Source organism: Hyperoodon ampullatus, assembly GCF_949752795.1.
Source record: "Hyperoodon ampullatus genome assembly, chromosome: 7".
NCBI lineage: Eukaryota > Metazoa > Chordata > Mammalia > Artiodactyla > Ziphiidae > Hyperoodon > Hyperoodon ampullatus.
The window spans coordinates 90770093-90842181 of record NC_136920.1 but is presented as its reverse complement, the minus strand read 5'-3'; the positions used below and the strand labels follow the sequence as shown (position 1 = coordinate 90842181).

The 72089-nt window shown below is 38.9% G+C and overlaps 2 protein-coding genes across 2 annotated transcripts; both read right to left on the bottom strand.

The window, feature by feature from the left end:
* Positions 1 to 9432: 9432 nt before the first annotated feature.
* Positions 9433 to 10357, bottom strand: OR8B4 (olfactory receptor family 8 subfamily B member 4; the record flags this gene model as incomplete). Its single annotated transcript, XM_079708159.1, is given in 4 exon segments — positions 9433 to 9509; positions 9512 to 9708; positions 9710 to 9762; positions 9764 to 10357. Coding segments are annotated over 4 exon segments (921 nt in total).
* Positions 10358 to 24315: 13958 nt separating this feature from the next.
* On the bottom strand, positions 24316 to 57744 carry LOC307055878 (olfactory receptor 8B8-like; the record flags this gene model as incomplete). The annotated part of the gene is given in 3 exon segments (XM_079708160.1): positions 24316 to 24938; positions 24941 to 25150; positions 57648 to 57744. Coding segments are annotated over 3 exon segments (930 nt in total).
* Positions 57745 to 72089: the final 14345 nt, after the last annotated feature.

Genomic DNA, 72089 nt, shown 5'->3' with positions numbered 1-72089 from the left:
TGGAGAGGAGACAAATCATCCAATCACATTGCTATTAGAGGACCAGTATGTATAGGATTTTGAAATACCTATATTTGTTTTAAAAAAAATTGTGTAAATTTTAATTATGATAGTTATAAGCTTCTTAATGTGATTTTTAAATACAAAAAAGAAAAAGCCAGGTCAGTACAAGAATGGAGACACAACTCACAAGAGAAACTTTTAAACACTGAACCAAGTAATTCATTTAAGCAGCCACCAGGTTGTGCTGGTGACTCAGTGAAGTTGTTTTAAAAAAAAGTGAATTTAGTTTAAAATTTATATTTTGAATATTTTTAGGCCCCTAAGTGTATAACCAGAGATTTTACATAACTCATTATATAAAATTTTCAATTCATTGTTAAAACACATAAACTTTTTAAAAAGATGTGTTTTAGCGCAAAATTTAAATTAAGCAGGTTGAATATATTCAATTTGCAAAACTTACTGGATGCTTACTACATTATGCGGTGAGGAAAGAATGGATGAGACATGGTAATCACAATATAAATAACATACACAAATATAAACTAATTATTCCAATTTAACAAATAAGTTGAATCTAAGCTCCGAGTATTTTTTGTTTTGTTTCGTTTACTGCTCTATCCCCCAAACCTGGAATATAGTAGGAATACAATAAAAAGTTGAGTGAAAGAAAGATTTTATAAGTTAGTGATTATATAATGTATATTTATAGAAAGTGTCATGAACGTAAAATCTAGTTTTAAATGCTCACCAATATAACTTATGATCTGAATTTATTCCTATAAAGCAGTGTGTTTAACCATCTTAAAACCATTTGATAAAAATTTAAATTTTACAAATCCCAAGGCTCTGATATATACCTCCAAGGAGTAGTTTTATTTGCCATTCTTTAGAATAAATGGTGTTAAGAAGATAAATTCTTTTAGGTATTCTCACCAGTGTATTTTATATCACTAAATTGCATTATGACATTATTTGTACTTAATTTATTTTCAAATATACAAAATCATGTGACAATAAATTTTTTTTTAACTATACACAGTGTCCCTAAAGATTCTGTCGTATTCCCAGAATGAGGTTGATGCATTCTCCAGTCTCGTTAGAGTTATTGTTGAAAACAAAGCAAGGTTAAATGTTCCCTTGTAGCCGACTTTCTTCATCCAGCCCTGGAGACAAACTTTTTAAGAATATGTGCAAGTGTCTATTTTGGACTCTTAAACCAAAGTAAACTATATCTCACTCACAGGGATTTGGGACACCAACACTGTGTCCATCCTATCTTTCATGCTGATTTGCAACCATTTCTCCAGATTGTCACGTTCTCTGTTCCTCTTATATTTCTCTATTTCATATTCCTGTTTCTTTACATTCCTTTCTAGAAAGCGATGTGTATTTGTGCAAAAAAGTGTAGGAGTTGGAGTCCAATAAAGTGGAGTTTAAAAATAGGATCTACCACATTCTCGTGACCTTCAGCAGATTCTTAACTCTGGAATTCAGTTTACTCCTCTATAAAAGATGATAGCCAGGAGAATACACATTATTTCTACCTTCTAAGAAGCTAAAGGCAAGTGGGAGTTGCATGGAAAGGTACAGTCCACTGCTAGGAAGTTTCTCTGCCACATTTCTTTCCTTTTTCAAAGAGGAATAAAAGATCTTCATTTGCACTAGGGAGCTGTTTTGCACAGTTAAGAAAACAAAGAAACTTCATGCTGCAGATAGCCCTTTGGCCCTTAGCTAAGGACAATATACTGTGGTTTTTGCTCTTAAAATTGTGAAACCCAGGATATTTGTCCAGAACTTGGAAACAGCTAGAAAATAAAAGGAGCTATAAATACAAGTGAATAAGACAGTGAAATGTTACATTTTACCTAATATAGCATGAGTTACTCAGGGCCAGGAAAGAAATATGACAAATGAGATGTCTCTGTGAATTTAGTCCAAAGAGGGCAGGCAGTTTGATGAGCATTATATATAGCTAGAAATAAAAGTAAATGGAATAAGTCCAATAAGGTTTTTAGTTCTAGCTGAGAGAGAGAGAGAGAGAGAGAGAGAGAGAGATCCAAACTTCAGACTGGCTCTATCAAGACCTATTTTATGAGGTGAATTTAGTCACAATTGTATGATGAATTGATATCTTCTCAGCATCTATGGAGATGATCATATGATTTTTTCTCTTTAGCCCTATTAATACATAAATTATATTAGTAGATTTCCTAATATTGAACCATCCATGCAGCCATGTAATAAACCCTACTTAGATATAATGAGCTACTGTTTTTTTCTGCTGCTGAAATATCTGCTAATATTTTATTTAGGATTTTTGTATTGATTTCATAAATGAGGTTGGTCCTTTTTTGTATGCAATCGTGTGGATTTTGGCATCAGTGTTATCTCATAAAAATAATTTTGGAGTTTTTCTTCCTTTTTTAGGCTTTAGATCAGTTTAAATAGTATTGGAATTATTTGTTCTTTGGTAGAATTCTTCTGTGAAACCGTTTGGGACTGGTATATAACTCTTGACAACTTTATTTTATGGAATTGGACTCTTTAGGTTTTCTACGTGTTACAGCATTAGTTTTACTGAATCACATTTTCCTAGAAAATGGACTGTTTCATCCAAGCTTTTTAATCCATTTGAATAGAGCAAAACAAATTAGTTTGAAGTTTTTTATTTCCTCCATTTCTAATTCTCCCATATTTCTTAAATTTAGTATTTGTTCCCCTTCCTTTTTATTCTGAGTTTAGAATAGATAGTTGATCTATTTATTCATTAATTCTACTATTTTCTGTTTTCTAATTCAGTATTTTTTATTTTAACTTTATTAATTCCTACCCTCTGTTTTCATTTTCTTGGTTTTATTATGTCTTTTCCTGATTTATTAAGTGCTTAATTTATTTTCATTGTTCTCTTTATTGATACAGTATTTAAGGTTATATGTTATATTTCTGCTTTAGCAGTACACATATCCCATGAGTTGTGAAATGTTGCATTTTCATATCCATTTTCTAGATGTTTTGTAATTTTGCAGTTTTCTCTCACCTGTAAGTACCTTTAAAGTTAGTTTTTATTATTTAGATAATAGAGGACTTTTTTTCTTAATTACTTATGTAATTAAGTTTTAGTTTTATTACACAGTGATCAGAGGACATTGTGCTATTTCTAATATATAACATTTATTGAGGTTTGCTTTTATGACCTAATAGCTATTCAATTTATGTGACTGTCTTGACCTCTTAATAAGAAGATGTGTTTCTAGTTTCTAGGAAACAGAACTAGACACACTCACACACACACACATGTACAGATGATTTATATACAGTATATCATGTAAATGATATATATAAATTATATTCTGATTCTTATATTTAGACAGGATTTTCTATGTCTTTTTCTGATTTTTCAGTAACCTTGTTTTATCATGAATTGAGAAAGGTAATTTAAAGTTTCCTTCCATTAGTGTGTTTATGTCTTCTTATAGGTTCTGCTGTTTTACTATTTAGGGCATAGAGAGTCACAACGCTCACATATACATTGTAAAATTTACCCTGTAACATTATAGTTTTCTTGCTTAACAGTTTTGGCCTGACTTCCATTCTAGTTGATACCCATATTATTGATACTTGTTCATTTGTTTGCATTTACTTAGTATGTCTTTGGCCACTATTTTATTATCAATCTTTCTGAATCACTTGGTTTTAGATAGGGTTTTTTTTTTTTTTTTTTTTTTTTGTGGTACACGGGCCTCTCACTGCTGTGGCCTCCCCTGTTGCAGAGCACAGGCTCCGGACGCGCAGGCTCAGCGGCCATGGCTCACGGGCCCAGCCGCTCCGTGGCATGTGGGATCTTCCCCGACCGGGGCACGAACCCGTGTCCCCTGCATCGGCAGGCGGACTCTCAACCACTGTTCCACCAGGGAAGCCCTAGATAGGTGTTTGTATGTAACATGGATTTGTATCTTGCTTTATGATGCAGCCTAATCCTTTTTCAACTAATAAAGAGGTTAGGACTTTTACATTTATTTATATATGTTTGCTTTAGTTCTATCGTAGTATTTTATGTTATGACTTCTCATTTTATATTTACATTATTTTACGTCACTACGTGATTTGCCTTTCTTCCTCCTTATGTGTGTGAAATTTTGGTTTGTATTTTTGTAATGTTGCATGCTTTTATAATAACTTTATAAAATACCCTTACTGTGTCTATCATCACTATAATTTAATGATACAACTAATACATTTCCTCTTCTTATCCTCTCTGCTCCCTTTTCTCCACCAAGTTTTAGCCAAAAATAATTCTTCCTTAGTGTCTATTTTACACTATTAAATATACTTATTCTTTTATTAATTGTCAGCTTGTAAATACTCTTGTCCCTCCTCCAAGGAGATGTCAAATTGTTCTAAGTAGGCAAATGTCCTAATTCGGATTCTCAGTTTTCAGAAAGTAGTATCAATCAAACCCTCCTCAGCTTATTTATTAATTAGGGCATGTGGTTATACATATTAATGGAAAAAAGACAGTTTGAAGTCCTAATGATCCCATTAAGTAAAATCTTGAACTCTTCACCTGTGACTTAGTGAGAATTTAGTGAATATCTGTTGAACCCATAAATGGTTGGGTGAATCTTAAAAGATAAGCAAGTCTTCTTGCTGTTCTGTGAAATTATGGATTTCCTAGCCTAATTTTTCTTGTCATATTTCTCTGTTAGCTGTCAATGAGCCCCACTGTCCGTGGCCCTATTTAAGTTGCATTTTTAAAATAAATTTATTTATTTAATTTATTTTTTATTTTTGGCTGTGTTGGGTCTTCATTGCTGCGTGCACGCTTTCTCTAGTTGTGGTGAGTGGGGGCTACTCTTCATTGCGGTACGCAGGCTTCTCATTGCCGTGGCTTCTCTTGTTGCAGAGCACGGGCTCTAGGTGCACAGGCTTCAGTAGTTGTGGTTTGCGGGCTCTAGAGCGCAGGCTCAGTAGTTGTGGCACACGGGCTCAGTTGCTCCGTGGCATGTGGGATCTTCCCCGACCAAGGCTTAGACCCGTGTCCCCTGCGTTGGCAGGCGGATTCTTAACCACTGTGCCACCAGGGAAGCCCTTGAATTGCATTTTTGTGTGCCCTCAGTAACTTTGTTCTTGGTATGGTTCCTAATGGCAGCAGAATATATGCTACCCAAAATATACCGTGCTGGGATAAGGATTTTGAACTGAAGGCTACTTAGAAAAAGTAGATATAAGAAAATCTCTCCCTACTACCTAAAAGCAGCACATAAATGTGTAGAGGTGTTCCTCTCCCTTCTCTACCAGAGGGACAGAAGTTAGGGACAGAAGTTAATCACTGGAGACAACTCTAGGCCCTTCTAAACCCAGAGACCTCACCCGCAGAACCTACATTAAAAAACATTACTAATTAGACCTTATCCTCCATTAATTTTCCCCATATATTTACTTTCACACAGTTTACCACCCCAGAAGCTCAAAACCCTTTTTCTCTATCTTGTAACTTCTCTACAAATTTATTCTTTGTTAAGATGCTATTTAAGCCCAAGTTCTAACCACCCCTTGGAGTTGCTCATCCCTGAGTACTCCTGTGTATATGTACAACATGCATGTTAATACACTTCTGTTTGTTTTTCTCTTGTTAATCTCTCTTTCATCATTCTAATTTTAGGGCCCTAGTCAATGAACCTAAGATGGATAGAGGAAAGTTTATTTTTCTCTCCTACCATTTCTAATAACCACCTACAAATCAAGAGGGAGCGTCTCAAAGCATAAGAAAATAAGAGCTTCAATTACCAGAAGTCCCTTTATACTAAAAAGACAAAGATAACTGTAATGTGAGAGATTTAGCAATATTAATAACTCTCTCTCTCTCCCCCTTACACTTTAAACCAAGTATAACTAAGTAAGGAAGCCATAATAGGGATGGAAGGTGCTTACTTCTGAACTGCTCCCTCCTGGCAAGTGGAACCAATTCTGTCCTTTGGTACACATTGCTGATTGCCTACCCAATAGCCATTTACTCTTTCTTAATTAATAACAAAATCCTAAAGTTTTTCCTGGATGGCAATTTTCTGAAGTTGAATGCCAAGTTTCCCAGTCTCCCTTGTAAGTAGGGGTGGCTAGTGAGATGTCAGTGAAAGTCAGTCATTGAATAGGCAAAGCACCCTTTGCCCTCCTTTGCCCCTTTGTCTTCTTGCTGGTTGGACTGTGGACAAAACCATATGAGGTCTAGCAGCCATATAGAAGCCATGATGCATCCACGAGAATGAAGTCACTGCTAAGAAGAGAAGAAAGAGAGAGACACTGAGTTCTTGGTGACTCTGCCATATCAGCCCTGGACTTCCTACTTCTAGATGCCTTTTCTGTTAGAGAAAAATAACCATATGTTTAAGCCACTGCAGTCAGACTTATGTTATCAGCAGCTTCAGCAGTTAGTAAATGATGGATTTCATTTATGGAAGTGTGAGGGGAGAGAGGGCGATGTTTGTCGATCTAACCTGTGGGCTAAAGCTTAGCACTGAACAGGCATCACTGCCCACAGCCTAGAGCAGTGCCTTTCACTCCCAAGCTCCACTGGAAAGTTCTTCGCGGACTTGGTGTCTGTCACTTACCTCTGTGCTGTCCTACCTGTTTAGAATGTAGGAGAATGTGTAGATATCAAGAGCAGTTTATTCTTTTCTATTCTTCAAAACTATGTCACCACCGAATTATTACATAATTCTGTTTGGTATCTGATGAATGTAGGAGAATGTAGGAGAATGTGTAGATATCAAGAGCAGTTTATTCTTTTCTATTCTTCAGAACTATGTCACCACCAAATTATTACATAATTCTGTTTGGTATCTGATGATACTTTCATATTTCTAATTATAACTAATTGTAGGTTATAAACATAGATCCAAACCAGAGATATGGATTTAGGAGTCAAACATGTGGTTGTTGGAGCCATGGGAGCTGGAGAGGCATCCCAGGAAGAGCCAAAAGGAGAAGTAGACCAAAGACTGAACCCAGAGAAATCCTGACTTTAATAATGCTTCCTAGAGAGAAAATTTAACTTGCTAAAAGTCAAAATGTCATGATGTCATGAGGTGACAGAATTTTGCTGTTGCGGCAGAGGGACCCACTTTAGGACATCTGACACAGAGCATCAAATCATGTTTTTCACTTACTGTAAAGCAGAAGCCCCCAAACCTGTTCCTATTTGTTGACCATTTATGAACCAGCAGTTCCTCAACACCAACCTAGAAGGGTATGCAAGATGACCTATCCTTAGTTTGTGAGAGAGGTGAAGGTCTTCATAATTTATGAAATGTTGTCTTTTCTGTGGGAGAAATAAATGGCTCTTACTGGCTATTACAAGAACCAGGAAAAGAGCCTCTGAGTTTTTGTCATTTCAGATCTTCAGTGACAAAGGGTTCCAAGCTGGTGTCTTATTAAGTCATACTTATGCTTTCACCTCTAGTTACCCCAATGCCAATATGGGATGAATGTAAATAAAGTTATTCTTAGTGTTTAATGAACTTATTTCATAATTATTCCTTTCCACTCACATCCTTATGGTTTTGCTTTGTCCCTTATTTGCACTCATTTATACTAATGGTAATTTTTTCCTTTATGCATATCAAATTATATTTATCCTTATTGTTCCTTATTCTTGACTCTTACTAATATCCCCAGGTCTCCACATGCCTAGACCTAGATAGTCCTCTAGAGGATAGAGTTCAGCTAAGTCCAGAGGACTGACTAGCAGTGGTTCAGCATGGCATTAACACAATTCCAGTAAGTGAGTTAATATATGTAAGGCACCTTAAACAGTGCCCAGACATAGAACATTCAATAAAGGTTAAGTATCATTTTTATCATAATCCAGATATAATCCAAGTATTGGATTTTTCTACCTTCAAAAACACCCTCCCTTTAGCATATTTGGAGAAAATAAGTTTTATTTCACGTCTCCTCCTTAGTCATTTCCTTGCTGCAGGTGCTTCTCTGTGCTGTTCTCGGCTGCATCTCAGGATGCCTTGCTTCTGGCCATGACCTGGAATACCTGAACTACTTTTCTTCTCAGTACGATGCTGCCACTTCTAACAAGTGTCAGCAGAGAGATAAATGTGAGAAAGGTCTTACATCTCTTGTTTCCTCGTTTCTCATACCAGTATACACTGTGCAGCTATCCAATTTTATGGGTGAGTTGGAAAAATATAAGCAAAGCAAAATATATAGACCGAGTACTTTATATGACTCTCCGGTATCCAAAAGTACCAAATGCTCTTGACAGATGATCTCATGGACACCCCAAGTTCTAGTCTTTACACAGAGAGGGTCCCATTCTTCTGACCCCACCATGAGTCTCCATTCTCCCATCATTCCATGTGGGTTGGTTTGGCCCTAAGTTCACCTTCCTGCTAACACACAGGGAAGTTTATGAGGGTGTACTCCTCAAAATCTGAGCTATCCATTATAGAATAGCAGAATCTTCAACAGAGTAGTACAGAGCAGTCTTTGGCACTCAAAATCAGGATTCCTTCCAAGTCTTCCTGCAAGTGGAAAGTGTAATGTGACTCCTCTTTCTTCCTGGTTCTCTAATAGTTAACTATAATACACACACACGTACATACACACAGTCTCAGAGACAGTAATATCTAAATCTATTGTAAATAATAAAAGAATTGTCCTAAATGCCTATAATATGCACAGTATCTCAGGCAGGATAGAGGTAGCAGTTAACATAATCTTGTAAATCCATGGAATTTCTCCCTTATTCTTTTGCTTTCAGCCTTAGAGCCCAGGGCCCAAGAATTTGGCTCAGTTATAAACTACCTACCCCATGGTTACCAATCCATGGCCTAAGAGTTTTGAAACTTTGAAAAGAAAGATTTTATCTTTACATTTCAGGCCATGTAAAGAACTCTTAAGTGAGGTTTTCTCTTGTGTGTACATTGATGTATATGAAAGGGATGATTTACAATCTTCCTAGCCAAGCAACCTCTCTAAGAGTTGGGAGACTTACCTTACCTATGGCCCAAGGTATATCTACCTTTCGTCTTTGGTAAGCCTGCTCCCATAACTGAAGAAAAAATAAATTCACTCTCCTGGACCTTCATACCACCACCTGCCCCATCTCTCAGCCAGAATAGTTGCTTGGACAAACCCATTTAGCCTACCAAGAAAAGGATGGAAGGCATAGAGCCTCATCTTGCTCATCTTTTGGACCTAGTATAGAGTCCAGTAAACAATAGGCACTTAATAGATGCTAAATTGCATGCAGTGAACCAGTATAAACCTCAAAAAGAGTGTAAGTAAGGGATTTGCGATTTTTTTAAGTAGAGAGAACACCCCCCTTAAGGAAAAAAGATTAAAATTCCTACACCTGTAGATAAAAAATTCTTGAGTATGATGCTTACCAGTAAATAACTGATACAAACAGAACTATCAGAAGAACACTCTCTTCAGGGTTTTTCTCAGAGCAACTTTAACATCCTTATTCCTCAAACTGTAGATCAGAGGGGAAGCATGGGAACCACATTGGTGTAGAAGACTGAGGCCAATTTACTCTGGTCCATAGATCTAGGAAAAGAGGTTTTTAAATAGGTGAATGCCCCTGACCCAAAGAACAGAGTCACAGCAACGTGGGAGCCACATGTGCTAAAGGCTTTGGACCTGCCCTCGGTGGAAGGAATACGGAGGATACTGGAGAGAATCAAAGCATGAGATGAATATACTGATAAGGGATATTGTGATGACCACTCCAACATCAATAAAAAACCACCAGCTCGTTGATGTGGATGCTGGTGCAGGAGAGCTGCAAGAGGGGGAGGACTTCACACAGATAATAGTCAATGACGTTGGAATCATGGAAGGTCAGTCTCAGTATGCTTCCGGTGTGGGCCATGGCCCCAGAAAACCCTATCACATACGAACCAAACATCATCAGAGAACAGACATGAGGCGACATGGTGACCGTGTACAGCAGAGGATTGCAGATAGCCACATAGCAATCATAAGCCATCAATACCAACACACAGCACTCAGAATTGACAAAGAAACAGAAGAAAAATAGTTGAGTCATGCATCTCACATAAGAAATGATGTTTTCTGACACAAAATCATTCAACATTTTGGGGGTAAACACACAGGAAAAACAGAGATCTATAAAAGACAAGTTGAAGAGGAAAAAGTACATAGGAGTGTGAAGGCTAGTATTCAGCCCAATTAAGGTGATCAAGGCCAAGTTTCCCACCATAGTAAACACATAGATCCCTAAGAACAGGAGGAAGAGGGGGAGCTGCAGCTCTAATTGTTCTGATAATCCCACAAGGGTAAACTCAGTCACTGAGGAGCTGTTTCTCAGAGCCATTCTCTTCTGGGGAGCTGTCTGTGGAAACCAGGGGCAAAATACATAGACTGGTTATAGGCACAAGCATGGCTGATAGAAGAAAGGTCTAGAAGATGAGCCAGTGCATGGATGCCCTCCTTTGTGCCTTTCTTCTCTCATCTATGCCCCCCCTCAAGCTATTGACAATGTGTCTGTGACTATATCTCGGCTCCCCTGGGTTGATCCTGAATCCAAGCTAGAGTCTGTTAGCATGGGCAGCAAGAGTTCTGTCCCCACTTGGGAGATGAGGAGATGGAGTCCCTGAGTTGGCTGTCCAGTGGCTCTCAGAAAGACCTTCCAAGAGCCAGCAGGAGTACAACCTGAGCCCACTGCCTCAGCCTCAGAGACAGGAGCTCTCCTGTCTCCATTCATCCTGCCTCCCTCTCCCAACTAGATACGGGGTTCCCGCCGTGGGGAGAAAGCCAAGAGTGTCCCCTCTGTTTGCACCTCCTACCTTCCTCCTCTCGGTCCCTTCACTGCATTTCACACCAGAGTCAGGGTTAAGAGTAGGGAAGGGCTCAATACATCCCAGACCCCGTATTTGTGAGTTTAAAAGAAAGTCATCAGGAAAAATGGGAGTCAGACATTCACCTTCCTCCTCCTTGCCCCCCAAAGTCCTGGGCCCTATGCAATATCTTTTTCCTTTATCTCAAAGGAGAAAATGGTGTTAGTGCATAAAGAAGACAGCCTCAAGTTTTAACTCTTCTGATTCCATTGGTGCTGAGAATCAGAGCTTTTACAGACCCCAGTCTCCAAGGTGCTCTAGGAACAGACCAAGATTTCTGTTTGTGGATTTTCCCAGATGGTATATACATCAATTTTAGGAGAAAAAACTCAGCAACGCTCATTTTCACCAGAACCCCAGCTGGCATATCATGAAGAACTGCTACTTGATGATCTCAGGGATCTGATTAGATACAGTTTCAATCCCCTGGGAATTTCTCATAGATATGTCCCTACAGGGAAGAAATTGTACTGTCTTTGTTTACAGCCTGGATGATGATGTTTACCTAGCATCTTGGGACTCAGGTGTTCTACTCAAACTTCTCCTTATCTCCAAGGACTTCATGTTGTTTAGTATTGAATTGGAGGGGGGACCCTCAGTTTTCCTATCCTTCATTAAAGCTTGGCACTTACACTTGACATTAAGAGAGGATGATCCCAAACTAATTTTAGCCACTATTTCTAAATTTTCAAAGGGAGTTTTGAGAATAGGACAAAAAAAAAGTTAGATCAGACTTGTAGGTGATATGGAAAGCACCTCAGACAAAATGTTTCTAGCACCATGAGCTGCTCAGAACAGTGGAGACACCCCCGCCCCAAACACCACCTACCCTCAGCTCTACTAAGGGCCATAGGCTGGCTTTTACTATATATGAGGAGATTAAAATATCACATCACATATGCAAAGAAGCGCACACACACACACACACACCCCTCTACAAAGTTACTCGATGGATGTGTGCAGGCTAAGGTATTAACAGGAGATGTACCTAAAGGTTTTAATCCTGTCATGCTTCAGATGACAAAATTGTTCTCCATGTGATCTGCTACATGAATATTCTAAGAAATATTCAAAGATATGTGAGCAACTACATTTGTAAGTTTCCACTGAAGCTGCCTAAAATAATCCCAGATTGCTTGGAACAGTCCTGATTTACATCCATTATCCCTGTATAATTATTAATAGCAAACCTTCTCACTCTCAAAAGTGTCTGGATTTGGATAACAAATTATACGGTTACCCTACTAAAAAGAGCATAAGCAGCTATTCAGGTCCTCTGGCTCCTGCTGTCTCCTAGACCCACTGACTTCTATCCACTTTCTGACCAAGGGAGTCTCCCTGTCCTTCACCCTCCTTACCTTGAGAGTTCTCCTTCACTGAACCTACTCTTCCTGGCCAACCAGTACTATCTCATCAGTAGATTTTGGCTTAAAAGTGGGAAGGGCATTAACTTCAGGCTGCTTCTGATTTATACCTAGCAAAAAAACCTAAAGCAAATAAAGTTAAAACCGTAGTTACCTGCCTAAAGTATGTGGAAGGGGAATAGGGGGAGAAGAATTACATAGGAACAAGGAATAAACATTGGTACAATCTATATTGCAGTCATTGGTACCATGGTATAATATTGTTGTATATTGCTGTATATGGTACAATAAATTGATTAGTAGTATTTAACAAACTTGGACATATACATACATTTTGACCCAGCAGTTATACTCCTAGATGTATACCGAATAAAAATAAGTATACACATGTATACCCTAAAAACATGCCAAAAAGTTTCATGAAAGTTAAACGGATAAATGTCACAAACCTATTATGGAACAAAAGAAGCCAAGGACAAAAGAAGGCATACTTTATGATTCTATTTATATGAAGTTCAAAGGCAAGGAAACTAACCTTTGATGTTAGAAGTCAGATAGCAGTTATTCATGGTTGGTCAGTTGGGGGCTAGTGACTGGAAAGGTCTATGAAGGGTGCTTCAGGGTTGCTGACAATGTCCTGTTTCTGATAGGGGTTCTGGTTACATGGGTGTGTTCAGTTTGTGAAAATTCATCAAACTGTCTTCTTATGTTACCCTTCAATTAAAAGTTTACTTAAAAATGGAGGACAAAAACAAATGAATATCTTAATAAATCATCCTGAGGAATTACTTTAACACTAAAATTACTAAACATCTTTGAGGCATAATTCCCTGATTTATAAAATGGAGATTTACTAACCTACCAACTTTCAGTATGATAACACATGCAAAAGTACCTTTTTTTATTTCTCATCTATCTTATTTCTCTTAAAATAAAACGCCCTTTTGTTTCTCATATAAAAGGGAGGAAATCAAGAGGAAAAAGAATTAATGCATATGGAGCAACTGCAGAGCACCTGGCATTATGCTGGATGTTTTCTATGTATTATGTTTATAACAACTAGACAATGTGCATGTGTGGCAGATTATTCTTTCCAAAGATGGCCATTCCAGCACACACATACACATACATACATACATACGTACATGCATCTTACATCCCACATGCTCTTGGTACAATGAAACTAACACTCCTCCCATAAAGAGATGGTGTCTGTGCTTTCTAACCTTGCATCTAGGCAGGGACTTGGGATTTCTCAAACCAAGAGTATGATAGAAGTGATGCTTTGTGACTCAGTCATGAAAGAGTACAGCTTTCACTTTCTTTCTTTCCCCCTTCCCCCCTCCTTCTCTCTCTCTCCCTCCCTTCCTTCCTCCCTCCCTCTCTCTCTCTCTGTACTCTTATTCCTCTTTTGTCATCCCCAGCATCTCAGTCATATGGGAACACTCTGGTTTTGTCTCCCAAAACACCACAAAGCAGAAAGTTTATGGCAGTTTATCCAATGTTGAGGGGGAGCAGAAGCCCTCTAGGGGCCAGGACAGTTTCTAGTACAGGTCAGGATTACTTGGTCTAATTCCCCCTCACTACTCAGAGAATCTTTTTCCAGTTCCATATTTAGATGATGTTTTTGAGGTTTATTTTTATGAAGAAAATAGTTATTTCTTTCTAGTACATAATTTCTTACCCACTGCACTTCCCCCTCTTAAATACAGGTTAGCAGATGTGTAGCAATGACCCAGCAATGGAAGAGTAAGAAAGAATTATCTCTGTTTATTAGAGTAGAAGTCAGTGTATTCATTTATTCATCATCCAATAAGTATTAAGGTTAGCTATTTCCAGCAATCTTGCAAACTTTATATTCAGAAAAATCTCTCCTGATATAACAAAACCAAGAATTCAGAATAAAAATCATCTATTTGTTAATTTTTGAACTGGCAGAAACTAAGTGAATTTCTATGAGGGCAAAAGAGAAAAAATAAGGAAGTAATAATCCAGAGGGGTGCACAAGCACTGGACCTGGCGTTTGCCCTTGGGGAACTAGTAAATGCCCTGTGGCCCAGAGTCAGAGATTAATTGGGTTGCCTATGCAGGACATAAGAGATAAAGCCTGGAAATCAAGCAGGTTGGGAGTTTGGAACCTATTGATGCATAATACTAGATCCCCAAAGGGAAACATCTTCCATGGCTTAATTAGAGGAAGAGAAAAGCTCACATAGGAAGAGGGCAGAGACATGTATCTGTCTTGGCCTTGGCTCTAGAAGGGAAGAAAAAGAGATAGAATATCCCCTGAAAAGTTCTAACCACCTCTGTGTTTTAGGTGGAAATTTCATATTATATATATAACCAAAAAAAAAAAAATCCTTCTTGGAAGAATACAGTTTAAATCAAGGTATCAAAGAATTTCCCCAGATAAATATCCAAGGATCATAAGCTCTTAATGAAAACCACTAAACAAACACAAAATAAGCCACCAGGATGAGAATCACCATAAATGAAAAATCACAACCTATACAACCAGACCTGAAAAATTATTAGGCTTATCAGGGACAGAATACAGAAAAAATGTACTTGATGTATTCAAAGGAAAAAAAATTGAAAGTATAATTAAGGAAAAATCAAAATTGACAAGGCATATTTTTTTAAAGACTCAAATAGAACTTTATTTATTTATTTGCCACACTGCGCAGCTTGTGGGATCTTAGTTCCCGAACCAGGGAATTCCCTCAAATAGAACTTTTAGAAATAAAAACATGATTGTTGAAATTAGCAACTCTATGAATATGTTAAGCAGCCTATTAGACACAGGTAAAGAGAAAATAAGTAATTTGGAGTGTAGAAATTATCCAGAAGTCAACATCAGCTAGGGGGGTGGGGAAATAACTATCATTTAGAAATATAACCCAAGAAATGTAGAAGTAAAGAAGGTCCGACAGATATATAGAGAGCATTTACAACATTCTAGACGCTGTGTTTTGCACTAAAAATAAAGCAACAGCGTACATAAATAAAGCAAACAGACGTACATAGTCCCTGTTCTTTCAAACATGTAATTTATATGGAGAAACCTAGAATAAACAGATACTTCTAATAATCAATTAGAACTACAGTAAGTGTGCCAGGAAGAAGTTATGGGGTGCTATGAACCCATTTAATGGAGGGTCAGGGAAGGCCTCCCTGAGGAAGTGAAATTCAGGTTTAAAACCAAAAAGTAAGTAGGGATAAAAATAGTTGTTTGTTTGTGACTGTCCAGCATTGGCACTCCTTCTGCATTTGGGAATCCGCCCTTGTGTGAGCCTTGGATGGAGCCAGGACTTGGCCTCTTTCCGTGAAATCTCTCCAGAGAACATAAGACCTGAGCTCAGCTCAGATGTTCCCACGCAGGTCTCTGAGTCTGGGGCAAGTGACACAAGAAACAAGAACAACTTATATTTCTTTTTGGCACAAGGAAAGAAAAAAAAATCGATCAGTCAATACCAAACATCAGGTGTTGGTGGTGCCAGCAGGAGCAACCAGCTCAGCCTAACCAGATGGTTCTGAGGTGTAACTTGGCTGTGATTCCACCACCTGACTTCCCCTGGTTGCTGCCTGACTCCAAAAACTGGTTCCTCAGTCTGCTCTAAGATTCTGTGAACCACCCCATTTCTTGACAACTCCGTTTTTTGAAGAAGTTAACCAGAATCAGTGTCTGCTGTCTGCCGTCAAGAACCCTGGCTGATAGAATAGGGACTGGAGATTAAGGGGAGTGTGGGTGGGGAGTGGACGCAGGGAAAGCATTCCAGGCTGTGGGGCAGCTTTCTCACATCCCTGTGATGAAGGCAGACACACCCGCCAAAATCACCTTCTTAAAAGGGTGTAACAAACTTTCAGAGATTTTCTTCATTTTGAATGATTTTTCCCTTGCAGAGAGCTGTTGTGTGGATGTGGTTTAGAGGATAAAATGAACACACATTCCAGATTCTGGAGACCATTCTTCATACTCCTACACAAAGTTTTTTAAACCTTCAATTCTCCAATTCTACATTTCTTTTCTTTAATAACCTGCTTTTCTAGCTAAACAGAAATGCATTTGATTAATTGTCTGACCAGCTTTTTTAATGCTCTGTGGTCCATAACAACAACAACAAATAATAATAAGGATTATGTTTAACATCTAGAAAGCTAATGACACAAAAATTATTTTTATTAATGATTAAATTACTAGTGTGTGTTTATATTGGTCATTGTTATTATAAGGTTCCGTTTTTCATGGGCTTTATATACACTTTGTTGTCTTTGCAATTCCTTATAAAATCACTACATGGAATAGCTTTCTGTGCACCTTGTAAAACTTGGAAAATAATTTACTCTTAAAAATCATTTATATAGTATTATGGAAAGTGTATCTTTGATTTTGCAACAGATCTTTATTCAGAAACAGTCTCCAATTATTACATTGTTACTATGGAAACACACAGCCTGCTTTATGATGTGGTTTTAGAAATGCATTGCTCTTAGTCTTGAATGATAAGTAGAAGTTTACCAGCAGAGAATATCAGGAGGATGTTCTGGGCAAAGGGAATCACAAAAGGAAATATTAAAGGACATATGGGGGGGGAAGCACCGCAAATTGGGGGAATGGAAAATGACACAGACTTGAATCATATACATGGCAGAGAGGGGTGGGAGGTAGCTGGGGTAGATTAATGATGATAGTAAATTATATCCTTCTCCCCTCTCTGAGTCCAGAATCAATTGAGAAATTAGATACAGAAGTCAGACAGGAAAAAAAATGCCAGCTTTATTGCTGATAAGGTTGATTGGAAGACCCAGCTTGGTTGTACATCTACATCTAAGGACCTTATAGCTCCCTCTTTGCACACCATAGACTAAATTTATGAATCCAGGTCTAAACTGAGCTGGACAACTGTTGGTGTTCTCGACAAAGAAACAGAGTTGCAGATGAAACAGATGAGTGGAGATCCTGAGAATGTGCCTGTCCTAACTAGAAATGAGACAGGCTGTAGGAAGGGGGCTGGGCCACACTAAGCCACATTATAAGTTAACTCTCCCAATTTCTGATCAGTCCTATAAACCAGCGGTCTCCAACCTTTTTGGCACCAGGGACCAGTTTCATGGAAGACAATTTTTCCACAGACGGGGCTGGGGTGGAGGGTTGGGGGGGATGGGGATACGGTTCAGGAGGTAATGCCAGTGATGGAGGGGATGGTTCAGGAGGTAACGCCAGCGATGGAGGGGATGGTTCAGGCGGTAATGCGAGCGATGGAGGGGATGGTTCAGGCGGTAATGCCAGCGATGGAGGGGATGGTTCAGGCGGTAATGCCAGTGATGGAGGGGATGGTTCAGGCGGTAATGCCAGCGATGGGGAGCGTCAGGTGAAGCTTTGCTCGTGCACCACTCACTTCCTGCTGTGCAGCCCGGTTCCTAACAGGCCATGGACCGCTGGTGGTCTGGGGGTTGGGGACCCCTGCTATAAACCATCCTCTCCTTTGGGGTGAAGTGGGGAGAATGAGGAGGAAGAGAAAGGGTTGCTTCTTCATTTACCTGCCTGGGACATAGAAGCTTCTCCCCTACTAGGGAAAGTAAAGCATAAATGAAGCTAGAATCGCATTTGGAGCCCAAAGTGGTTAGCACCAGAGTTTGGAATTCACTGTAGTTGATGGTGAGCAAATGGGAGAGCCTTGACATCTCCAGACTTGTCTTTGAATTCTGGTAAAGGGCAAAGGAGAAGGATGGGGCTGGAGACCAGGAAACCTGAACTAAGGTGGTGGGAGGGATGTGCAGAATGTCACACATGAGAATAAATCAAAGAGAAAGCTACTCTTAGAAAAGGAATTTAGGATCCTCAGATGAACACATCACTGGTAAAAAGTTCTTTGAAAAGAAGGAAACAATGTTGTCCTTCTGTGCAGCCAACAGAAACATTTCACATCATTCCACTGACCTTACAGCTTCAAACATAATGAGTACAGCCATTAAAGATCATGATTTTCATATATATTTAATCACACAGAGGCTGTTTACAATGTGTTACAGGATGAAAAATAGTTATAAAATCATACTTAATATCACATCTGTTTTTGTGTGTTTGTATATGTTTATGTGTGAATTGTCTTTGCAAACCAATTTAAGCCATCACGACTACACACACACAAATATTCTGAAAAAATATACACCCAAATCCTAAGAGTAGTTAGTTATAACTAGGTGACAAGATCATAGGTTTTTTAATCTTTTGCTTACCTATACATTTACATATTCTTACAACACTCAAGCATTGCTTTTGCAAATTTAAGAAGAATTATTTTAAAAAATTAAAAACAAAACACTGTATAATTTAGTATTTTAAGATCTCACTGAGGATTCATTCAACATTTATTTAGCACCTTCTGTATCTGTCAGGCATTAAGCTCTCTGCATGTGTTAGATCACCTAGCTGAGGTTGGGAATATAACCTCAAATAAACATTTTCTGAATATATTACTTCATAATCCATATTACCATAGTCCAGGAGGTCTCACATGTTTATATTACTGACCCTAGTAGATCAGTGCAGTGAGTAAGGAGAAGAGTCTTTAGTGTGTCTCCCTTGACATTTCTTTTTGGTAAATTGTTTTCAAATGAGAGTGAATTATGGACTTGTTCAGCTCAAAGGCAGTAAGACCTTGGTCTTGGCACAAGATGCATATACGTGCATCACTATTTCTTACACATGCAGATTGAGCCTCTGGAAGGCAGTGAGTGGTAGGAGTGTGGACACCAGAGTCAGACAGTCTAAAGTCAGTTCTTTACTCCACCGCTTACTGTGTATTCAATCTTAGGCAAGTTCCTTAACGTCTTTAAGCCTCAGTTTACCCATCTATAAAGGAGAGAGAATTATCTCATAGTCATAGGGAAGACTAAATGAGAACTCATGTAAAATGTTATTATTACTGTTTGAAGAACATGAGTTCCTTGAATGTGAAAATATTGTCCACCTTCATTCTCAGATCACAGTCATTGCAAGACACATGAATGAAGGAGGCAAATGGGACAAGGAGTCATATCTTTAAGGAGGCCAGACTGAATGGCATCTACAATCAAATGTGTGCACAAGCGTCTCGGGGCTTTTTTCCTCCCGCTCCAGGCCTAATTCTTCCTTTCATGTAGTCTCACAAGTCACTGATGGGAACCTAGGAAACTGTCATGTGAGCAGGTAAAAAGTGGTGAGAAGTGACACTTTGGAATCATCGGGTTTGGGACACAGAGCATCGGCCTATTGACAGAAAACAAGTCTCACTTAGACAGGTATCCTCAAAGAGCAAACATATAAATGAGTACTTTACAAACACGAGTATTCTCCCATTAAATACCTGCTTGCAGAATTACATTGAATACAGCTCATTTCACCTAATAGTCATATCTCAGATTTAAACACCATTTGTCTTTATGTAGAACCAGTGCTGGGGCAGGGAAAGTACAGGATGAGCCTGATTGTTTTGCCAGAAAGTAATAAAGTGCTCAAAATCTAATGGAGATATATTAAAAGGACATAAGATCCAGTGTGAGGAGGGTCACACTGGACAAATCGTGGACAAATTGAGCATCAAAGTAAATAATGACAATAATGAATCATAACTCAGATAAAATTAGAATGTATGAGTCCACAATGATATAAATGAATGAATGAATAACTATAGAAGAAATAAAGGTTCTTCCTGAGAGAATGCAAGCTAAAAAATAACAAAGGTTTGATGGAGTTAGACAGTCTCCATTTTACAACCATCAGAGTAATAGATTCAGGCAAGCATCATCAATGGATGCTAAAACTAGGGTGTGAAAGATTGAAAAGGAACATGACATTTCATAGTTTCAAAATGTCTCCCCACAATTTACTTTTAATTACAAAGGAAAAAGTAGTAACCTTCCCCAATAAATTACTAAGGAACTTGCAAAGTTTCAAAAACTCTTGTTTTATCAAATGTCCCCAGAAGCAATTCTGAGAGGACATAGAATATATTCATTTGTGACAGTAAAGAAAAAGGAAGCTTTGCTCTGAGGAAATGGTGCTTTGCAAGGTCAGCAAAGAAGAACCAGGTTGTGGTCTTGGTGACTTTTTCCCAAGTGTATTTATCTTTTGAACACAATAATTCGACTTTATAGTCTCTATTACTCTGGGGGAAATGGGAGTGTCATACCCCATTTGGGAGTGTCATGAATGATTCACTCCTTTATTGTACAAATTTTTCTTCAGTATGCTGTCTCTGGGATATTAGTTAAAATGGGGAGTACAAAATGAATGCCCAACTGTTGGTATTTTATAAAATTTCCCTCAAAGCCCTATGTTCAATTGGATAGTGATTTAGAGTTTACTATAATACAATACATTTTATATAACACAATACATCTATATAACACAGTACATTTTACTCTTAAGAGAAGTGTAAAGTTGTGGTTTACAAATCATGATAGGGTCTGGCTCCTGCTACAGATGCCAGGTGGCATGTGTCTAAAACTGGGGATCAGGACTAAACATAAGAATAATACAATCAAAGCATCAGTGGTGGGATATTAGGGGCCAAGCATGTGTTTATCTGTGTGCTGGAAGAGAAGAATGTGTTGCCAGAAGACAGAACAGGGAAGCCCCTTTAGTAAGTCAGCTGCTAAAACTGCTAGATGCTCCAATCTTGCATCCAACACATATTTGTTAAATCCCCACCCTGCATGTGCCGGGCACTGTGCTTGGTGTGGGACTGTCTCAAAATGGACACCAGGGACTCTGCTCACACAAAACCTACAGTCGTATTTGTGGTAGGGGTGGATACAGAAAAGAAAGTGAGCCAGGACCCTAAATTGTGACCAGCACTTGATAAGTTGACTGCAGTGTTCTGCTGTGAGAGCACAGAGCAGAGGTGCAGAAACGAATGGGGGTGGGGGGTAGGAGAAAGATATTCCAGAAAGACACCTCACAATAGATTATCACAGACATAAAGGCTCCAGAGTACGTTCCCTTCCTAGAATTAAAAAGATTACCAGCAATATGATTAAGCCAAGAAAGAGCCATTTAAGAAATAAAAGGAGTATATAAGTAAGGAAAAGAAGGATGGAGAAAGCATTTTCAGTTTTGCTCCCTCTTTTCTTACCCATCCCGATACCACAAGTAGTTTATGAAGTAGAGGGAAAAAAAGATGTAAAAGGAAGAGACAATAATACAGACACCACCACCACCAAAATTAAAGATGATAAATTTTCATGAGTGCCGCCCTTAACCAGTACAGAGTCTGGCCAAAAGTAGACAGTCCAGATATGTTTACGCTGCTAGTGAGAGTGCAAGTTGAGGTAAACTTTCAAGAAGGAATTTTGCAATAAAATTCAAGAAGCTTGTATAATTCAGTAATTCCTTGTCTAGGAATATATTCTGATTGGGTGGGGGGAGACTCAAAGATTTACTGAATATTGTTAATCAAGCATTATTTATAATTTGGAAATATTAAAATAGTATACAGCAGTAGAAAATTGCTCATTGGCTATAATACATCCATATAGTAGAATTTTACACAATTATGAAAATCAAATTGGAGGCAAGAGATCAGAAAAAACAAATTCTTGCTGTGAGCTCTGTCTTGGGGCACACACTTTTGTAACCAGGGCTAGTGCTTCCTTGTTTTCACAGTGTTCCTTTCTCTCTCCCTCTTTTGGGCTACCCATGACCCTTCATATACATCTTTTCTGCTTTTCTATTAATTTATTTATCCAACAATAATTCCTTATTCCCTCCTCTTCTAATTAATTTTCATCAGTTTAAAGCAACTGCTCATAGACTTTGAAAACAAAGGCAACATTGTGTGTATGTATGTGCAGGTACTGTATACTATACGCGCAAAGACTGTCTAAAAATATATAATAAGCAACAGTGATGGACCCGAGGGAGGGTACAAAAGGACCAGAAAATTGGAGTGAAGTGGATGTCCTTTCACTGATTATTTTTTGGTAATAATTTTAATTATCATGAACATGTACTGCCCATTTAATATACAAATAAACATATATAGTAAATAGATTGTAGAAATAATCTGATAGAGCATAATCATTTTTCATATAAGCAAGCATGAGCCCAGAAAGATGAAGCAGTTGTCCCAAGGTCACACAATAAATTAGTGGAAGTGCTGACACTAGGAGGAGAAGATCTAGCAGGAATGGAGATTAAATTTGCTGAGCATTTGCCATTTAATTTTCTTAATAATCCTGTGAAAACATTTGCTCAGAGACATCAAGTAACTTGGTGAAGATCACATAGCTACTGCGTAAAAGCGAGGGTTCAAATTTGATTCTACCCTCCAATTCCCTAGTCTATACTTTTTCTAGGTCTTTATGCTACTCTCCTCTTCTCCCCTGTCCCAGTCATCCAGATTCCATACTGTCCATCCGTCTTTTCTATGCTCTCTAAAGCACAGTTCTCTCATTCCACTCTCATTCTTTTGAACTCACCCTTACTGATCTGTACAGTCCAAAGGGCAAAACTGTATATCCATCCACACTTCGTTTTTCCAAATAGAAGAGACTTTGCCTAAAGAGACTCTCACAAATCAAAGCTATTTTCACAGCATTTCACATATTGTTGCTTCACCAAAAAAATATTTACCACTTACAATTTTCTTTTAAAACAAAAGGCAACCCTGCCTCCCTTTACATAGTACCATTAGGCTGTGGGTCTACAAACTTAAGCTGTACAACTCTTCCACTCTTTACTGGAAGTTGTGTCAGGTAGGGTCCCCGCAGAAAACAAATGATCCACTGAAACAAAATGATTGAAAAAGATAACAAGGGAACTATTTGTAGGGGTGTAAACAGAAAGGTGATTGAGAGAAACCACAAAGGGATGATCGAGCTCCCAAGACTACCAACAGCCAGGAGACATTGCCACCCCTTGGCATGAAGAGACAAAGGAGGGAGCATTTACTATAACCAGGTAGGAAACAGGGCATTCAGTTCCTGACACTGTAGCCCAGCTGGAAGGAATTCCAGGAAATAAATATCACAAATATCATGCTCCTCTCACCTTCTGATTTCGTCTGCTGATGCCGACCCAACCAGAAACCAGGGGCCAGGGAGCCCATTGACAGGATCCTCCCGGGGCTTGGAGTAAAGTACAAAGGGCAGAAAGTTAATCTGGAGAGGCACACAGAAAACAGAAGCGGTACTGTAACAGTCAGTGGCTGTTTCCTCTGTGATTGGCTGCTGTGTGGTGCTAACTGGATTTCTGACTTACAACACTAGGTTTTCTATGGTTCTGAAATAGTCTCCAGATCCTTAGCTGACCACCCTGAGTGGCAGACTTCTCTACTCTTGCTTTAAAAGCACAACTTGAAAACAGGGAAATGATTGTGTTTGAAATAATTCCCAAATCCTGTCCTTCGTAACCTTGACATGTTCTTTGAGGTCTTCCACCCAGCCTGGCCAAATCCCTTAAAGTCCAAGTCCCAGAAGCTCCACATCACTGTCTCAGGAGGTACCATGCTTGCTGCTCTCCAGGTCCTAGCACACTTCCCCCACACACTCTGCAAAATTCTTCAAGAATTTGTCTGGTCATTTAGCCAAGTCCATCTCAACAAAATGTTATACCTCCTACCTTCATGCAAAAATGTGATATTTAAAATTAGCCCTTGAAAAGTTGCCTGAAATTTCTGTAGACAGAACCAGACTTTCATGTCCTAGACCAGCTCACATTTGAAATGAAACCTTCCAGGGCTGAGGGAGGAAGAAAGTGAACAGCAATGGAAGGAAATCAGTATTAGAAACCAAGAGCCTGGATTCTAGTCACAGTTCCCCTGCTGAGTAACTGCATAACTAATGAACCTTGGTGAAGGTACATAAGCCTGTATCTATTCTCAGAAATATGATAGAACTTAACGAAATGATCCTAAACGTCCACTAAATGTGAGTATCCTCTAGTTTTAAGAATCTTAATTTAAAGGGCTCTTGAAATGGGAAGGACAAACTTGTTTGAGAAAGAGTAAAAATTTCCTCCATGTAACCAGTGGAACTTGAATCATCTATGGAAGGAAAAATGTCCCTTTCCTAAGCATTCCTCTTTCTCAGGAGAATGATTTTTTGCTCAACGTTTTCTTCATAGCAATTTTGACGTCCTTGTTCCTCAGGCTATAGATTAATGGGTTGAGTATGGGCACCACAATGGTATAGAATGAGGAGAACACTTTCCCCAGGTTCATGGGTAAAAGAGAAGATAGTTTGAGGTACATGAACGCCCCTGACCCAAAGAAAAGAGAAACCACAATTATGTGGGAGCTACAGGTGCTGAAGGCTTTGGACGTGCCCTTGGTGGAGCTGAGGTGGAGGATACTGGAGAGGATGAGGGCATAAGAAATGAAGATGGTAGCTGTGGGCACACCAATATCAATACCCACAACAACAAAAACCACTGGCTCATTTACATATGTGCTGGTGCAAGAGCGCTCAAGAAGGGGAAGGATGTCCCACATGAAGTGGTCAACAAGATTGTTGGCACAGAAGGTCAGTCTCCCCATGCATGCTGTGTGGGCCATGGCCCTAGCAAACCCCATCACGTAGACACCCAGCAAAATAGGTAAGCAGACCTGGGGAGACATGGTGGCCGTGTACACCAGCGGGTTACAGATGGTGACATAGCGGTCATATGCCATCTCTGACAGGATGAAGGACTCAGAGACAGCAAAGAAGATAAGAAGAGCTGAGTCATACACCCTGCATAGGAGATGATGTTCTTCATTGAGACAAAACTCATCAGCATTTTGGGAGTGATAACAGTGGGATAGCAGAAATCTATGAAGGACAAGTTATAGAGGAAAAAGTACATGGGGGTGTGCAGGTGAGAGTTGAGTCCAATCAGGGTTATCAAGCTCAGATTCCCCACCACAGTGACCACGTAGAAACCTAGAAACAGGAAGAAGAGGGGGATCTGGAGTTCCTGCTAGTTGGTTAAGCCTTCGAGGATAAACTCTGTCACAGAAGAGTTCTCAGCTACTGTTCTCATTTAAGGCACTCTGTGGGAACAAGGGAAAAGAGTCACTTAGAGGGAGAGGGGGAGAGAGCACTGCTGCCCTCCCTGTCACCTCCCAGTTCTTTAGAATTAGTTCCACACTTGGATATTTTGGACTTCAGCAGAAAGGCCTTTCCGGAAGCTATGGGTCTGTTCCCATGACCCCCTAGTGACTCTGCCTCTGGAGCACCATCGGGTGATGGATCTGCCTCCAAGAGGAGGGCCACTGCTGCTGGGAAGAAGGGACCCAAGGATGCACTGAGGAGTCTCCCGGATCTTTACTTCAGTCCATTTATTGTGTCATTCCAACTCCAGTGTCTGCTCAAGTTTACAGTAACGGGGGTCAGTCTCTGGGAAGGGTCCTCTGAGAGGATGGAGCCAGCCCAGCTGTGCTAGAGTGTCCACCTCATGGTCAACTTGGACAGACCAGAAAAGGAAGGTGGTCCTTCCCAAAACCTTTACTACCTGAGGGTGGGGACTTAGGAAAAGTTCAGCCCAGATGCCGTCACTCACCTCTTTGAGTCTGCAGCTTTAGCCCTGTCCCTGTCGGTCCAACTCTTGCCCTCGATTGTTCAGACAGACAAATGGCTCTGGTGCTAACACAGGTGAAGGAACTAAGAGTGGCCCCTTTAGTCCCTGTTCTATTTGGGAGATCAGAACTTGGACTGCCTTCGAATTCTTTCTGAACTAAAGAACTTGATACCTGATTGAGGCTTTGCCCCGAGGCTTTTTTCCAGCTTGCAGAAGGGAGACAGCATCCTCACCTGTAATCAGTGCCAGGCGGTGACAGGAGACTGAGCAGTTTTATTCTGGTTTTAGAGATCTAGGGACCTGATTAGAAATAGAAAACCAGAGATCCCCCGGAGCCACAGCCCTAAAAATTAACTCTAAAAAGAAGGAACTTTTGCTTATACCCTGGATAATATTTGAATGGGGTTTTAGAAACATTATTTGTTCAGTTAACAGCTACTCAGCGAAATGCAAAAATAATAATTTACCATTTATTGAGCACTTATTATATACATATACCCAGCAGTCTTCCTCTCCTAGCACTTGTATGCTGAACCCAGCATGCAAGGATCCAAAGCATTTTACATATAATACTTTATTTTAATTCTCCCCAAATCCTACGAGCTAAGTTTTATCACTCCAATTTTAGAGATGAAGTATTTTACTAAATGTTACAAAGGTCGTATGAAATCTAGGTCCATCTAACTCCAAATCTGGTATTTTTAACAATTGCATTTAATATCTCCCTGTGGGAGATAACTAAATGTATAAAGTCTTATCTTCAAGGCTCTGACATTCTCTTGGAAAAGATAAGATAGAATATATCTTACTAAATATGCAAAAGAAGTAATAAGATACAGAAAAAATTATTTATTAAAAATAAAATGCATCTCTTCAGTAAGTGGTGCTGGGAAAGCTGGACAGCTACATGTAAACGAATGAAATTAGAACATTCCTTAACACCATACACAAAAATAAACTCAAAATGGATTAAAGTCCTAAATATAAGGCTGGATACTATAAAACTCTTAGAGGAAAACATAGGCAGAACACTCTTTAACATAATTTCGATCCACCTCCTAGATTAATGAAAACAAAGATAAACAAATGGGACCTAATTAACCTTAAAAGCTTTTGCACAACAAAGAAACTATAAACAAACCCAAAAGATAGCCCTCATAATGGAAGAAAATATTTGCAAACAAAGTGACCGAAAAGGGATTAATCTCCAAAATATACAAACAGCTCATGCAGCTCAATATCAAAAAAGCAACCCAATCAAAAAATGGGTGGAAGATCTAAATAGACATTTCTCCAAAAAAGACATACAAATGGCCAAAAAGCACATGAAATTGGTAGAGCCACTATGGAGAACAGTATGGAGGTTCCTTAAAAAACTAAAAATAGAGCTACCATATGATCCAGCAGTTCCACTCCTGGGCATATATATAGAGAAAACCATAATTTGAAAAGATACATGGGCCACAATGTTTGTTGCAGCACTATTTATAATAGCCAGGACATGGAAGCAACCTAAATTTCCATCAACAGATGAATGGATAAAGAAGATGTGGTACATATATACAATGGAATATTACCCAGCCATAAAAAAGAATGAAATAATGCCATTTGCAGCAACATGGATGGACCTAGAGATTGTCCTACTGAGTGAAGTAAGTCAAAGACAAAGACAAGTATATGATATCACTTATGTGTGGAATCTAAAAAAAGGGTACAAATGAACTTATCTACAAAGCAGAAATAGAGTTACAGATGTAGAAAACAAACTTATGGTTCCCAGGGGGTAAGGGGGTGGGGATAAATTGGGAGATTGGATTGACATATACACACGACTATATATAAAATAGATAACTAATAAGGACCTACTGTATAGCACAGGGAACTCTGCTCAATACTCTGTAATGGTCTATATGGAAAAGAATCTAAAAAAAGTGGATATATGTATAATTGATTCACTTTGCTGTACAGCAGAAACTAACACAACATTGTAAATCAACTATACTCCAATAAAAATTTAAAATAAAATAAAATGCTATGCAAGTTTAGAGGAGGGCTTTCCACATACCACCACTTACATTTCAGTTTATCACAGGAATTACACAGTATCTAGTCCAGGAAAAACAAACCTTCCATCTCTTGGAATTTGAGCTTGACAGTAAAGAACAATCCCCATCAGTTAAGAACAGTTTTTTTCCAAAATTGCTAAATTGTTGGAGTTCTCCTTGATATCCCCTGTCCTCCATCATCTCAGCTCTCTTTCGGTCTCCTGGTACCCTCAGGCTGACCCTGAGGCCTTGTGTCTTGATTCCCCTTTCATCCCACTGAACTCACCAACATTTGTTTCCCTGTTTTGCTTGCTTTGCTCTTTTCCTAACTCCCCCTCTCTCATGACAAAAATATCCCTCTATGTCCTAGACTCTTAGAATCTTCTTGAGCTCAATGACAGCTAATTGGGGGCCTCATAGATTTGAAGCAGTACTAAAAGTCATCTAATCCTGTTGTTCACAAACCTAGCTGTACAATTGAATTATATAAGTATATGCTTATTAAAAGTACATACCCTGCTGCTCTAATCCAGACATATAAATCAGAATTTCCAGGAGTGGGACTTTACAATTTGTTTTCTCTTCTAAATCTCCCCTGGTGATCTGAATATTTAGCCAGGTTTGGGATACTCTGATCTAATTCTCCCACCCCATATCTTCCAGATAGGAAAATTCAGGCCCAACCAATCACAGAGCTGGTTGGTGGTAGAGTCTGGAATAAAACATGGGTCTCTAACCTCTGCAGTTGAAGAGAGTCTTGAGCTTATCCAGAAGAAGCCCACTTGGTCTTTAGTTTGACTGAAATGCAGAGTACAAGTAAAGGACATAATTGGACATCAGACCTGGAATAGCACCCCAGGGTCATACTAGGGAGGGACTTGAATGTCATGACAGGAAAAGTGTATGCAGTGTGAATCCATGGAACATTTTGAACAGGAGAATGAATGACATGATCAGATGTGCTGAGAAAGACCAGTTAGTCTCATGGGCTATTGGGTGTCAATGACTTGATGCCACAGTCCCTCCGGCACTATGTTTCATCTTGTATTCCAGACAAGATGCCTTAACTCAAAGCACAGCAATGAGATAAGGGACAAGGGATGGGCTTTCAGAATAAAAGGTAAATGGAACAAAAGGCCTTTCTAAGTTTACATTACAAATCATATAATGTGGGTCTTGCCTTATAGCTGTGGTATCCTCTACCTTCCACTCTGAACATTTTCACAAGGCCCCGAGTTCAGGTACCATCACCAGGCTCTCTGTGTTGGACACCTTTTATGCCTCATTTCATATTACTCAGCTTATGCTTTCAGCTTCTACTGTTGCTCTGGCAGCTGGCTGCATGCAGTTGTAGCCAAACAAGAGTTTCTCAGCTACACCACTACATACACATTGCTTTCTGTGCTAGGATGTCTCTGCCACCACCTGTGGAACATCTGTGGGAATCTGCTCAGCCATTTTGGTGCATGTGCAAACCTGGAAGTGTAAAGGAGTTAACACGCCCTGGAGCCAGTGGATAAATGCTCCCCTCTTGTGTGTCTCTAGTGGTTCATTCTTCATAGTATCTCAAAGGGCCTCAGAGAGATTGATCCTCAATTTCCCATTAGGGTAAACAGCCCAATAACCCACCCTTGGATTGGTTTTCTATCCTATCCTGTTTCACTTTTCCTTTATCCTGAGATCATTTCCAAAAATAAGCTACCTGCACACAGATCCTTGTCTCCAGCATGGCTTTTTGTGGAAACCCCAGCTAAGGTACTCCTAAAACAGTATTTGGAGCAGGTCTGACCAAAATGTTCCTCATTCCACCTGGGAGAAGCAGCCTCCCCCAAAGCTGTTTGATTCCAGGCAGAAAACTAAATGTGAATCATGAGTTTATTGAGTACCTGAAATTCCATTTTGCAGAAAGTTTGGAGTATGTTCTATCAAAATGCCAAAAAGCCAGAAGGAGTAGGATCTCAAATCATCATCAGGTCACAGCCTAATGGAGATTAGCCAAAAAATCCTATAGTGCCTTGTTCTGAGATCTGCTGCACCTCTCCTTCCAACATATCTTTGTCTTTGTGAACATCCATATCCCTCCAGGAACATGAAGGATGGGCACTAGGTTTATTCAATGTATCTTTAAATCGAATATAGAACCTGGCTTGCAGCAACTCACAACATGTTCATTAATCTCAGATTCTCAATCTCTTCATCTGCAGAATGGGGATAATGATAATAATTCACAGGGTTGTTGTGAGAGTTACATCAAATAATGGAAGACTTTCGCAAAGAGGTGGACACATAGAAAAGCCTTTATAAATGTTATAAGAAATATACATAAAACAAATATAAAATATGTCTAATTTAGAAAGGAATAAGGAAGAGAAAAAGCTCATTAAGAGGTAGATGAGGGCTTCCCTGGTGGTGCAGTGGTTGAGTCCGCCTGCCGATGCAGGGGACACGGGTTCATGCCCCAGTCCGGGAAGATCCCACATGCCACCAAGCGGCTGGGCCCGTGAGCCATGGCCGCTGAGCCTGAGCATCCAGAGCCTGTGCTCCGCAACGGGAGAGGCCACAACAGTGAGAGGCCCACGTAACGCAAAAAAGAAAAAGAGGTAGATGAACCTGAAAGGGGCAAGAGGAGCTCATACAGGGTGGAAGAGGAAGAGAGCTGACAGAAATGAAAGGAGCTCTGAAATAATATTTTTTTTCTTCAAAATTTTATGTAAGGCCCATCTTTCCAACACAACTTAATCCACAGACAGGCTCAAGGTCCTTGAATATTTCACCTTGTCCCTACTTCCTGTCCAAAACCAATGCTTTATTTTCAAATAACCACACTCTACCACACCACAAAGGCCAAATCACAAAGTCAGGTGAGCTTTCCTTTACAGTCTCCAATCTTCTCTTTCTGTACCCACTTCTAGTCTCGGTAAAAATCCCTCTGCCCCAAACACTCACAGTCCTAAGCTTTCTTTACCTTCAATTCTGTGTCAGAACCAGTTCTCTAGAAAGATCTCACAGATTCATCAACAGTCGACTAAAGCTTATGGGAGATCACAAACATTCCACACCCTCTTCCAGGTATTATTTTTAATGAAGACCAAATCTTTAACCAAAAAAAAACATCTCTAATTGTGAACTTTCAGACAGTACTCAATCGATGAGAGGTACATTTTGGTCAGAATGAGGCATTTGGAGTCATCATGCACTGGGTTTATAATGAGAACCTCATTGGTAGCTGTCTGTCCTCCACTTGGCAAGCTAATTATAATCCCTATGTCAGTCCTTTGTATGTGTGTGTGTGTTTTGCGTGTGAATGTTGTGTGACACTTGCACATACCTGGTGCTTGCCAGTCCTCCATACGGGGAATATATTTTGCTCACAGCTCAATAACAAGAGGCCTCAACCATGAATCTTAACACTTAGAAATTTGCCACTGCCTTGGTGATTACAAGAAATTCCAATCCTTACTCTCACCCCCACTGTAGTCAACTCACAGTTAAAGAAAATAAATCATTATTACAAACCTGAAATGACCCTCACAGGAAAGGGGCACCTTGGGGCACAGAAAGCAAAGAGGACCCAAGCTTCATTAAACGTTGACTTCTCTAGGAGCCTTAGAGGATTCTTGTTTGGATAATAGAACAACCAAGGAAAGTTTCTCTGGATTTATGTCACTTCGGAGCCCGTTGCCATGGGAACTACATTTCAAAATCTTCTCAACTGGGGCTTCACTAAAGTCATGTTCCCTGAAGAGCAGATGAAGCCCAAGCAGGAAACAGTGTAGGAAGAACTATTCTTAACTGTATTCCTTTTGTTGCAGAACTGCCCTCCTTCCTAAACTTGAATCTCTATATAGTGCTTCTTTACTTTATTTATTTCCATTTTTTCTGTCTTTTTAAAATTATGATCTATTTGTGTCATTCCATGTGTGACACATGTAAATTCAATACAATGGCTCTCATGCACATGTATTAACCCTCAGGTTTCTGGTGGCACGAGGTTGGCCCCAAGTGTATTGACCATCACTACCCACCAGAGGCGGCCAAGTGCAAGTTACAGTTTCATTAAGAAAAGGCACAGAACCTGACCAAAGGGAAAAGATGGCAGCTGACAGGTCTTCATTTGAAATAGCCTCTGTTAGCTCCTGAGAAAACAAATATCTGGAATTATGTGGCTCTGCGTTATATTCAATCTCAATATACTTTTATTAAACATCTTCAACTCCTTAACATGCAAATCTGTACATAAATGGTATATGTATTTAACATAGAATCCTAGAATAAGAAGGGAACTTGGAGGTCTATATTGGGGGTAATTAACATGTACTGAACACCTGTGTACCAAGCACTCTGCTAGTAATTTTACATACATTATGTCATTTATAGAAAATGAATAATCTACCCAAAGTACAGATTTGGCATGCTTAAAAATATCATCCAGTGGATTATAGAATACAAGAATACTAATACTAGTACTAATATTTTATATCTTTAAGTGCTTACTATGTGCCAAAAACTATGCTAAGTGCTTTACACATATTAACTCACTTAATGTTTTTAAAAATCCTATGAAGTAGGTACTGTTATTATCCTGCTCGGCACAAGAACGTTTCCTTGACTCAGAGGAATCAGACTTGGTTATCTCTTAGGACAGCCTGGTCTCCTTAAGCCTCCAAGTGTTTGTAGTGATAGAGGAATTAACAGATTAATTAGCTAGAATTAATGATCATAGGAGAAGAGTGGAGAGGAAAGGTCAAGTATCAAAGGTGACTGAGATTTCAATCCCAGGACAATGAAAAAAGGAAGTAAAGATGGCAAATAAAGACCTAGTTTTAGACCTGTCAAGTGCTGAAAGTACATCTAAGAGGGATGGTCAGGAAAAGCTGTGTGAGATGGGGGCATGAGGAGGAGGTCATCAAGATGTGCACTGGGAAATCACGTAAACAGGGGTGATCACAGAAACCACAAGTCAAGGATTAAGGATGAAACTTTTCAATACAAAGGGAGGAGGAAGTTATTAGTAAATGTGACAGAGAAGGCCAGTGTGTTGGCCCTGAGCAGGCTTTGTAGTCGGATGACTTGAGTCCTGATCACATCACTCACTGGCCAAGTAAGATTATAGTGTTTGCCCCTTAGGGACCCAGTCTGTAAGCAGAGAGATTAACATCTAACATATGGGATTGTTGTGGGGAGCAGTTATCATAATTTTAATAAGTAATTTTGAATTGATGAAATATCTTAGGATCCGAATGTTGCATATCTCTTTTTATCCACTTGGTCAAATTCTGCCTTTTACTTTTCATCCACTGTTTCAGGATTGAATTTCCCCAGCTCCAGCTATATCATAAGTTACTGCAAGGCAAGATGGTATGTCGAAATACCGTTTAATTTGCACACCCAATACTGAACACAGTGACAAGTGCACATATATATTGTTCATTAATATTTACTAAGTTCAATAGAAAGAAGTGTAAATGTGGTTCAATAAAGTCCAGATTTGAAAATTGATAAGTTCAGGGATACATTTATTTTTTTCAAATATTAAGGAATTTGTTAAGAGTTTTCCTAAATAGCTATGTTGTAAACCCATTTCCAAAAGATAAAAAATGTAGATTTCACACAAGTGGTTTTAGTATATTTTTGACATTTTAAATATGCTAATGTTGACACTGAATGGACAGTCATGTTAGATGGTGTGTACCTGTTGGGTGTGACCTCCATAAACCAGGTATTTACAGAATAGAAAGAACCTCCTGATATTTTGAGGACTGGCAAAGGAGAGTTACTCAGTGACAGAAAGAGCTGCAAAGTCTTCCCAAGTCAGGAGCTGCCCAGAGCTCAGTTTCATCATAGCCCACAGTTTGGGGCTCTTAAAATAGGAATCCATTTTTAAGTGACATTTATCTCAGGAATATGTATGCTACTATAAAAAGCAAAATACACTAACACTAGCAATGTAAAATATATGATTTCAAGGTGTGTTAAGGGTACACCATGTTCCAAGATTGTGCTAGAGGGAGAAAAATGCAAGGCCATAGCATGGCCTTATTTAAAGGCAGTTTGATGGAGGGGAGGTTATTCTAGGCATTGGTGGGGATGTCTCAATTGATTTTTTAAAAATAAATCCTAAAAATTAAGATTCACTAATTTTGTAGAAAGCAACAGACTTTCTTTGTTGGACAGAGATGTCTCAGAAATCCTAATTGCAGGATGGTGAAGATGCTGCTATTTTTTAACATCTCTACTGGTCAGGAAAGCCACAGAACCTCTGTAAAATGTACTTTTCAAAGCTTTTTCTAGGGAACTTTTCTAAAGACTAGTTTTAATCAAAATGCAATGTGATGTAGTTGAAGGAACCAGGTTTAGGAGTCTAAAGATCTAGTCGTGTGGCCTTGGAAAAGTAAAATGGTTTTCAGTCTGTGATTTCCTCTTCCGTAAACAGGAATATCAAACCTGCTTTATCTACCTCATGATGTTATCTACAGTACACCAGGTGTATTCCTTCCCTGCTCATCATTAAATGAAGTTTCTCAAATTTCCAACCTCCCCTTTCTTATCCGCCTATCCCATACAATTTCCCAGAATAATTCCATCCACTCCTATGGTTTAAATGTCATTAACTGATGTGTTAATTATGAATTAATTGCTTTAAGTATTTAATTGTTGAAAGGACTCACAACATTCAAATGTTTTACACTCACAGAGCAGCTTTATCACAAGTACAGCAACAGCACGAGAAGGGTATGCAATGAAAGAGGTCCAGATATTTTTGGCATGGGCTTCCTTGCCCTCCCACCACTGGATTACATAAGATGCACTTTGTCACTGGGTCTTGAATCACCATCAGCATACGTGGGAAGCTTCTTTGTACCGAGAAGTCTTCTCCTTTTATAATGAACTGGTCTTGTAGACATAGTGTACCTATGAGACCAGCCTGAACCATTGAGACCCCCAGCCTCTGCCAAAACCAAGTATTATTATTGCTATTATTATTTTATTAAATTATTATAATCCAGTTATTATTACCAGACAGTGTTGGCAAGCTAGTACATCCTGCCCTAAAACGATTCAGGAGCCCATGGTTATAAAACACTATTATCTTTAGTAAATATATTCCATAACCTTGGCCACTGGTCAGTACCATGCCTCAGGGAGCTCTGAAGATAAACATGCAATCAATCCATACTGTCTAAAATGAACCCATTCTATAAAATTGATAGCTGCCAAATGTATGTGTCTAGCTCAGACTTATACCCTCTACTATCAACAGCCTATCAGACATCCCCACTTGAATATCTCAAACACCTAAAACTCAGTCAAGTGGAATAAATTTCTCTCCTCCCTAAAATGTTCTCTTCTCTTATGTTCTTTAATGAAGGCAAAATACAAAATTAACAAAGAAAATTAACACAGTCTTCTTATTTGCTGACCTCTCCATCCAGCCCCAAATCATAGATATTGATAATTGAGCTGAAACTTAACTTCTCACTAAGTATTCAAAAAGCCTCTCACTAGCCAGGACATAGAAGCAACCTAAGTGTCCATTGACAGATGAATGGTTAAAGAAGATGTGGCACGTATATACAATGGAATATTACTCAGCCATAAAAAGAAATGAAATTGAGTTATTTGTAGTGAGGTGGATGGACCTAGAGTCTGTCATACAGAGTGAAGTAAGTCAGAAAGAGAAAAACAAATACCGTATGCTAACACACATATATGGAATCTAAAAAAAAAAAATGTGGTTCTGAAGAACCTGGGGCAGGACAGGAATAAAAACACAGATGTAGAGAATGGACTTGAGGACATGGGGAGGGGGAAGGATAAGCTGGGACGAAGTAAGAGAGTGGCATGGACATATATACACTACCAAATGTAAAATAGATAGCTAGTGGGAAGCAGCCGTATAGCACATAGAGATCAGCTCGGTGCTTTGTGATCACCTAGAGGGGTGGGATAAAGAGAGGGTGGGGGCGAGATGCAAGAGAGAGGAGATATGGGGATATATGTTTATGTATAGCTGATTCACTTTGTTATACAGCAGAAACTAATACACCATTGTAAAGCAATTATACTCCAATAAAGATGTTTAAAAAAAAAACCCTGTCACTTAGTAGTTAGTTACCATATGCAAAGCAAAACAAGCTATTTGGCATGGATAATCAGAGAGCTACATCTTTTTATTTTTAATCTTTTTATTTCATTGTTAATACACAAAGTTACCTCTCTGTATCCTCAGGTTCTGCATTTGCGGATTCAACTAGAGATTGAAAATATTCAAAAAAAAAATTCCAGAAAGTTCCAAAAAGTTAACTTGAATTTGCCTCATGCCACCAACCATTTACATAACATTTACATTGTATTTACAACTATTTACGTAGTATTTACGTTGTATTAGGTATTATAAGCCATCTTGAGATGACTTAAAATACACAAGTATATGGGAGGATGTGTGTAGGTTATATGCAAGTACTACTCCACTTTATATAAGGGGCTTGAGCATCCCCGAGTTTTGGCATCCACAGGGCGGGGGGCGTCCTGGAACCAGTCCTGGAACCAGCAGATACTGAGGAATGACTGTATATACCCACATATATACGCATAACTTTGCATTAATGCATAAATGCAGACACATGATTTTTTGTGAATGTGCGCACTTGGTATAAGGCCCAACATTATGTGTTGCCTTGACATCTGAGGGAAACCAGGAGGGCCTTAAATGGCCTAACCATGAGTTCCCCACCCGACTCCAGTCCCACTGATGAGGTCTCCCAACCAAGCAACCTCCCCTTATCATGGGGTCCAGGCACAGTCCCTGCTTCTCCCTGAGTATCCTAGAATTTCAGTGCCCTGTTAGCCTGAGAAAGTATTCAGATAGCCAATTACCTTCTCCCCTGGGAACCAGGGGCACCTCATCCTCTCAATACTAGGAAGCCTGCCTCCCACAGCCCCTGGATGTCCTCTCTGTTTCTAGTGCAACCCTCTCGTGAACCTGCATGACCTGCAGTGTTCCCCCCCACCCCAGGTTGTGAGTATACGTGAGTAGTAAACATTTTGGGAAAAGATCAGGCTCAGAGAGACAAAACATGTTGGGGGATGAATCAGAGCTCAGAGCCAATGTCCCTGGGACAAAGTGTACTATGAGGGGGAGCAATCCTACATGAGTTTGGATCTCCAGTTGCATCCCAGGCAACAAAATGAAGGCCTTCAAGTTTAAAAAATCAAACCAAATCCCACAGCAATTAAATGGGTGGTCTGGCTCCACAGCACGCCCTCTCCTCCACTCACCTCATTAATGAGAGAGCAGCATAAAGCCACAGGGCTCCACCTACTCGGAGAGAGCAGCCTGGCACCAGGCCCAGGTGAAGTCCCAACCTCTGCATCTTCCACCAGCAAGGACCCAGTCCAGGTCAAGCCTCCCTGTAATTACCACCGTCCTGGCCATGTTAGCATGCCGTGTTATTTAGAGAATCATCTCTTGCTCCTAGCACAGATACTCCCAGTACTGGAACTGCAGACACTCTCTGCTCAGAGCCAGCTGCCTGAAACCACTGTGTCTGCACTCTGCCCATCCTGGGATTCCATCCTGACAGCTCTGTATACCCACACTTAGTAACACCATGTCACATATACAGCTGCAGAGCACATAGATGCTTCCAGGCACCCCACTGCCTCCACAGGGGCCCCACCCTAAGGGTTTGGGCCCAATGCATCCCTTGGATCTGATGGTCAAGTTCATAGCTGTAGGCTTCCCACTGTTGCTGATGTTGGCATTTTCCCAAGTGTTCTCCTTACTGCCACGGTCCACTTTTGAATTGTAGCCCATAGTTTGAAAAATCCTAGTCTGAAGCATGCATGTCCTTTGGAGACCAAAAGAGAAAAGACAAAAAATGTTAAAAAGTTATTATTATATTATCACCTCCATAATTATTATCAGCGCCATAATTTTTCAATCAAAAACCTAGAAACAAGCTATTTTATCTTCAGGTTAGTTTTTATTATCTTGGGAAATAAAATTTCTAATTATTTAGAAAGAATGATTTCTAATTCTTACTTTTGGGGCACAATATTTTTTCAGGGCTTAGAAGTCTCAAAAGTTCTTAGGCAAGACAGTTATCATCTCTGAACTGTCTTTCACTCCTTATCCCCAAAAGCTATTGATTACATATTGTTCATGCCTAACACTTCCTGGTACATAGTATGTGCTAAATAAATGTTGCTTGTATTTCTTCTCTACCTTTCTTCCCACCTCTTATAAACTCTGTCTAAATCATTATTACTTGTACTGTTTGGGCTCTTGATTTATTCAGCCACTACACAATCCCTGTTAAAGAGAACATGGAAGAGCTGGGAGATCTGACCCTTTTTTTTTCTCTTGATGCTATCTGTTTCTAAATTATTCATGGAGGGAGCCTCAAACTCAGCATTGCCTGTTTCTTCATCATAAAATGGGGAAAAGCATCAGTGTCTCTAATTTTTCTTGGGGAACGATGATGGGAAAACCAAAGCCAAGAGCATTCCCATTGTATTCACTCCTTTCCTCCAAGATCATTCCCAACATATACCGCTCCTCTACATCTAAGCTCAAAGTTGAGGCAATAAATCCTCTAAAAGATGTCACCTATCCCAGGAAGTGGATATCAACATCACCCTGCAGGAGGACTGATACCAAAATGCGGGTTAGCAGACACAGCCAGCTGCTGGCCTGTCTCGGTCCAGTAGCCATTTGGAAAGAGAACTCCCAGACTAGAAGCCTGAGTCAGTGTATTTAGCTGGCCCCAGGCAAACAGAAGAGTGAATGCTGTCCCCTTTCCTACCATGGCACAGCAAGGGCCAACCAGAAGACTTGGGCACAGAAGATGGACAGTGCCTGCCAAATGCAAAAATCTGGAAAGAGGCTAAGAAGTAGCCCCCAGAGAATTCCTTGTGTCTCAGTTCTCATCCTTTATTGCAGCAGAGGGCTGCCTGAACAGTATTCCTGTTCCAGGGCTTCCTATGGGGGCCTCTTTCCCAGTAACTTCAGTAACCAGTAGGGTGCCTTTGTGGTCAGCCCATGTGGGAACTGCCCAGCTCACCACAAACACGAGACTGGCCAAGACAAGATGACAAGTCCCATTTTCCTGGGTTAGATTCACAGCCCACCTCTAGATACCTTCTGCTGCTTGAGACAACAATGGCAGCATCATATTCTCTGTTTCATCTGAGTTTCTTTTATTCATGTTATAATCCTTCTTCAAATGCTGGGTGATCCTTGGCTGTTCTCTTGAAACTAAGAATATCCTAAATGTCCTAAGGACACTCAGTTGGTTTGGGCCATACTTGGAAACTAGAGGACTTCACTCTTCAGTGGGTCATGTGGCTATTTTATTGGAGAAACCTTAACTTCAATATCTATAGGTCTTTCCTCATAGGCTGGTCAGTTTCACCAGAAAGGAGACCCCAGTCTCCTAATTTAAGAGTGGAGAGAGAGTGGCCTTAATAACAATGCTGCCCACATTCAGAGAGTTTGGTGATTAAGTCCAAAAATTTCACCCCTGTCTTTTCAGTTCAGTCCCCTGCCCATGGCTGTGCCTGGTGTCCAGGGTCCAGGGTACCCCTGGTTCAAACTCTCCAAAGAGTAAACCTTAAGATTTCTGCCAGGCCAGGGCAGGACAGGAAAATTGCAAAACTGTACCTGTGACAGGGGAGGGGAATAAGAAAGAAAAAGCATGTATTATGTCAACAATTATTCTGACGTATTAATATAAGTAGTGTCAACTAAAAAAATGTTCACAACCTAAAAGTTGAGAGTTATGTTTTATTCGGAGGACACGCTGAGGACTTCAAGCCCAGGAGGCAGCATCTCAAGTAAGCCTGAGAAAACTGCTCTGAGGAGGCAAAGGGGGAGCAGGATATATAGGGGTTTGGCAACAAAGGGCAGGTAGTAGGAACAAAAGATTATTGTTAGTAAAAGAAAACTAGATATCTCAAGTTAAGGAATTTAGCCCTTGTCTATGTATGGGAAGATGCAAGAGTCTGGGCTCACCGGAATCATTCCTTTGATGTGCACCTCAGCTATCTGGGACCAGTATCCTGTGCTTTCATATCCTGAGTTTCCTCAGGGCTCACCGTGGGGAGTGGCTGCAGTCTGACGGCTGCTAGATGGCAGGTATTCTTTTCCTTCCTGAGTTCCCTCAGGGCTCACCAGCTCACCGGTGGTGGCTGCATCACTGTTGACTATGACATCCTTTGTTTACTGATATGGCAGGCAATATTTTATTTCTCAGTAGCAAGTTGCTTAAAGGCTCTAAACTCCAGTTACCTCATCTGTTAAATGGGTTAATAAAACCTACCTTCACCATTGTGCAGCTCAGGAAGTGGGCCTCTTTTTTATCCCTATACAGTGTATAGATTTTCAAGAACAAATTTCACTAAATTGTATGTGGGATATGAAGCCTCACATTTCCTTTTGAAAGGAAGAAAATGGCGGTAGGGGGTGAGGAGTTTCTAGCACTGTGCAAAATGCTTTTCATAAATTATGTACATTAACATTAGTAGCAGCCTTGTGAGACTAGTATTATTTCTATTTTACAGGTAACTAAACAGGGTTTAATGAAGGGAAATAATTGGCTCAAATACACTTGGTTAGTAAAAGATAGAGCAGAGCTGCAAACCCATGCCTGCCGTATCTCAGGTTATGCTCACACCAGTGCACCGTGCTACAGTATAACCAAACGTTTACATTATAACTCTGATTAGAAATTTGTAGTTACAAATTAGGTGGGCTTCAGGTAAGAATCAATTCTTTAATTCTCAGAAAAATTGAAGCCATATACCAGTATCGTTCAGTGCAAAGTATATGGGATGTTTGGCTAGTTGGAGCTGGTTCAAACTCTAGCTCCTTCATTTACTTCGAGAACAAAAATGAACTCTGCAAGGTAGTAGGATTTCTTTTGCAGGTTAAAGGCATTGGCAGTGCTGGTCTCGCAAGGGAGAAGTCGATACTCAAACAAAAGCCAACTCTGAGAAAGATAGTCCTAAGTGTGGTGAGGAAGGGGAAGTCAGTCTCCACTATGTCTGAACATTAAGACATAGGCATTATGCACATGACACTTTAAATACTGAGGGTGGAAGGTGGCTTCTTCCACAGGAGATGGAATGAGACTAACCCCTGGGGGGCACACACTGAAGATGAGTAACGTGTAAGACACATTCTTCACAAAAGTATTTGTGTGTGTGTATACATATATATGTACATTTTTTTCTTATGTATTAATATATATTATACAGACAAAAAAGAATCTTAAGTGTCACTGAATTTTTCCATATGATAGATCTATATACATACAATGCAGGTACTCCCTAGCCTTCAGGACAACCATTTTGGAAGTCTCATTTGAAAGTCAATGGCCTAGGACTTCCCTGGTCGTCCAGTGGGTAAGACTCCACACTCTCAATGCAGGGGACCCAGGTTCAATCCCTAGTCGGGGAACTAGATTCTGCATGCATGCTGCAGCAAAGAGTCCCCATGCTGCAACTAAAAAAGAAAAGATCCCGCATGCTGCAACAAAGATCCTTCATGCTGCCAACTAAGACCCGGCAATGCCAAAAATGAAAAAATAAATATTAAAAAAGTAAATGAAGTATAAAAAAAGAATATTTGAAAGTCAATGGCCTGGCCTTTATGCAGCCCTTTTTCCAGGGACAGCCTGTGAGTCCTGCATGCTGGGCAGTGTTGTTGGCCTCAGGTAGAAGACCTAAGGGCAAGAGGAGAAGGAATCTCCAGTGAAGAGTCTGGGTCACTTGGTGCAATAACTTCTCTGTACTCAGAGAATCTCCTTCCAGTTTCAATTTTGAATGTTCTAAGGTTAACTTTTAGAAGAATAGCATTCTCTTTTAGCATGAAGACTCTTCTACTCAGCGTGTTTTTCATTCTCCTGTGAGTTTCAGCAAACGTAAAGCAATAACCAAGCAAAGACGTGAGACAAAAGTAATCATCTTGGTTCCTTAGGGTATAAAATAAAACTCCTGTCTTTCATATTGTAATTTATTGTCTATCACTCCATTCATTTATAAAATCTAAAAATATGTATAGGCAACTGTTTTTGGCTATATTACTGTTTGAAATTCAAAAACAGTCCTTCCAGTTCAGCATGCATTAAAATGCTGGATTTTTTTTTTTTTAAAAGCACAATTTTGGTGCCTGACTTAGCTCTCAGGAAAGTAAAGAAGTTCCTGGGAGGGGCAGAAAAGATAAGAAGATGGGAATAAAATGAAGTAGGTGAGCTTGCTCTTACCCTGGGGGAAATTGGCCTTCCCTACAGAAGGGGAGAAGCACATCATATGCTCAGCTTGGTCTCCCAGTCCTAGCAGTTAGGAGCATTCCTCCCCCTTGAGGAAGAATGAGGAAGGAAATTCCTCCCACTCTTTATCCTCCTGGGGCATGGAAAGATAGGTACCCAATGAGACCAAAGAAGATCTGCCCAGTCACAGGAATTATTTGCACAAAGCCACATTTCCTTTCACGGATAAGCATATAAATACGTGTACCACATATGCACATAATGACATGCTAAATACTTGCTTCCAAAGTTCCATAAATATAAATCAAATATCTTTAATACGAAACACTTTTAAAGTCAAAGAAGTATCTAAAAAAAAGTTAAAAACACAAATTCTCATGCATTATTTCACCCTCATATTTTCTGTTTTCCTGTATTAATTAATACTGTGCCATGATCTGGGAGCCCAGGATATTCAGGTACAGTTTTTTGATAAAGGAATAAAATTTTTCTGAACAATTATCATAACTGTGCAAGGGCAATTCAGAGAGACATTAGCTCTAATTGGGGCTGTTATTTAAGGAGCCTGCTCTCCCACAGCATAAATAACTTCAAGAAGAGAAAGGGTAGAGACCCTGCTTTGAAGATACTCACCAGCACTTCCTACTTAGGATGACATTCTTGAATTCAGAGCGTGCACAAGGCCCTCTGCCATTTGTGTGGGCAGGTAGGGGAAAGAGATATGTAACTGCCGACTGTATCCCTGTTTCACCTTGTGCCTCTACCCTACAGCCTGGTGAGGTAGGTAAGTATACCAGCGCTGGCCAGATGAGGGCTTAGAAAACCTCTGATCATCTGGTTCGCCAACTAGGTGCTTAAGGCCCATAAACCAGAGCAAAGCCATATAGTTTACAAGATTGTAGGTAGGAGGTAGGAAAACCACAGGGATAATGCAGGAGCTGGTACCCCCTGTAGGCCTGAAGTGGCAAGGAGAGCAAGCTGTGTGGGGAGGGCAGCTCTACCTGAGCGTGACTCTTGTGGCTGCAGCCCACAACACTCCCACGGGGGAAGGCCTGAGGAATAAGTACCCTGTGCTCACTCTCCCTTTCCCCGCATTGCTTGCTGCAGAGGATAAAAGAGTCTGCTAATGCAGTCGATATCGGTCAGACTCCCTGAGGACAGCGCAGGATGGACAAGTGTGAAGAATGGATTTGGATGGAGCAAAAGGAGGATAATCAGCATAGTCATAAGCACAGCCCTAAAAATGAGACCCAAATGGATAGAAAGAATAACATGATAGAATGTAGGCTACCCAGATATCTTGGGCGTATCAAACAGGAAGCTGGGAGCAGCAAGAAGACATCCACGTTCTCCAGGGGAGTGAGGTATGTTGAAAACTGCCAGGTTTTGTCAGAATTGGAATACGGCCAGCATAAGTGAGAAGGAATCAGTGGTTCCAGAGCTAAATGCCTTGGGCAAAGCAAACTTAGCAGAAACCAAGATACTTACCACTAACAGCAAAACAGGCCTGTTGCGTTCCATTACAGAAGGGAGCAGTTGATTCCACAACCAAAACCTCACCCAACATAAGAACCTTGGAACATAGAGAAGTACATCAGAAAGAGGAAAAGCTCAAGAGACAAATGGACAATTCAGTTGTGATGTGTTTTTAGTTTTCTTTTCTTTTTTTTTTTCACTAATGTGACAGCAGTAACATAAAGACGTGTCTGTCTGTTGGGGAGTATACTACATACTGTCAGTGCTTCACCCATATCCCTCAGATCCCTTTATCAAATTTTTATGCATGCCAGCTTCAAATAAGCTTTCACAAAATTCCAACACCTGTCCCTGCTTCTCTTTGCCAGAAAGCTTGGCTCGGGATGCTGGAGACTGGTTTGCCTACTCAGGAGAGACAGAAGTTCTGAGAATGTGCATTCCTTTGAAGGCAACCCAGAATGAATGATTGATTAGTGTGAAAGCATAAATACTCCAGCTCCCTAAGTGTTACTGAAGACAGCTCCAAGATGTAAGGTAAACTGAAAGATCACGGCAGTGAGCGCTGACAAAAACATTTAAGTAGAATCTGTGCTTCTTACAAAACACCGCCCTAAACGAGGCTAAATTTCTGACAGTGTGCATTGCATATCATACTTAGACCTGAGTCACTTGATCTAGGAAAAGACCCTTCTCATCCAGAGTTAGAGGAGGCTGAGGGACAGCCTGTACCCAGACAAACCAGCAAGAACAGAGAGCAATTGCTCTGGGAAAAGTGCACCATTCACCTCTGTTGTAAAATGCTGTCTTTTCTTTTCAAGTGTGTATAAAACCATAGGTCTGGAAATCAGACATGGCCTTTTAAAAAATAATCTTCTCAATCTCCTGGAGTCTTCTTTTTTTGCCTCCACTAAATAGTTATTAAGCATCTATTCTATGCCAGTTACTCTCCTCAGCAGCGTTGAGATAACCAGACAGACACCACAGACACTGCCCTCACTGAATTTATCTTGTTTGAGGATCAGCCATGCATAAATAGGCAACTGCTTTATGTGCAGTAAATGTTCTAATAGGTTAAGTGAAGGGTGCTGTGGGAGCACATACAGAGACACCTAGTCTTAATGGGAAAAGGAAGAAATGGGTATTTATGTTACAAATCTCTAAAAAATTTATTATAACTGACAAAGTGTCTTATGTGCTTCACAAAGTCCTATATTCCTGTCCTCCAATTTGAAGGATGCCAAAACTGTGGTAAAATTGAGATGAAGTCTTAGTGGATAACGTTTATGTATCCAGAGAGAAAAACAAGAAGAAAAGATAGATGTACAATGCCCTTGCACTGTCATCCTAGTAAGAGAGGCAAGTAAAGAGAAGAAAATAATGTAAACTATGCTTAAATAATCGGGGTGATTACTTTTTATGAGCTATCATATAGCCTTACTAGTACAATGTGTCTGGCAAAGAGTAGACATTTCATAAAGGTATTAATCTATTGTTGGGAGTTTAAATTGGAATGAATTCACTGGGAAAGAAATATCAAATTCAAAACATCATGCCGTTTGATGCTACAGTTTCCTGTGGAGAATCTATCCTAAGGAAATCGCCATAAATCTAGCCAGAGATTTTTTACACAAAGGTGATAGTCACAGTATTATTTATACTAATAAAACATCGGAGGATTTGAAACAGGGCAAAAATGTTATAAAGTATGATACAGTCATATGATGAAATCATATGTAGCAAAACTATAAAGAATAATAATGAAAAACTCATAACAATAACACATGGAAACATTTTGTAACATAAAATATAAAGTATAATCCTACTGAAAGAAAATGCTTCAAAATGAGAACCTTTCCTGATCTTTGCTTAGTAGTCGTAAGGGTAAATTTCTTTCTTAACAATTTTCTTACTTTCCAAATTCCGAAAAAAGTTTGTATTACTTCAAGACTCAGAAAAGAAAATGATCATAACTGTTATTTTTTTATTAATAGACTTTTTAAAAACAGTTTTAGGCTTACAGAAAATTGAACAGATAGTTCAGAGAGATTCCATATACCCCTTCTTCCTCATTCACAGTTTTCTTTATTAATACCTTGCCATTAGTGAGGTGTACACTTATTACAGTATATGGGCCAACACTAATACACTATTATTAAGTAAAGTCCATAATTTACATTAGGTTTCATTCTTTCTGTTGTACGGTTCTCTGGGCTTTGATAAATGCATAGTGTCATGTATCTACCATTACAGTATCATCAGAGTAGTTTCACTGCCCTAAGATTATTCTGTGCTCCACCCAGTCATCCCTCTCTCCTTCCCGCATGGCAACCACTGATCTTTTTGCTGTTTCTATAGTTTTTCCTTTTCCAGAATGATTTCCCATTGGAGTCATTCAATATGTAACCTGTTCACATTGGCTTCTTTCACCAAGCAATATGCATTAAAGGTCCCGCAATGTCTTTTCATGACTTGATAGTTCATTTCTTTTTATAACCACATAATATCCATTGTATGGATGTACCGTTGTTTGTTTATGCATTTGTCTTTTGAAGGACATCTTGGTTGATTCCTTCAACCCAAGGGTTTTTTTTTGCAATTATGAATATAGCTACTATAAACATTCTTATGCAGGATTTTATGTAGACATAAATTTCCAACTCATTTGGGTAAATAACTAAAGTGTGATTACTGAATCAAATGGAAAGATTGCCAAAGTAGCTGTACCATTTTGCACTCCCACTAGCAATGAATGAGAGTTCTTCTAGGTCCCCATCCTCACTAGCATATGGTATTGTCAGCTTTTTTTGGATTTTAGCCATTCTAATAGGTGTGTAGTAGTATCTTGGTGTCATTTTAATTTGCTATTCCTTAATGATGTATAATGTTGAACAACTTTTCAAACGGTTGTTTTCCATCTGTATATCTTCTTGGGTGAGGTGTCTGTTCAGAATTTTGCCCATTTTTAAAAATCGGATTGTTTGTTTTCTTATTGTTGACTTTTAAGATTTCTTTGTATATTTTGTGTATAAGTACTTTATTAGATGTGTGGTTTGCAAATATTTTTCTTAGTCTGTGACTTGTCTGGGTTTTTTTTTAAAGTATCTTTTGAAAAGCAGTTTTTAATTTTAATGAAATCCAGTGTATCAATTTTTTCTTTCATAGATTGTGCTTTTGGTGTTTTATCTAAAAGCTCTTTGACTAAACCTAAGGCCACTTAGAATTTCTCTGTATTATCTTCTATAACAAGATGTACAGTTTTGCATTTCACATTTAGGTCTGTGGTCCATTTTGAGTTAATTTTTGTGAGAGGTGTAAGGTCCGTGTCTAGATTCAATTATTTTCATGTGGATGTGAATACCATTTGTTGAAAAGAATGCTTTCACCATTGAATTGCCTTTTGTCAAAAAGAGCCATTGACTATATTTGTGTAGATCTATTTCTGGGCTCTCTAGTGTGTTCCATTGATCTATTTGTCTATACTTTCGCCAGTAGCATTCTGTCTTAAGTATTATAGCTTTATAGTAAGTCCTGAAGTTGGGTAAGGTCAGTCTTCTGACTTCCCTCTTCTTCTTCAGTATTGTGTTTGCTATTCTGAGTCTTTTCCCTTTCCATACAAACTTTAGAATCAGCTTGTTGATATCCACAAAAGAAGTTGCTGGGATGTGGGTTGTGATTGTATTGAATCTATAGATCAACTTGGGAAGAGTTGACATCTTAATGATGTTTAGTCTTCCTATACATGAAGATAGTATATCTCCATTTATTTACATCTTCTTTCTGATTTCAAAATCAGAGTTTTGTATTTTTCCTTATGGAGATCTTATACATATTTTATTAGATTTATTCCTAGGCACTTTTTTGCTTTGATGCTAATGTAAATGATATTGTGTTTTTAATTTTAAGTCACAATGGTTCATTACTGGTATATATGAAATCAATTTACTTTTGTATCTTAACCTTGTATCCTGCAACCTTGTTATAATTGCTATATAGTTCCAGGAGTTTTTAATGTCAGTACACTGGTATTTTCTACATGGACAATCATGTCAGCCACAAACAAAGAGTTTCGTTTCTTCCTTACCAATCTGTATACCTTTTTTTTTTCTTGTCTTATTGCATAGCTAGGACTTCCAGCATGATGTTGAATAGAATTGGTGAGAAGAGAAATCTTTGCTTTGTTCCAATCTTAGGGGGAAAGCATTTACTTTCTCACCATTAAATATTATGTTAGCTGTAGGTTTTTTGTAGAGGTTCTTCATCAAGTTGAGGAAGTTTTCCTTTATCCCTAGTTTGCTGGGCATTTTTATCATGAATTGGTGTAGGATTTTTTTTTTTTTTTTTTTTTTTTTTTTTGCGGTACGTGGGCCTCTCACTGCTGCGGCCCCTCCCGCTGCAGAGCACAGGCTCCGGACACGCAGGCTCAGCGGCCATGGCTCACGGGCCCAGCCACTCCGCGGCACGTGGGATCCTCCCAAACCGGGGCACGAACCCATGTCCCCTGCATCGGCAGGCGGACTCCCAACCACTGTGCCACCAGGGAAACCCTTGGTGTAGGATTTTGTCAAATGCTTTTTGTGCATCTATTGATGAGATCATATGATTTTTCTTCTTTATCCTGTTGATGTGGTGGATTACATCATTTGATTTTTGAATGTTGATCATTCTTGTATATCTTAAATAAATACAACTTGGTCATGGTAATTTTTATTTTTACACATTGTTGGATTCAAGTTACTAACATTTTGTTGAGGAGTTTTGCATTTATAATAAAGAGAGATTGATCTGTAGGTTTCCTTTCTCATAATGTTTTTGTCTGGTTTTTGTGTTAGGGAAATGCTGGCCTCATAGAAAGAGTTGCAAAGTGTTTTCTCTTCATCTATTTTCTGGGAGATAGAATTCACCAGTGAAACCATTTGGGCCTGATAATTTCTGTTTTTGAAGGTTATTAATTGTTGATTCAATTTCCTTAATAGATAAAGCCCTATTCAGGTTATCTGTTACTCTGTGTGTGAATTTTGGCAGATTGTGTCTTTTAAGGAATTGGTCTATTTCATCCAAGTTATAAAATTTGCAGGCATAGAGTTCATGGGATTAATAGTTGGCCCCTCTTTTATTTCTGTTATTAGTGATTCTTGTCTTCTCTGTTTTCTTCTTGGTGAAACTGGCTAAAGGCTTATCAATTTTATTGATCTTTTCAAAGAACCAACTTTTAGTTTTGTTGATTTTCTCTAATGTTCCTCTGTTTTCAACTTCACTGACTTCTCTAATTTCTTTTCTTTTCTTTTTTTTTTTTTTTTTGAGCCACACTGCATGGCTTGTTAGTTCCCTGACTAGGGATTGAACCCAGGCCCTCGGCAGTGACAGCGCAGAGTCCTAACCACTGGACTGCCAGGGAATTCCCTGACTTCTCTAATTTTTATTATTTCCTTTCTTCTGTTTGCTGTAGATTTGTATTGCTTTTCTTTTTCCTAGTTTCCTAAGATGGAAGCTTGGATTACTGATTTTGGATCTTTCTTCTTTTATGATATATGCATTCACTACTATAAATTTCCTTCTTTGCATTGCTTTTACTGCATCCCACAAATTTTAATAAGTTATATTATCATTTTTATTTAATTAAAAATATTTTTTAATTTTTCTTGAGACTTCTTTGACTCATGTGCTGTTTAGAAGTGTGTTGTTTAATCTCAAAATATTTATGAATGTTTCTCCTAGTTTTGTATTGTTGATTTCTGTTGAATTCCATTGTGGTCTGAGAGCATATTTTGTGTGATTTCTATTTTTTTAAATTTGCTCAGATGTGTTTCATGGTCCAGAATGTGGTCTGTCTTGGTGAATGTTGCATATGAGCTTGAGAAGAATGTGTATTCTGCTGTTGTTGGATGAAGTATTCTAGAAATGTCAGTTAGATCAAGTTGATTGATAGTGTTGTTCAGTATGACTATATTTTACTGATTTTCTGGCTTCTGCATCTGTCAGTTACTGATAGAGGGGTGCTGAAGTCTCTGGCTATAATAGTGGATTCATCTATTTCTCCAACCAGTTACATCAGTTTTTGCCTCACATTTTTTGGTGCTTTGTTTTCTGGTATGTACACTTAAGAATTCTTATGTCTTCTTGGAGAATTGACCCCTTTATTATTATATCCTTCTTTATCCTTGATAATTTTCCTTGTTCAGAAATCTGATGTGTCTTCAATTAATATAGATAAGCTGGCTTTCTTTTGATTAGTGTTAGCATGGTATATCTTTCTCCATCCCTTTACTTTTAATCTGTGTCTTTATATTTAAAGTGGGTTGTTTATAGACTGCATATCACTGGGTCTTTTATTTTACCTATTCTGTCAGTCTCTTTCTTTTAATTGGTGCATTTAGACTATTCATATTTAAAGTAATTATTGATATAGTTGAATTCATGCCTGCAATATTTGAATGTTTTCTATTTGCTGCACTTGTTCTTTTTTACTTTCCATTATCATTCTACCTTCTCTAGTTTTAATTGAACTTTATATTATTCCATTTTCTCCTCTCTTAGCATATCAATTATACTTCTTTTTCTATTTTTGATGATTGCCCCAGAATTTGAATTGTACCTTTATAACTAATCTAAGTTTACTTTCAAATAACACTATATCACTTCATGGGTATAGAAGGTACCTTATAACAGAGTATTCCCAATTCCTCTTTCTCATCCATTATGACATTGCTGTCATTCATTTCACCTATCCATAACCATGGTTACCTCATTACCCATTACAGTGGTGCTATTATCATTTGAACAAATATTTGTCTATTAGATCAGCTAAGAATTAAAAATTAAAAGTTTTATTTTACCTATATTTATTCCTCCTCTAAAGCTCATCCTTTTTTATGTAGATCTCAGTTTCTGACATATTTTCTTCTCTAAAGAACTCCTTTAACATTCTTGCAAGGCAGGTCTACTGGCAACAAATTCAGTTTTTGTTTTTCTGAGAAGGATAATTTTACTGAATAAAAAATCTAGATTGGTGGGATTTTTTTCTTTCAATACTTAAATACATCACTCCGCTCTCCTCTTGCGTGGTTTCTAAAGAGAAGTATTTTGTACTTCTTATCCATGTATCTATATAGGTAAGGTAGGTATTTTTCCTCTGGCTTCTTTCAAGGTTTTCTCTTTGTCTAGTTTTCTGCCATTTGAATGTAATATGGCTAAGTATAGATTTTTTGGTATTTATCATGCTTGGTTTCACTGAGTTCCTACATCTGTAGTTTCATGTCTGTAATTAATTTTAGAAAATTCTCAGCTGTTATTTCAATTTTTTCTTTGGTTCCTTTTTTCTTTTCTGGTATTCTCATTATGTATATGTTATACCTTTTATAATTGTCCCATGGTTATTGGATATTCTGCTCCATATTTTTCATTCTTTTTTTCTCTTTACATTTCAGTTTGGGAAATTTCTATTGACATTTCTTCAAGATCACTGATTCTTTCCTCTACCATGCCCAGTCTGTTAGTGAGCCCATCAAAGACATTTTTCATTTTTGTCAAAGTGTTTTGATTTCTAACATTTCCCTTTGATTCTTTCTTAGAGTTTCCATCTCTCTGCTTACATTACCCACTGTTCTTGCTTATTTTTAGAATCTTTAGCACATTAAACATAATTTTTAAAAATTCCTTGTCTGAGAATTCTGACATCTCTGCTATACCCGAGTCTGGTACTTTTGGTTGCTTTGTCTCATCAGACTTTGTTTTATATTGCCCTTCAGTGTATCTTGCTATTTTTTTGTCAAAAGACAGGCATGATGTTTTGGGTAATAGGAACTGAGGTAAATAGGATTTTAGTGTGAGGTTTTATGTTTATCTGGCTAGGATTTATGCTGTGTTTACTGTTTGCTATAGCTGTAGGTGTCTGAGGCTTCAGTTTTCCCTAGTGTCATTTTTTTCTCCCCTTTTGTCTTTTGATTTCCCTAGAAACTCTTTCTCAATTAGAGCCTGAGTCTTGTAGTTCTTTCAGCTCTATAGTCTGTTATAAAGAAGACTTGTTGGGACAGGAAGACTAAAGGGAACAGGAGGATCAGGAGTTGGGTATTTCCCACCTTCAACATAGTTTAGGTTCTGGTAAAGTAGTTTCCCTTAAGGGCAGGCAGAGAACAGAAAGCCCTGAGTGTGTTTTAAAATGGTTACTCCACCCCCACCCCCACCCAAAGCTGGAGGAGATTTTCCCTGAGAACCTGGTGGTGTTCCTGGAGGTAAAATGCACAAAAGTGTTGGTGCTTCACTAAGACTGAGTCCCCAAGAGCTTTTACATTTCGAGATAGTCCATAATCACCCTCCAGCAATTCATCAGTTACTGTTTGAGTGTTACTACCAATACATGTATACCAGCTCCAGCAGCTTCTGCTCTAAGTAAACTGTGATTCTGTATTCTCAACTCTCTCTCCAGTTTTCTGGGAGTCAGTTTGTCCTGTGACCCCAATTCTCTTTTGGATCTAAGAAGAGTTGTTAACTTTTCAGTTTGTTCAGATTTTTTCTTATTGTGAGAATGACTATGATAGCTTCCAAGCTCTTTACCTCTTGGAACTGAAACCAACCTTTTTTTTTTTTTTAAATAGATAAATGAGCGAATATATAAAAGTTTGTTGAATTGAAAGTGCTTGCCATTCTAGCACTTTACGTATTCAATGGCTCTGCCCCGACTACAGCAACAAGCAAAGGTACAGTTAGTCAAACCATGGGGTAGGGACAGAAAATCAAGAGAATTTAAAATGTTACCAGAACTGAAGCTACCATGAGTTTGCTATGTTGCCTCTTCTTTTCTCTCTTTCCTACTCACACCCTGTCCCTTGTCTCTTCTGTATTTGATTCCTCTTCTTCTTGCCCAGCAATGTCCTCTGCTCACTCCCTCTTTAAACCATTTCTGTTTTTTAACACATTTATTTATTTATTTATTTATTTATTTATTTATTTATTTATTTATTTTAGGCTGTGTTGAGTCTTCGTTGCTGCTTGCAGCCTTTCTCTAGTTGTGGCGAGTGGGGGCAACTCTTTGTTGCAGTGCGCGGGCTTCTCATTGCAGTGGCTTCTCTTGTTGCAGAGCTCTAGGCGTGTGGGCTTCAGTAGTTGTGGCACGTGGGCTCTACAGCACAGGCTCAGTAGTTGTGGCGCATGGGCTTAGTTGCTCCGCGGCATGTGGAATCTTCCTGGACCAGGGCTCAAACCTGTGTCCCCTGCGTTGGCAAGTGGATTCTTAACCACTGCACCACCAGGGAAGTCCCTAAACCATTTCTATTGGAAGATACACCTTTAAGTGCCCTTTTATAGAATTTTAAAACAAAAAAGCGGTCTCTAAAGATATATAGATAAATATGTAAATAAATATAAATAGATATAGAGATATGCTTGTATATGCCTATACCATTTCTAGGATTAGTTACATCTAAGGCAACAACAGAGACATGGAAGAACTAAAGGGAAAGAAAAGCTTATTTTTACTATATACTTTTTTGTACTGTTTAATTTTTTACTATGTATATGTATGCTTTTGAAAAAAATATTACATTTAAATGGAAGTTAATCACCCACTCTTAATCGTTGCTATCTAAAAACAAACAAACAAGCTACAGCAAACATCATATTCAGGAGCAAAAACCTGAATGCTTTTACCCTAAGGTCATAAACAAGACAGAGATATCCATTATTTTTACCTCTACTCATCATTGTATTGGATGTCTTTGTGCAATGAGGAAAATAAAAGATCATTAAGAAAATTAATCCTGCCTTTATTTGCAGATGGCATGATTGTGTATATAGAAATACAAAAAGAAAAAGGAAAAGATTTCCTATTTCCTCTTTTGTTAAAGTAATAATTAGAATTAATAAACAAAAGTAGCAAGGTTACTGGGTACAAAATCAATATGTAAGAATCAATTGTATTTTAAATACTAGTAAAAAGTGATTGAAAATTAAATTTTAATAATCCATTTAAAGTAGCAAAAGATATCAAATTCCTAGGGATAAATATAATGTCAGCTTCAAAACAAGACAAGAATGTCTTTTCTTAACACTTCCAGGGAACACTGTACTGGTAGGATATACCACCTTGGCTCCAACCCTAATTCTCTCCATCTAGTCCCATAAAAACATTGTCACATGATCATCAAATAGATCCATATAAAGCCAATACAATTTAAAGCGGAGAGATGGCCTTCTCCATAAATGATCCTAAAGCAATTTAATATCTTGAAAAAATACATGTATTCATGATATATAATATCATGAAAAAATAAACTTATTCCCTCATTCCATACATGATAACTAATTTAAAATTGATAAAATATATAAATATTAAAGGACAAATAATAAAGCTTTTAAAAGAAAACATAGGAATACATTTGTAATTTTGTAATAAACAAAGATTAAACAGGACACAGCATTAACAGTATGATAAATTGAACTTCATTAAAATGAAAAGATCTATTACTATAAAACATTGCTAAGAATAGCCATGTGAATGGCCAAGCCAGAGGCTGAGCAAATGTATATGTCTGAAAAACAACTCATATCCAGAATATGCTTTCTTAAAGCTCAAATTAATAATAATTTAAAAAGACTAGCACACTATTTTTAAGTGGACAAAAGACTTGAACTGGCACTTCACAAAGGTGATGTTTAAATTCTAAAGAATATAGTAAGAAGTGCTCAAAATCATTATTTATTAGGGAAATGTAAAAAAAGACTAAAGTGATAGTGCACTACCACCCAAAAGAGTAGGTAAGATGAAAAGGACTGAAAATAACAAATGTTCAGAAGAAAGATGAGCATCCTTACCTGGAAACTACTGGGAGTGCAAATCAATTTAAATATTTTGGAAGACAGTTTATTAGTATTTAAGAATCCTAGAAGTATGCCTATCCTGTGGCCCAGTAATACACATCTAGCTATAGAACCAAGATAAATAAGTGTAAATTTCAAAAAAAAAAAAAAAAAAAAGCTACATGCTCAAGAATGTTCTTAGCAGTTTTTTTGTTTTTTTTGTTTTTTTTTTGCGGTACGTGGGCCTCTCACTGTTGTGGCCTCTCCCGTTGCAGAGCACAGGCTCTGGACGCGCAGGCTCAGCGGCCATGGCTCACGGGCCCAGCTGCTCCGCGGCATGTGGGATCTTCCCGGACCAGGGCACGAACCCGTGTCCCCTGCATCGGCAGGCGGACTCTCAACCACTGCGCCACCAGGGAAGCCCTTCTTAGCAGTTTTATTAATAATATGCAGAAACTGAAAACATGCTAAATGTTTATTAAGAGGATCATTGAAAAATAAATTGCTCTATATTCATACAGTGGAATACTAAACAGCAATAACCAAGAGCAAAATACCTACACATACAACGTTATAGATGAATTTCACACTATACTTTGTATTGAGAGAAAGAAGCCAGAAATTTTTTTAAAAAGTAAATGTAATATTTAACATTTACATGAAGCTCAAGACCGAGCGAAGTGAATCTGTAATGATAAAAGTAAGAATAGTAGGTATTTCCAGAAAGAGAGTGGGTAGTAATACTTACTGGGAAGAGGCAGACAAGAATATTCTGAAACGATAAAAATCGTCTCTACCTTGGTATAGGTGGTGGTTACATAGCCTTATGTATGTGAAAAAATTAATTGAGCACTTAAAATTGGTGCACTTTGCTATATATAGCTTACACTCCAATTTAAATGGAGGTGGGGTGTTTTTTTTTACTTACCAATATTGTACTGATTCTTCATCACCCCCACTGTACCCTCAATCCATAAATATCCTGAATCCAGCTAATTGTCCCTCTGCCGTACAGTCTAAAAGCACAGTCCTCCATTGCACTTTCATTCTTTTTATTACGTCCTCATTGAACAGAACCATGTCAAAGGACAAAACTAAACGTATATCCAAACTTTCCCTTTTTTTCTAATGGAACAGAACTTTTCTAAAAATAGTTCAAAAGTCACAGTATCTTGCAAACAGGTCACATAGTGTTGCTTCTCATAATGTGTTCAGACTAAAAAAAAAAATAATGTTCTTCTGAGTCTTTATATAAAGCTGTATGTACCTCCATTTGCCCAATGCTGTGAATATATGACCTGTCTTGAGGCCACCATCTGTTTCCCTTATGCCCTACTATTAAAAGATCATAGCTATATGCAATGCCTTAAAGTACAACAGCATCTGCCTTCCTAATAACTGGTTGGTTGCTTGGTTGTTACTGCTCTAGTGTCTCCCTTCCACACAAAGCTATCTATTACTCAGTTACATCATTCAGACCCTTGAAGTGAGGCTCCAAGTTCTATAGTATTAGTGTGGAAATAATGAGTGAAGTTCATATCCAACATCTTTAACTCCCTTAAATCTGTATATCTCTCCATTAGAAGGTCTAATAAGTTAGCCTGTGTCCTTAGAGCTCTGTACACCACCTCAGTGGGCACTATACTTGATTCTGTATGGAACTTTATTTCATACCCAAAAATATCGAAACATTTTTTATAATTTTGCCAAGACAAAATCACAAAATTTTTCACCTCCAACATTCTTACAAAAATATTCCAAAAATTAACCATTGAAAAGTTGCATGACATCACTGTAAATAGAATTAGGTTTCTTTAAATGCAAAAATAAAAACCTCTGAAATGAGGGACTTCTCAGGCAGTCCAGTGGCTAAGACTTTGTGCTCCCACTGCAGGGGGCATGAGTTCAACCCCTGGTCAGGGAGCTAAGATCACGCATGCCATGCTGTATGGCCAAAAAGAAAAAAGAAAAAAAAAATCACACACACACACACACACACAAAAACCTTTGAAATGAAATCTTCCAAGGGAAAGATAGATCAAGAAAGCATGGCTAAAGGAAAGCAGAGCACAGTAGATTCAAATTGAAGGGCCTAGATTCCGATCCCAGCTCTGGCACCAGATATATGTGTGTCCATGGGCCACCTCAAAATATTTATGAGTCACCAGTGTGTAATGTGTCATATGAGGGGCTGGATTAAATCATTTCTGAGACCTATTTAAGAGTAACCCTCTATGACTGTGAAAACTGTTTTCATAAAACAAAGAATGATTGGAATAGTTAGGCTGGAGTAAGGAGTAGAGAAATATAATGCTTAAGAGCAAGTTAAAAATTTCCTTTAACTGTAGGAGAACAAGCACTGGCTGGCATTTGTTTCCTTCACTGAAAAAAATTTTTTTTAATTGATAAAGCTTTAGAGCTCCTTTCTCAATCATTCTCAAGAGAAGATTTTTCCGCTCAAGGTTTTCTTCAGGGCAACTTTGACATCCTTATCCCTCAGGCTATAGATTAATGGGTTGAACAGGGGCACAACAGCAGTATAGAATACGGAGGACACTTTCCCATGGCCAAGGGGTAAAATAGAAGGTGGTTTGAGGTACATAAAAGCTCCTAACCCAAAGAAAAGAGAAACCACAATTATATGGGAACTGCAGGTACTAAAGGCTTTGGATCGACCCTCTGTAGAGTTAATGTGGAGAATCCTAGAAAGAATAAAACCGTAAGAGATAAAAATGGCAACAATGGGCACCCCAATGCCAATGGTCACAACAATGAAGACCACCAGTAAATTTTTGTAGGAGCTGTTTCAGGAGAGCTCAATGAGGGGAATGGTGTCACACATAAAGTTATTGACAAGGTTGTCGGCACAGAAGGTCATAAACATTATGTTTCCTATATGGGCCACAGCCCCAAACACTCCCATCCCACAGACCGCCCCCCCCAAAAGAAATAAACAAACCTGAGGAGACATGGTGACCATGTACACCAGTGGTTTACAGATGGCGACATAGCGATCATACGCCATCGCTGACAGGATGTAGGTTTCAGAAAATAAAAGAAACAGAAGAAAAAAAACTGAGTCATACAGCCTGCATAGGAGAAGATGTTCTTCTTTGAGACAAAACCCATCATTTTAGGGATGAGGGTAGTGGAGTAACTAAAATCCATGAAGGACAAGTTGAAGAGGGAAAAGTACATGGGAATATGAAGGTGAGAATTCAGTCTAATCAAGGTTATCAACCCCAGGTTCCCCACCACAGTGACCATGTGGAAACTTAGAAACAGGAAGAAGAGGGGGATCTGGAGTTCTGGTTGGTCTGTTAAGCCTGCGAGGATAAACCCTGTCACAGGGGAGATGTTATCTGCAGCCATTCTCCTCTAGGAGAACCTGTGAGGGGAAAAGAAAAGAGTCACTGAACGAAACAGAGGCAACATATTATGGAAGTTAATGGAAGTTATGGAGGTGAGATGGCGAAGAAAATAAAACGAACATTTACTGAGCACTAACTATGGGATAGGCACAGTTCTACATGCTATGTGGCATTTTGATTATCCCCATATGACAGATGAGGACACTGGACCTAAGTGACTTGCACAAAACCCAGTGCTCCTAAGTTTCAGCAGAAGGTGAATGAATACAGGTAGTCTGGTTCACAGCCTTTGATCTTGTAACCACTCTGCTACAGGACATACCAGGTCAGGCAGGCATTCACCCTCCTTCTGTTTGGAGTCACAGTGCTGTGCTCTACTGGCTCTCATCCATCTCCTTCATGGAGACTCAAATGCCCTGGTGAAAAGAAGGTGAAAACTTGAAGCTCAGAGGCCTCTGCTTCTGCTTTTCTACTTTAAGGATCAAAACCTCTAGTTTATCTTGATTCTCTTGCTGAGCAGAAGACCAAGATCTCTGATTGTGGCTTTGCCCCAAGCCTCTGTCCAGCTTCCAAGGATGAAACAGCATCCTTTCCTAATGCACGTGGATAACAGGAGACTAAAGAGTTTTAATCTGGATTAGAGATCTCAGTTGACCTAGTTACAAGAGACTCCCTCAAGATACTTCTCCAGAGACCACCTTCCCTAAGGAAGAAGAAATGTTTATTTACATCTTTGATAATGCATGACACGGCTTTTAATGACCTATTCTTTTATTCAGGTGATATCTTTTTAAGCACGATTAAGAGCAAAGTAGTGTGGGAAAAATAATTCTTGCTACCGTGTATTGAGCACTTACCATGTACCCAAACACTGTATCTGACCCAGGACCCTCATATGACACCAAGTATCTAAAGCAATGCACAAATAATTTTATCTTGTTTATTCCTCACAACAACCTTATATATTAGACCTATTAATCTCTACTTTAAAAGTGAGGAGCATACACTGCTAGAAGTTCCCGAATCTTGAGTCAAAACCTAGCCTGTTCAACTCCAAACTTCTTAGTCTTAATCACTGGGCTACAATACCTCCCTGTAAGTGACAATGAAATCTCTGAATCAGCATTTTTACTTTCTAGGATCTCATGAGATTCTTTATAGATAAAAACAAGTACTTACATAATTTTAATGGAATGTAGAAAGTATTAGAGCCAAGAAGGGTAAAATTAGGGGTATTGGACTTCAGAGGAGGATATTCATTATTTCAGTCACCTCTAAAATATACGAAGAATTATTTGCACCTTCTCCAAGCTTAAATCTAAAGAAACTTTCTCTGATTTTTCTCCACTACTTGATCATGCAGTTTAATCTTGATTACTAAAAACAAATACTTGTCAGATAACTAATAACAACCTTTTTTCCCCAAATTTTTAATAGCCACTTCAAGTTCCCATCTCATGAGTTGTTTGTTCACACACGTCTTTTTTTTTTTTTTAACTTCTTTGTTGGAGTATAATTGCTTTACATTGTTGTGTTAGTTGCTGCTGTATAACAAAGTGAATCAGCTATATGGATACATATATCCCAATATCTCCTCCCTCTTGTGTCTCCCTATCCCACCCCCCCAGGTGGTCACAAAGCACCAAGCTGATCTCCCTGTGCTATGCAGCTGCTTCCCACTAGCTATCTGTTTCACATATGGTAGTGTATATATGTCAGTGCCACTCTCTCATTTCATCTCAGCTTACCCTTCCCCCTCCCCATGTCCTCAAGTCCATTCTCTATGTCTGCATCTTTCATCCTGTCCTGCCCCTAGGTTCTTCAGAACCATTTTTTTTTAGATTCCATATATATGTGTTAGCATATGGTATTTGTTTTTCTCTTTCTGACTTACTTCACTCTGTATGACAGACTCTAGGTCCATCCACCTCACTACAAATAACTCAAATTCGTTTCTTTTTATGACTGAGTTAATATTCCATTGTATATATGTGCCACATCTTCTTTATTCATTCATCTGTCAGTGGACACTTAGGTTGCTTCCACGTCCTGGCTATTGTAAATAGTGCTGCAATGAACATTGTGGTACATGACTCTTTTCGAATTATGGTTTTCTCAGGGTATACGCCGAGTAGTTAGAGGAAAACATAGGCAGAACACTCTATGACATAAATCACAGCAAGATACTTTTTGACCCACCTCCTAGAGAAATGAAAATAAAAACAAAAATAAACAAGTGGGACCTAATGAAACTTAAAAGCTTTTGCACAGCAAAGTAAATGATAAACAAGACGAAAAGACAACCCTCAGTATGGGAGAAAATGTTTGCAAATGGAGCAACTGACAAAGGATTAATCTCCAAAATATATAAACAGCTCATGCAGCTCAATATCAAAAAAAAAACAACCCAATCCAAAAATGGGCAGAAGAACTAAATAGACATTTCTCCAAAGAAGATATACAGATTGCCAACAAACACATGAAAGGATGCTCAACATCGCTAATCATTAGAGAAATGCAAATCAAAACTACAATGAGGTATCACCTCACACAGGTCAGAATGGCCATCATCAAAAAATCTACAAACAATAAATGCTGGAGAGGGTGTGGAGAAAAGGGAACCCTCTTGCACTGTTGGTGAGAATGTAAATTGATACAGCCACTATGGAGTTTCCTTAAAAAACTACAAATAGAACTACCATATGACCCAGCAGTCCCACTACTGGGTTAATAACAACTTTTGTCAAGACCTAAAAGCAGAGAACAAACTCTGCAGCCAACCTGCCAGGTAAAGTGGAGTTGAAGAAAGATTTTGAATAAAAACGGCATTCCTTCAGAAGTACCTAATGAATATATACCCTCTCCCTGAAACCCTTCTAAGACCTGGTTATTCTTCAGTGAAAAAGCAAAACAAAAACAAAAAAGGATTCCTGCCCTCATGGAGCTTTCATTCAATTGGGAGAAGACAAAAGATACATGAAAGAAAGAGGTAAAACATGTGACATGAAAAATGTGATGAAGAAAAGGAAAACAAGGGAAAGGGATAGAAAACACAAGTGTTGCAGATTTCAACTTTAAGCAGAGTAATCTGACATTTGAGTGATGACTTGAAAGATACCTGAAAAGCTTATCCTGATAAGAACAGTTACTCTAACAAAACATGGCATGTTCATGGCTTAACAGAGCACCTTTCCAAGGCATCACGTCTTTTTCCTGCACTTTAAATGCAATACTGTATCCCAAATTGCTGGCTGTGAGGGAGAAAATTCTGATCATAGTAACAGGATAGAGAGGCAAGAGACCCGGCTGAGGTTTCAGACAGTGACAATCACACAATGTAGGTTATTGACTGAAACTGATATAAAGCCTAATAAAATTCTGTGTAGCAATTTGCATTCTACACTCTTTACCAGGGTCTTTTAAATATTAAGGATAGTAAATTTTCTATCCAAAAAATAAATTTCTATTTGGGGAAGTTAACAGATGAGTTATATATATTTTTGGTATGAGTTAAGGACTGGAGTCCTCTTGGAGAAGTTGTGAAATCAAAACACAAAAGCAGGGGTCCACCTTTCTCCAAGCAAGTCCAACTAAAACCACTGTATGTTTATGAGTAGGTACACATACATCAATGATCACTTGCTAAGACCCAGCAATGATGGAGTCTCATCTGTCTCATTTACACTGAGAATTGTCCACGGTCCAGAGTGACTCAAATGAATCCTAATCCCTATTCTCAATCCCACTTCACATATTTAAGAAACAGAGAAAAACAACCCATTATCAAAAATTAGAATAATCACCATAAATAAGCTCTTCTTAAGATCCAAGGGCAAAGAAGAGCTTAGGGGTTCATTAAATGTTCACTTTCCTCTAGGAATCTTAGAGGGTTCTTGCAGGCATGATGCAACACCAGGGAAAACTCTTCTGAGATTTTTGTCACTTCAGAGACAGTTTCCATGGAAATTGTATTTTAAATGCATCAAGGTTTTATTTCAAGTGAACCAGGACTTCTCTAAAGTCATTTTCAGTGTTCACTTGCTCCAGTACAAGCAGAGAGAAACATAGAAATAAATACTCTTGATTAAGTTACTTTTGTCGCAGAACTCTTTCCCAAAACTCGAATCTCTGTATAATGGATTCCTTGTCTACTAACTGCTAACACTAAAATACCTGTGAGACATGGTTTATAACATACTCATGTGGAAAATGTCTGTATGATGCAATGTCTATGTACATATGCCTCACACATATTCACTAACCCTCAAATGTCTGGTAGACCTTCAGTCAGCACCGGAGTGGTGTACCCTTCACTCCACACAAGAGAAATACAAGAATAAGCCATAATTCCAACCAGAAAAAAGTCAAAGAGCCTGTACAGAGATAAAATATGACAGCTGAAATGTCTTCATTTGGTATGACTTCAGTTAGGGTCTAAGGACAGGCATAACATTAAATCAATCTATCAGAAGTCATATGGTCTGTATTATACTTAATGTTCAGTTGGTTTTTGATATATTTACTTGGCACATTAAAATGCTAGGTAAAGTGATTCAAAAGAAATGGTTCATGCCCCAAAAGGGGTTTACAGTCTTATAGAGGCATCTCATGTTCTGTCTCTTTACCACTTTATTCCCTTCATGTTTCAAAATTTCCAGTGTTTAGTTCTCAACCATCTGAGCCTCTTCTTCCTTAAAATGTTTGGTGAGCTCATTCATGACTTCAACAACATCATCTTTATTGTTAGTTCCTAAGTTTGTATCTCTAGTTCTCATCTTTCTGTTAATTCCCTGTCTTGTGTATACAACCTCTCTATTAAAATGTTCCAGTATGCTGTCCTGTTGTCACCCTGAACTCAACAAGTACAAAAATTGACACATCTTCTTTGTCCCCAAAGCAGACTGCCCAACTTTCCTATGTCTTTATTGGAGAGGAAGTAGAAGATAGTATTAGTGGGGTACTATAAATTCTAGCTCATTTGGGTTGGCCCTAGTTAACATCTCTTATCCCCAAAAAATTGTTATTAGTAGCAGCTTCTCTCACTCTGAAATATATCCCAGTTAAATGAGAAATTGTATGTGGAATCAAACCAACCTTTACAGTTCCTGGCTCTGACACTTACTAGCTGTGTGGCCTTGGGAACTTTGAGCTTCAAATTATTCATCTTAAAATGGGGATAATAATCGTAAATGATGTATCTTCCATTACATAGAACATAGAAGACACAAAAAATATTATATTGTTGTTACTGCTATTATCGTCATTACTATTCAGATCTGTTCCTTTGAATGAGAAAAATATTTAAGACTGTAGTGGCACACAGGATTAGTTAAAATAGGGACAGACTGAAAGCAGGAAAATCAGTTAAGGTTTCACAAGCAGTGGAAATAGTAAAGTGAAAATAGCATCAAGAGATAAGAACATGGAAATACAGGATTTAGTATCTCTATGGTTTGGAATAGAAGGAAAGAGAAGAAAGAAGCACAAATTAAATCTGACTAAAATTTTGAACCAGGGAGCCATGAGCAGGATGGCAGAAAGGAATAAATAAGGAGTGGAAAGGATAAGGAGCTAGATTTTAGACTAGATGGTAAAATGCTGACAAATATCTTCAACAGGAAAAGTAAAAAAATGGCAATGGTGGAACAGAGCTTGAGAGAAAGGGGTCAAAATACAAATTAGGATACTCTGATCACAGAAAATGACGAATTGTTCCAAGTAGAAATATTTAAAGACAGAATAGTCAAAGGGTAAGTAAATATTTCTTGAATTCATGAAATTCACAGAAGCCAAAAAAAAAAGAGAATTTCTAGTATGAGAATTAACTAATGTTTCTGTGCATCCAAGGGAAAGAAGAAGAAATGAAAATGAATTTAAATAAATTGAACTCTTGCATTCTAACTTACTTCTTCCGTATCACTGTTAATCTATATTTTGTCCTTAAATATTTAGAAGAATTCAGTATTAAAGCCTGGAATTTCCTTTTAGGGAAGGATTTTCTTTAATAGATTTAGGACTATTCAGATTTCTGTTTCTTCTTTTGTAAGTTTTACTAATTTGCATCTTTTAAAGAATATCCCATCTTTTAAAGAATATAAAGATTTCTGTTTCTTCTTTTGTAAGTTTTACTAATTTGCATCTTTTAAAGAATATCCCAGTTTCTCTAAGTTATCAACTTTATCAGGGTAAAGTTGTTCATAATATTTATTTATTTTTTAAAAAATATCTTTGGGATCTGTAGTGATTGCCCCCTTTTCATTCCTGATATTATTAATTTTTGTTTTATATCTTTTTTTGGTGAGCCTAGCTAGTATTTTATCAACTTTTTTGATTTCTTAAAAGTTGTTAAGTTTTAATTGTTTTTCTCTATAAATTACTGATATTCTGTTTCATTAATTTATACTCTCATCTTTATCATTTCTTTCCTTCCTCTCACTTTGGATTCAGTTTGCTTTTCTATCTCTAGATTTTTAAGGTGAGAAACATTGGTTGTTAATTTTAAACTTTTTTTCTCCTCTAATATAGGCATTTAAAATTATAAATTTCCCTCCAGAAACTGCCTTAGCTACACCACAAAATGCTTAGCCTTTTTTTTTTTTCATTTTTTATTCAGTTTAAAAATATTTTCTAATTTCCCTTGTGGTTTCTTTCTCAAAATTGGGTTATTTAAGGATGTGTAGTTCAGGGCTTCCCTGGTGGCACAGTGGTTAAGAATCTGCCTGCCAATGCAGGGGACACAGGTTCAAGCCCTGGTCCGGGAACATCCCATGTGCTGTGGAGCAACTAGAGAAGCCACCGCAATGAGAAGCCTGAGCACAAGGAAGAGTAGCCCCCACTTGCCGCAAATAGAGAAAGTCTGTGCACAGCAACGAAGACCCAATGCAGCCAAAAATAAAAAATAAGTTAAAAAAAAATGTGTAGTTCAATTTCCAAATAGCCTAAAACCTAGCTCCTTACCGTCTCCACTCCTTATTTCTTCATCTCTGCCATCCTACTCATGGTTCCCTGGGCTCAAAATTTTAGTCAGATTTAATTTGTGCTTCTTTCTTCTCTTTCCTTCTCTTCCAAACCATAGAGATACTAAATCCTATTCTTTCATGATCTTATCTCTTCACACTGTTTTTGCAGTGATCTCTTCTTAGTTTCTAATTCCACGGTAGTCAGAGAATATACTCTGTACACTTTAGGTTCTTCCAAATTTATTGAAACTTCTTTAATGTCCCAGCATCTGGTTTATCATAGTGAATTGTCCATGTGCACTTGAAGAAAACATCCATATTATATTGTTGAGTGAGGTGTTGCATAAATGTCACTTTGCTCCTTTCAGTTGATAGAGTTATTCATGTCTTCCGTGTCTATAATGATTTTCTGTCTACTTGTTTTATCAACTACTGAAAGGGGAACATTGAACCTACAACTTTTATTTATTGAATTTTTCTGTATCTCCTTTCAGTTCTGTCAGCATCTGCTTTATGTATTTGAAGGTCTGTTGTTAGGTGGTGGTAAACATGTTCTGTGTAATACATTTAGAATTATGTGTTTTTATTACTTTATACTTGAATTATTATGAAATATGCCTCATTATGTTTGTTAATATTTCAAGTCCTGAAGTTTACTGTTTCAGAAATATATAGCTATTTCAGATTTCTTATGATTAGTTCTTACACAGTATATCTTTCTCCATTCTCTGTTTTAAGAAAACGTCTGTTTTTGCATTTGAAATGTGATTTATTTAAACTGCGTATAAGTGGGTTTTTATTTTTTCTTTATCTAGTGTAACTTTTTCTGTCTTTTAATTGGCATGTTTAGACTATTTATATTCAATATAATTTTTGAATTAAACCTACAGTCTTGCTATTTGTTTTCTACTTGTCCCATCTGGTCTTTGTTCCTTTTTTCCCATCTTTTCCCGCCTTCTTTGAGATTAGTTGAGTACTTTCTAGTATTCTCTTTTATCTCCTCTGTTGGCTTATTAACTGTATCACATTTTATTAGTGGTTTCTAATAGTGATGACAATATATAACTTTATCTTATCAAAATCTATCCTGAAATAAAAGCTTAGCACTCTTTAAATATTAAAAACCTTTAAAAAGTATACTTTCATTTTCCCTTCCATTCTTTGTGATCATTGTCATATATTTTATTTCATCATATGTTATAAACACCACCATAACACATTGTTCTCATCTTTACTTTAAACATTGAATTATCTTTTAAAATAATTCTTAATGAAATAAACATTGTATTGTATATTTGAGTTCCTTGTGGTGATATGAACATGTAATTCTCAGAGCTACTACTTCAGGAAGTGTGAATGGCTGATCATCCCCGTTGCTACACTCTGAAATCAATCATCACCACATTAGTACTGAGGCCATACTTCCTACAGGCTACCCCCAGCTAAAATGACTGAAAAGAACAGGGGTTTTTAAGCAGGCATGTTCTTGCCAGATACGGGCCTCCTCCCATGGAATTTGGCTCAAGAATTTTCTGTCAGCCTTACCATCAGCCTCCCCAGTCTGATGGCTCTTCCACCTTCCTCTAGCTCCTGCCTCATTTTCCCTGACAGATGTTACACACCTAAGCTTGTCTTGACATCCCCTTCTCAGAGGACTGGACTAATTCAGGGAGTAACTAATTCAGTTTGGTCCAATCAAAAATACAGTGAGATAGGGACTAGGGATTGACTTAACTCATTGTCAGGTGGGTGAAGAAATCATTACCTTGGTTCGTGGACTGTGCCCAGCATACAGTGACTGCTCAATTACTAAAGACTTCATTGGTGACTAAGTAGGAATATGTCCCTGCGGAGGGGAATACTGTCGTAGGTGCAAATTTATAAAATAATGCAGGCTATCAGTGCATCTCCAAGTTCTTTTTCATGTGTATTAAAGCTGATGATGGGACTTCCCTGGTGGTGAAGTGGTTAAAAATCTGCCTGCCAGTGCAGGGGACATGGGTTCGAGCCCTGGTCCAGGAAGATTCCACGTGCCACGGAGCAACTAAGACCATGCGCCACAACTACTGAGCCCACGCTCTAGAGCCCGCGAGCCACAGCTACTGAAGCCTGTGCACCTAGAGCCTGTGCTCTGCAACAAGAGAAGCCACCACAATGAGAAGCCTGCACACCGCAACAGAGTAGCCCCCCGCTCGCTGCAACTAGAGAAAGCCCACACGCAGCAACGAAGACCCAATGCAGCCAAAAATAAATAAATAAACTAAGTAAAAAAAAAAAAGCTGATGACATTACTGTTAGTTAAATGCTTATTTAACATATAGCATACATAGATAGTACTTATGTTTTAAGTGGTCAATGTTTTTTGTTTTTGGGTTTTTTTTTTTGCGGTACGCGGGCCTCTCACTGTTGTGGCCTCTCCTGTTGCGGAGCACAGGCTCCGGACGCACAAGCTCAGCGGCCATGGCTCACGGGCCCAGCCACTCCGCGTCATGTGGGATCCTCCCGGACCGGGGCACAAACCCGTGTCCCCTGCATCGGCAGGCGGACTCAACCACTGCACCACCAGGGAAGCCCGTGGTCAATGTTTTGAACTCCATTTTATTTTTGTTTCATGAGAAAGAATTTTCTACTTTATTATCAATTAATCTTTTTCTTCTTTTTTTTTTTTGCGGTACGCGGGCCTCTCACTATTGTGGCCTCTCCCGTTGCGGAGCACAGGCTCTGGACGCGCCCGGACGCGCAGGCTCAGCGGCCATGGCTCACTGGCCCAGCCGCTCTGCGGCATGTGGGATCCTCCCGATCCAGGGCACGAACCAGCGTCCCCTGCATCGGCAGGCAGACTCTCAACCACTGCGCCACCAGGGAAGCCCCACAATTAATCTTTTTTAAAAATTTTATTGAAGTATAGTTGACTTGCAATGTTGTGTTTAATTTCTGCTGTACAGCAAAGTGACTCAGTTATACATACACACACATACATATATATATATTCTTTTTCATATTCTTTACCATTATGGTTTATCACAAGATACTGAATATAGTTCCCTGTGCTATACAGTAGGACCTTGTTCTTTATCCATCCTATATGTAACAGTTTGCCTCTGCCAGCCCCAAACCCCCAGTCCTTCCCTCCCCGCCCCGCCCTGCCCTTGGCAACCAGAAGTCTATGAACTCCATTACTATCTAGTCATAGAGGTCTGTTTCTCATGGCCCACCTAATTGCACTTTGTTGCCTATTGAGTTTCCTTAGGTAATCAATCCATTGCATAAAATTAAAGAATTGGTTTTTGATGTAAAATAATTATATGTTTTAGTATATGGTGTATTTTTGCCTTTATAACAAGTTAACGGCCATATCTTTAACTTATTATACTTTAAATCGTCACTCTGAAACCATGTCTCATTATACGTTACTATTATATTGTTGCTAAGAAAATGTGTTACCAGGTTTATGACATACTAGAAATATATCGCTATGAGTCTTGAATAATAAGTGGGTTCACAGCAGAGGGTGGAGGAGAGCATCACAGGCAGACCAACTCAAAAAAACCCAAAAACTGGAAGCCCAGTAAATCCTTTCATATTTGGGCAAAGGCAAGTGATAGTATGGGCTGAATCACTGAGTGTATGAAAGGGCAGAAAGATTGTTGGAGTTGTTAAGGATGATAATCACTCATCCTACTCTCTGCACTTTCAGTAGAGAACTAACTGAGAAATGAGACACAGGAGCCTCGTAAAAGGGAGATCAAAAGGTGAGCTTCAATACTAATAGAATTGACTGGAGGATATATCTTAGCTGTGCAGCCACAGTGGGTTTCTCTAATTCCCTCATTGCCTTCCCCAGATAAGTCTGATGAACCCAGGCATAGGAAAAATGGACAACATCAGGCCTTCCCTACCAAGGGGGATTGGACACATGAAGGAGGAGACAAATACTGGTCCAGAGGACAGGCCAGTCCTAAAAAGAGAGCCTAAAGGGGACTGAGCCATTCATTCCCAGTTCAGTTTCCCAGCTTCAGCAGTAATGTCACTGCTCTTCCTTAAGGAAGAGGAGAACAAGGATATGGATAAAGAGAAAAGTTTCTTCCCATTCTTTACTCTCCTAGGACATGGAAAGACAGGTACCCATTTTAGAGGAATCATTTGCTTTTGGCCAGAGAGAATTGGCCCATTTACAGAGAAGAGGAATAATTGCTCAAACCAGTTGCCTTTTGTGGGTAAACATATAAGTACATAGTTCACATATGTGCATAGTTGTATGTTAAATTCTTGCTTCCAACATTCTATAGATATAGTTCAGAGACGCTTCACTGTTGAAACATTTATTTTTCAAATCATCTTGAAAAAGTAACTAGAAATGTGAACACTACAATTTCTCAAAGACTATTTCCCTTCCCTTTCCCTGTATTGGTCAGTTATCAGCCCTGCTTCTGGGAACCCAGGTCATTCTATGCAAAATTTAGGCAAGTACACAAAATCAGAGCTATTTGAGGAGTCTGCTTTCCCAAACCATATGTCACTTTAAGAAGAGAAAAGGTGGACCCTGCTCTGGAACAATTCACCAGAACTTCCTGCTTGCAATAACGTTCCTGAATTCAGAGAAGGGACAGGGCTCTCAACTCTGTCATTATTTGTGTGAGGAAAGAGGGCCAGAGAGATGTGCAATTATCTATCATAATCTTTGGCCTACATCTGTCACTCTGTCCTGTGGGTTGGTGGAGTAGGCAAGAACACCAGAGATGTCTGGATGAGGTTTTAAAAAACTGATCCTATAGCCCACCAGCTAGGCCCTCTGGGTGCACAAGATGTCCAGAGAAGAACAAACACATTTGGTTAGGCAGAGAGAATAGGAACTATTTCTAAAGTATGGGTAGGATACAGGAAACTCAGAGGAGATTGTGCAATATCCCAGGACTAGTGAAGGGAGAACCATTACCACTTCTAGGTCTGATTAGTGGCAAGAAGAGCGAGCAGTGTGGGGAGGGCCACTTGACCTGAGTGTGACTCTTGCTGGATGGATGCAAGCCCTAGCACTCCCACAGAGATGAGGAGGCCAGGGGAATAAATACCTTGTCCTTACTCTCTTCTTTTCACACATTGCTTGCTAATGAGAGAGGGCAAGAGAGTCTGCTAATACAGTTCTTATCAGTCAGATTCCTGGGGAGAGAGCAGGATGGATAAGCATAGAGAATGGACTTGCAGGGACAAATGAAAATGTCCAGCATAGGCAGAAATGCAGCCCTATGAACGAAGCCTAGATGGTCAGGAAAAATAGAATGTTGGATCGTCTACTTCCAAAGCATCTTGGGGGACACCTGACAGGAGAGTTAGGAGGAGCAAGAAGTTGCCAGTATCCTCCAGGAGTTTGAGGGCTATTGAAGAACCGCTCGTTTCTGTCAGAATTGGAATAATACCAGATTAAGTGGGAAGGAATCAGCTCTAAATTTCTGGGAAGAAAACAGGCAGAAGAAGCCAGGACACCACTAACAGCAAAACAGACCTCTTCTTTTCCATTATAAGAGGGAATCATGTATTTAGAATGAGCAAAACCAACATAAGATAAAGATAGATACACTGTGCTATGGACTTTGTTCATGATCACGTATGAAGAATTGCAAATATGTCCAGAAGGAGGCAAATGACAAATGATCAATTCAGATGCAACTTTTCTCTCCTTAATGTCACATCAGTAACATAGAAACACCTCTGACAGTTGGGAAGTGTACCAAATACTTGTTAGTGTTCCACCTGCATCCCCTCAGATCCCGTTCTCATTTTGATGCACACCATCTTCAAGCATGCTTTCACAAACTCCCAACAGCTAGTACCTATTTTATTTGCCAGAGAGCTTCACCAGGATGCCAGAGCTACTTTGCCCACACAAGAGGGCCCAGAGTGCCAGGTGGGCTACATCCCTGGAGTGCCCCTGAACCTGTGATTGACATGTGCCAGGGTATAAATACTCCAGATCCCTGGCCCTGCTCACGACAATTCTGAGGCATGTTGCACAATGTCTTCAAAGACTTCATGCAGGCTTTGAGCCAAAGTTGCCCATCATCAGAGTTTGCTTGATATTACACACTTTCTCAGTCTCCCTCAATCTCACTTCTTCATTCTGTACTGGGAATACTTCCTAACAAATCACTATCACATGAATATCTCAGGGTCTTCTGGGGAAACCAATCCAAGAATGAGGGGAAGGAAACCAAATGAAGAGTACAGGAGAAGATTGTACACAAAGGAAAGGTGAGAAAAAACCATTTGAGGACAAATTAGCACCATCACTTTTTAGAAGGAAAACATTTAGAATTCAGAATGTATCATGAAAAAATTCAAAAATAAAACATACTTGATATACCAGTATTTCTCTAACTCAAAGGAAGAGTTTTCTTTCTCAGAGAGTTTTCATCTCAGGAAAGTAGCTGTTGAGTGGATAGTTCAGCATGGCTGCTAACTTTGCGTAGAAGATGATGGTATTGCCCAGTGGTTCTCAGTGGTTGGTTCACACTGAGTGGCAGCAGCAGCATCACCTGGGAACTTCCTAGGAATGAAAATTCTTAAGTCTATATCAGGGCTACTGAACCAGAAACCCTATGAATGGGGCCTGGAATCTATGTTTTAGCAACACTCCAAGTGATTCAGATTCTTGCTTAATTTGAGAACCACCATTATAGCTCCCAGTCCCAGGAGGTAAACTGAGGTACAGGCATTTCCTTGATCCAAAGAAAAAGAAACAGCTTTTGACTCTGCCTCAGGAGTGAGGAAATGGAGGCTGGTGGAAAACAGGAGTATGTAAGAGAAGAAGATGATCAGTCTAATGCGCATAACTACAAAACCCACCAGCTTGTGAAACAAGTGCTGATAAAAGAAACATTGATGAGAAGCTGTTTACAGCACATGCAGTGGTTGATGGTGTTGTCCCAGAAAGAGAGTCTGACCGTTGCCACTGGGTGGGGTGTGACACCACCAGTATCTATCCCAAAACAAGCCAAGCATCAGCAGAGAACATTCCTGAGGGACATAGATCCCATGGTGACCCCAGGACACAAGGAATAAGACAGTGATCACGAATGACAAAGAAGCAGAAGAGCAGAATCTTGCACTTCAAATTGGTGATGATGTTCCTCTCTGATCCAGAGCTTGTTATCATTTTAAGTGAAATGACAAGGGAATAGGAGAGATCTAAGAAGACAAGCTATGAGAATGTTGAGGAGAGAATTCAGCCCAGTAAAAATGACGAAGCTCTAGGAACAAGGAGAAGATTGTGGGATGGAGTTCTTGTCCATTCGTGAAACAAATAAAAATAAAGTAGTCACTGTTGAGAATTTCCCACAGCCACTGTCTTCAGGGAAGTCATCTCAGCAGGTAGGAGAAAAGAACCTCTTTA